The following is a 72,089-nucleotide window of genomic DNA, read 5'->3' as shown; positions in this document are numbered from 1 at the left end:
TCAGCACAGGGGACAAACTCAGGTACGAGGCGGGTCAGCAGAAAAAGAACCTGGCCACCCTTGGACGAATTCCAATTGAAGACATCGTCGGATGGCGTAGCCCCAATCTGAAGACAGCTGGAGATGTACAACCAGATATTCTTAAGTCTTTGGGCTACACTTATGACATATCTTTGACTTACACTCGAAGCAAGTTAGGGATGGAACGCCCATGGCCTTACACACTGGACTATGGGTATCCGTTTAGCTGCATGGTAAGCCCGTGTCCCAAACCTGGATCTCGCCACCCTGGATTCTGGGAAGTACCCGTCAATTCTTTAGTGGACTACAAGAACGCCTACGCTTGCGCGTATGTTGATGGCTGCTTCAACCGGCCAGATACAGAGGAAGATGCTTTTAAATATTTATGGCAAAACTTTTTAGATTATTATAATAGTTCGCGAACACCGTTCGGTTTTAATATGCATGCTGCTTGGTTCTGGTCCGAGCATAATCTGAATGCTATGAACAGGTTCATTGAGCAGGTGCGAGAGATGAAAAATGTTTATATTGTTAGTGTGAAGCAGATGCTGGACTGGGTGAGGGAACCTACTCCCATTTCTCAACTACAGACTTTACCCACATGGAGATGTGCCGCAGTGCAGGTGTCAAGCAATGCCACAGTACCAACTACGTCAGTTTCAACACCAACTACGCCTTCAACAACCACGACTACACCGCCAACAACATCCACTACGACGACAACCACAACACCTACTACTACTACTACTACTACTACTACTACTTCTACTACGATGAAGCCCACTACAAATATTCGATTTCCTTCGACGACAACTCCTAAAGGCATAAAAAACACTAAGTTTATTACTAAGGTGCATCCGTCGCAGACATTTGTTTCAGGCACTCGTCCGACAGAATTTGTACAAGCGTCTCCTCAAGTGTCTCACAAACAGAAGCCACCAACGCCCAAGCTTTCCTTCCCGACAGCTGTCAGCAAACTATTGACAACAGCAGCAAAAAACGGGGAAGCGACACGAGTACTGAGCTCAGCACAAATGCAGTTTCTGCAGTCAACTGCATCATCTGGACTCCCATCTCACTCGCGCTCTTCGTCATCATTGCCGTGTATTCAAGGCTGGAACTGTAGGCTACCTGGCTGTATGTGCAGGACAACCCACCCGCCAGGGGGTTTAGCGGAGACAGAAACCCCTCAGATGGTGTATTTCACTTTCGATGGCCCAGTCAACGTGAACTCGTACATGAACCTCGTGCATCTCTTTGATTCTGCCAGAAAGAATCCCAATAACTGCTCCATCTCAGCGACAATGTTCGTGTCTAAGAGTAGTAACTACATGACTTACCTCAAACGTCTGGCTGGCATGGGAATGGAAGTTGGGCTGAGAGGGGACGACATGGACGCATATCGACGATCCAACTCGTTAGAGACAGACCTGAACAACGAGATCAACTATCTCCAAGCCAAGCTTCCCGTCAGAAACCTCAAAGGGTGGAGAAGCCCCGCTTTAAAACCTCTTGGAGACGCCCAGTTCAAGATCCTCAAGTCTCAAAACCTCCTGTATGATAGCACTCTGTCTCTACCAAACCCTCAGACCAAAGGGGGCTTCGCTTGGCCTTACACGCTCGACTTTCGCTGGAGGGATACATGTGATATTAGTGGCTGTCCCATTGGGGCGTATCCTGGATTATGGGAGGTCCCCATTGTACCTCTTCTGGACTACACACAACGCTATCCCTGCACGTACGCTGACGGCTGCATGTTCAACCCACCAACAGCAAACGATACCTTCAACTTCTTGTGGCAGAACTTCAAGGAGCATTACGATGGCAACCGAGCCCCTTTCGGTGTAACACTGAGACAACAGTGGTTCTCCCACTTCATCTATAAACCCAACTTGGCAGGACTCGACAGATTCATAAGGACGTTAGTGTCCATGCGAGATGTCTATGTTGTATCCATTGAACAGGTTCTGGACTGGATGAAGAACCCAACTCCGCTGGGGGAACTTGGCTCCTTCCTACCATGGCAGTGCTAGTACATTGGCCTTCAAATATATGTACATCCCTGTGGTAAAACATCATGTATATAGTTTGTTGGAAGGTTCCAGATAACTGACAAGCATATTGTGATAGAAATGTGCACTGTGTCATTTGAAAGTGTTATTGTAATTAAAAACAAACAGACGCACCCATCGCAGGGAACTTATTGGAAAACTTATTGTTTTCATTTGAATTAAGTCACGGGAGTCACATGTTATTTCTATGATATTTTAACTGTCATTTATACACTAAAGAGTAACCAAGCATTCCATTACAAAATGAATTACTTTTTGTATTTATCATTTATGTTTGAAACATCATGCATTTGTCAAGGTTTCCCCTAACGGCGTATTTTTATCATATGTCTTTATTCATAATCGTTTATCAATGTTTTTGTGAGCTCGTAATTGGAAAGGTCCCGTGTGAATCTGTGATTGTATACCGAATTTGTTGTACGAATGCTAAAGCGATAAAGACTTGACATATTGTAATTGTTGAATAAGTATTTATAGCTATATTATTTAAATCTAATATGTCTTGTCTATCATTATTTATGTACAGTAAATTGACTTGCCGGTTTGATATAAACTATTTTTGTGCACTAATACATCCATGATTATATTTATGTTGCTTTAATTATATAGTCACTGAAATAAAATATAACATCCTACATTTGTGTTTTTATGTTACGGTTTGGTATTTTTTTAACATGTACAACTGTTTAGTCTTAGCTATATCGTAGTGAGATTACACTTACTATAATTATCACAAAGCAATAACCGAACGTGTTATGTTTGTCTTGTGATCATTGTGACGGTACATTTACGAACCGAGTGTTAACGAAACAGAACAGCCCGTTAAGTGATGAACGAACACTACAGAAAGGGCAGTGTTCCTCTTGTTCCCAATTAAGACAAACTTGCATGTTCATGAATAATTATCTATACCTGTGACATCATCACGAGCCCGACACAAAGAACGTTCACTGTTTCACTTCCTTGACAAGCTGTCATAGATGATGATCGATGCTTTGTGCAATGGTTTATTTCATGTAGACAGTTGCATGACATGGACAGGGAGGTAACTATGCTATTTCTTCTCTAAAGCACTGCGAAGAGTGCACTCATTTCAACCAAAGAATCAACCAGAATGTGTATTCTTTCTCTGTTTGATTTACAATATTGTGTTTAACTAATCACAACGTTAAAAAAGGATTGATAAATGAGAGTGTTTTTCGTTCTTGCTACTAAAGCTAATTTAGCTTTCTATGGCGTTGAGAGAATCTTATTCATCTCGCCGATCAGGGTTTGCTATCCATCATTCTTGTCATTCAGGGTATAATATTTGTATAATGCTAATGTGCAATCAAGCATACGTAATACGTATACCCACTTTGCCGGATGCCCAATGTGTTTAAGGGGTTGATATACACGGTATATCGATTACACTCTTCTACCAAATATACACCGTACACGCTTTTGTACACACTTGTGTATGCCCTTTTGTCAGATTGAAGACAATGTACCTATGTAGAATTCTTGGATCGGATTGTCAGGCTTGCTGATTTGTTTGATGCACGTCATCGATCCCAATTGTGTGGATTGATGCTCATGATGTCTATCACTGGGTTGTCTGGACTAGATTCGAATATATTTACAGACCGCCGTCATATAGCTGGAATATTGCTGAGTGCGGCGTTAAACAACAACAAACAAACATCACCTCCCTGAAGCAGAGTGTCACTGCCCATGACGTCAACCTACAGCCAACCACCATCTTCACAGATGTCGAGACAGAAGCCCAGAACGCAAGCCCACGCAGTGTTCCAGTGCTAAAAGAATGGTTGCATGTTCCATCAACGACAAGCCATATGTAAACGTGTGATGGACTACGTGGGGCCTACACAAACAGCGACAGCGACTTTTTATCAGATGTCCCTTTTGTCATTGGCGAGACTGTGCAACGTGGAAGACTTCTGGTTGTATGCCCTTGTGCAGGTGCATCTGTGCCCCAGACCCTAGAGAACATATTAAGAAATAAACCCAACTCAAATCTAGAAGTCTAGATTGCCCCAGTTTCAGTATTCATGTTTGAACTGACGCATGGACGCTAAAGAGTGACGTAATCGTGGACGCGACGTTGAACCCCATTTCACCTCAACTCACTAAATTCATATACGAATCTATCATGTATCATGTGCATTACTTAAAGTGCTATAATTTATATGTGTGTAGCCAAAATTTACTTGCATGATTAGCGCTACAATTTATGCATAATAAGGGATTAATATAAGTGCCTAAAAAGGCAATGCCATAAAATGTCCTGTTGGAGTTTACCAAAGTTGTTTCTGTATGCTGTACGTCCCGCGAGAGCCACATCTGCTTATAAGGAGGATATCTCTATTGCTGTGGGGCTTATCAGGCATCCCACCGAGTCGTCCCCTAAAAATATAATAAGTTCAAATAACAGAGAAATTCAGACTAAACCTTACAGAGTGAATACTGGAATATCAGACAAATACACTCCGCGTGGGGATGTCAAACTATCAGTCTGTGTGAGGGACAAACATTGTATCTGTTGGTGTGTCAAAGTGGCAGTCTGTGTGAGGGACAAACCCTGTATCTGTTGGTGTGTCAAAGTGGCAGTCTGTGTGAGATACAAACCCTGTATCTGTTGGTGTGTCAAAGTGGCAGTCTGTGTGAGGGACAAACATTGTATCTGTTGGTGTGTCAAAGTGGCAGTCTGTGTGAGGGACAAACCCTGTATCTGTTGGTGTGTCAAAGTGGCAGTCTGTGTGAGATACAAACCCTGTATCTGTTGGTGTGTCAAAGTGGCAGTCTGTGTGTGGGACAAACATTGTATCTGTTGGTGTGTCAAAGTGGCAGTCTGTGTGTGGGACAAACATTGTATCTGTTGGTGTGTCAAAGTGGCAGTCTGTGTGTGGGACAAACATTGTATCTGTTGGTGTGTCAAAGTGGCAGTCTGTGTGAGGGACAAACACTGTATCTGTTGGTGTGTCAAAGTGGCAGTCTGTGTGAGGGACAAACCCTGTATCTGTTGGTGTGTCAAAGTGGCAGTCTGTGTGAGGGACAAACCCTGTATCTGTTGGTGTGTCAAAGTGGCAGTCTGTGTGAGGGACAAACCCTGTATCTGTTGGTGTGTCAAAGTGGCAGTCTGTATGGCGAACAAACACTGTATCTGTTGGTGCGTCAAAGTATCAGTCTATAACTACAAAGGCGTTTATCGATGACAATAAATATTTTTTTTTATATTTCTTTCGAAGATCATTGTAAAATGGACAGACAAACACAAAATGAATTTCATTTTCTAACTCTAGATTACATAATGGACAAAATATTTTCAGTTTTTCAATGGGCAGTTTTCTTCTTTAATTGACAAATAGGTCTAGTAAACCAAGTTGATATTTAATGAAATGTTTTCTTAAGTTTTTTCTGTAGTGAGTACTGATAAATATATTTCTTGTTGAAGTAAGTCTTGAAAGTTTTCATAACGTGAACTATCCTCTAAAGTGGAAGGTCATTCTTGGTAGAACATATTTATAGACCGATTTCGAAATTCATTAAGGAACATATTTACATTTCCAACTGACTGACATAGCCATATAAAACCAAAACCATGCGAAAATAAAAGATTCCTTATATGCGATGTCCAAGTATTCTTTCCCATGTTATCTAAATAAATGTGGAAGCATGTTATAAGCTAATTTAGTGAGACGTTGTTCATGCATATGAAAGATTTTAAACCAGCATTTTAAACATCTAATCTGAGAGTTAATATACAATGGGTATCTACCACATTCGCCGTAAACCATACAATGTGGTGTAGAAGACCCGACACAAAGAAACCTTTTACATGCTAACAAGTGAACCTTCTCTAAACAGTCATAACGTTGAAATCCCCATACTTCAAAACCATACGATAAAATTGGTTGTATTTGGGTATCAAAAAGCTATATTAGAAGATATTAGGTGACATCATACCAACTTTATGAGCAATAGACATTAAACTTATTAAAGCTTTCTTTGCACGCAAGGACAAGACAGGGGCATATTCTTTTCAGTTCATTGTGTGTGAGAACCAGATTCATAAATATGAATAGTGAGCTACTATATTGATGGACTGACCAACGATTGACCATCTTTCTTTCCATGCTATAGGACCACCTTTTCTAAAGATCACAAGTTTAGTTTTTTCCCCTAATTTTCTGATAATTTCCATTCTTTCATGTGTGTACTTAAAATATTGAATTGCCTTTGTAAACCAACAACAGTATCTGACACTAATTGACATCGTAGCATTAATATTTCTATCAAATCTGGAAACATTTGGATTCCATGTTTACCATTGGAAGCTATTTCGTAATATAATTCATAAATGAAATATGAAAATAAGACCAGACTCAAAATACAGCCTTGGCTTAGGCCCAAATGACAATCATAGACAGCTGTTACATCATCCCCACAACGAACACATGATCTCACATTAGAATACATTGATTATAGAATAGTAAACATTTTCCAACGTAAACAAGCCTTTCGTAAACGTCCATAATTTAAAGCGATTAACCGAATCAAAAGCCTTTATGAAATCTACAAATGCTACATACAAATTATGCTTACGCCGTGACAAGGTTTTTTTGAATAAGTGCATAAAGTGTAAATAAATGATCTGAGGAAGAATATATTTTCCTGAAGCCAGCTTGAAGCCAGCTCATTAATGAAATACCTCTATAGTTATCTGGGTCACTCCTGTCTCTCTTTTCATGCAGGGTATTATTATAGAACATGACCAATTGCTGTGGAAAACACCATTTTCAAATAACGTATTGAAACACTTGCAAAGAAATGGCATAACTTCAAATTTAGAACACTTCAACATTTCGATAACTAAATCATCAGGACCAGCTGCTTTTCAGAGAATTCCTCCCTAGATTCTCAGGTTTGTCATGCCGATCAGTGAGACTCTGGAGCTCAGGTGGTGTGATGTGGTTGTGGGCGTGTCATCTGTTCATGTTGTCAGTTACTTGTTTGCCGGGCCCAGATTCAAGGAACCGTCTTGATACAGTTGACATGCTACTGACTGGGGCGCTTAGCACTCAACATCGCTGGTCATAAGCGTGTTGTTGAATGATGAGTTGAATGATTGATAGTACATGTTACCCATCTGGTTGAGTAGTCAGACAGGGAGGTGGGGTAGTCAGACGGGGAGATGGGGTAGTCAGACGGGGTGGTGGGGTAGTCAGACAGTGAGGTGGGGTAGTCAGACGTGGTGGTGGGGTAGTCAGACAGGGAGGTGGGGTAGTCAGACAGGGTGGTGGGGTAGTCAGAAAGGGAGGTGGGGTAGTCAGAAAGGGAGGTGGGGTAGTCAGACGGGGTGGTGGGGTAGTCAGACAGGGAGGTGGGGTAGTCAGACGGGGAGATGGGGTAGTAAGAGAGGGAGGTGGGGTAGTCAGACGTGGTGGTGGGGTAGTCAGACAGGGTGGTGGGGTAGTCAGAAAGGGAGGTGGGGTAGTCGGAAAGGGAGGTGGGGTAGTCAGACAGGGTGGTGGGATAGTCAGAAAGGGAGGTGGGGTAGTCAGACGGGGTGGTGGGGTAGTCAGACGGGGTGGTGGGGTAGTCAGACGTGGTGGTGGGGTAGTTAGACAGGGAGGTGGGGTAGTCAGACGTGGTGGTGGGGTAGTCAGACAGGGAGGTAGGGTAGTCAGACGGGGTGGTGGGGTAGCCAGACAGGGTGGTGGGATAGTCAGAAAGGGAGGTGGGGTAGTCAGATGGGGTGGTGGGGTAGTCAGACAGGGAGGTGGGGTAGTCAGACGGGGTGGTGGGGTAGTCAGACAGGGAGGTGGGGTAGTCAGACGTGGTGGTGGGGTAGTCAGACAGGGAGGTGGGGTTGTCAGACGGGGTGGTGGGGTAGCCAGACAGGGTGGTGGAATAGTCAGAAAGGGAGGTGGGGTAGTCAGACGGGGTGGTGGGGTAGTCAGACAGGGCCGAGGGGTAGTCAGACGGGGTGGTTGGGTAGTCAGACAGGGTGTTTGGGTAGTCAGACAGGGAGGTGGGGTAGTCAGACGGGGTGGTTGGGTAGTCAGACAGGGTGGTGGGGTAGCCAGACAGGGTGGTGGGGTAGTCAGACAGGGTGGTGGGGTAGTCAGACAGGGTAGTTGGGAAGTCGGACAGGGTTGTGAGGTAGTCGGAGAGGGTGGTGGGGTAGTCAGACCGGGTGGTATGGTTGTGAGACAGGGTGGTTGGGTAGTCAGACGGGGTGGTGAGGTAGTCAGACAGGGTGGTGGGGTAGTCAGACAGGGTGGTTGGGTAGTCGGACAGTGTGAATGGGTTGTCAGACAGGGTGGTGGAGTATTTTGAGGTGGTGACACAATTGTACCCAACTGTACACAAATGTACCCAACCGCTCGTACACATCCCTGTGTGTATACATACCCTCGCACAATGGATACAGAATACGGATAGCCACGGCGAAATCGAAAGTAAGTGTTAAAGATGCCAGGCACACTGTCGGTGAATTGAAAAAGATAAGGATGTACCAGGTGAACTTTGATTACACCAGGAAGAGACGGGGACACCATCCCACATGTCTGATTCGCCTAGAAACATCAGTCTTGATCAAAATCCACCAGAGTACGAGTGAACTGCATGTCGAGCTACTTCTCGAATGTCAAATAAAACATCTCCAAATCATAAACGATATCTTCTCATGAGTGTCACGTGTATCACATAGTCAGCTATTGTAGATTATAGCTAAAATGGATAGAATTATCATTAAACTGCCCGCTTGTTGTCAGAAATGAGCGGGCCACTGTAACTTGATAATGCCCTCATATTGCTGGACGACGGGCCATTATCACGCCCGTTGGTAGGTGACGTCAAAGGATAGGGATAGGTGACGTCACGTTGAATAGTGACGTCATCTGTTTTGTTCTATGACGTTTCCATTTTTGTAAAAGTGGGTCAGTGACATTCGTGTTGATTGCAATAAATGTTTCAAAACCGATATTGTTGTTTCTTGATATTTGATAACAAATTCAATCCATTTTAGCTATAATAACGGTAACGGTATTTTTCAGGGCATTATCATTTGCAGAAGCCCTCGGTCTTTTCAACTGCCCTCCTTTGTCGGGCAGTTAATCGAAGACCTCGGGCTTCTACAAATGATAATGCCCTGAAAAATAGCGTTACCCTTATATTTTAAACTGCAGGTAAATGTGATGATTTAAACTTTCATTTGGGTATGTATACATTCCCATTATATGTGTCTAAATTTCTATTAGAGATAATTATGTATGCTGTTGATCTTACGTATGCATATCACACATTATGCTTCAGACACAAATACATAATTATTTTTACTATCGGCTAACGTATGTTTATCACACGTAATGGCTCAGACACAAATACGTAATTATGTATACTATCGGCTAACGTATGTTTATCACACGTTATGGCTCAGACACAAATACATAATTATGTATATTATCGGCTAACGTATGTTTATCACACATAATGCCATCATATACACGTTTAACAGATTAAACATCAAGAGATTTTCATTATACTGAGGGCCCTAAAACAACTCTCTTGAATCCTTAAATAATGCCATGGTGTGTAGTTGCTTGTGGACATCAATAGATCAATAGATAGCTACAGGTACATCTTTCAGGTCAAGTTCCAATATACTGGCCGATCATGGAGCAACCACACCATAAGCCTTATATCGTTACCCAAGTACTAGTATGTGTAGCTTATTTGTTGAAGACTCGATCACACAAACTGTAGATACACTGAGGAACCCTTGACGGGAGGCTACAGATGATGATATTAATCACATTATATACAAATAAGGAAGCTGACAGAGGCTATCTATATGTAAATATTCCGTTATTTACATGAACATAACCCGCGCACAAACATTAATTATGATAATATACCCGGAAATAAGTATGACATATATGTTATGCGAATGTCAAGGACATTCAGAACGCATAAACAAAATGACGCTGTGTGGCCTGACATATATAATGCTTCTCGCTCCTCTATCATCTAGTATATGTTAATGTAAACTGTTGTATCTCTAATGTTTAATACGTATCTCGCTCCTCTATCATCTAGTATATGTTAATGTAAACTGTTGTATCCCTAATGTTTAATACGTATCTCGCTCCTCTATCATCTAGTATATGTTAATGTAAACTGTTGTATCTCTAATGTTTAATACGTATCTCGCTCCTCTATCATCTAGTATATGTTAATGTAAACTGTTGTATCTCTAATGTTTAATACGTATCTCGCTCCTCTATCATCTAGTATATGTTAATGTAAACTGTTGTATCTCTAATGTTTAATACGTATCTCGCTCCTCTATCATCTAGTATATATTAATGTAAACTGTTGTATCTCTAATGTTTAATACGTATCTCGCTCCTCTATCATCTAGCATATGTTAATGTAAACTGTTGTATCTCTAATGTTTAATACGTATCTCGCTCCTCTATCATCTAGTATATGTTAATGTAAACTGTTGTATCTCTAATGTTTAAAACGTATCTCGTGTATGAATTCTACGTGCGATGGTGTCTCTCCACATCTGATCATGTGCAGTGTAAGAATAAACGTACGTATTTACATGAAGTTAGAGACGGCAGTTCATATTGTCTGTAAGTCTGTAAGTTTGCACTTTATCAATCACTGGGCTTAGTAAGTCATATTAAAAAGGTGGAACTTGTCATTTGTGAACCTACTTTGTTTTCCGGTCACCGAAGGTTATGTTTTGTTGTAAGTATTTCACAAAACAATAAACAGCTGTCTTTGTTTAGATATGTATTTCGAAGTAACTTGAGATAACCGTGTAGGTACTATAAAAATGTTTAGTAAATGTTCTGATGTTTTATATATAACTGGGAAATCTTTAAATTGTAGTTATGAAGGAACATTCTTATTCGTTATATAAAAACAATCTCACTTGATATTAAATGAATGGGTAAATTTGTGTAAATGTAGGACCACTAGAGTAAGATACATATAATCAGGGCCCCGTTCCACAAAGCCATCTTAACGCTAAGGTGATCGTAACTCCCATACTTTAACACTGGCTTACGATAGTCATAGCGCTAAGATCGCTTTGTGGAACAATGTCCAGATCATTTACTGAAATACATTTTCAGCACCATTTGTACAGTTATAAATGCTTAGAATAATCTCTGAAGCAGTATTTCCCATAGCCACTATCTAAATTACTCGTAATGAGAGTTTTTCTGACATATCATACTTCATTTTAAATACTGCTGGAATGTTAACAGTGAAGTAAGCCATCTAATGCGGGAATTACTGATCAAACGCGTATCTTTTTCATAAAGAAACCTACAGTCGTGAATCTTCCTACCATTATCGTTAACGTTTTCTAGCTCCTCCAATCCCACTTCCGTCTACAGGATTATCTGTTATATATGTTCCTTGCACAGTGTTGGTTGGTGGTTGGGTTGCTTCACCCTAAGTCTACACACACTATCCACCCCACTTGGCCGTGTGGCAACCATGGCTTCTGCAAACACTACATCGCTGGGTGGCCTTCATCAGCGTCATCCGCCACAAACACTACTTAGTGAGCTGGACAGCTCATTGTGACGTTAAAGCGGGTTACACCCTCCTGTGAGATAATAGATGGCTCATGTAAAGTAGTAAATGACCGGTGTGTTACTATCGCTGTCCTATACTTTAGTATTGGCGCTTGATGACAGCGTATAAACACGACTGAGAATACTGCCGGAGCGTATGTATCTGGACTGCAGAAGTGTATGTATGTGGACTCTACCAAGTAAACCGAAGACTGCGAGAGTATGTCGACACCGGACAGAGTAATGAGGATGACATCCTGCCCACGTCATGTAGGCCACGGGGTCGGAACAGTTACGTGTATAGGTTACAGTTAAGATTAAAATTCAGGTAATAATTCTTGGAAATATGCCATAATTTCAAGAATGTTTCAATCACTCATGACTGATATTCTGAATCCGGTGTCTGGATATGACGGACTGACAAATATATACTGGTACACGTCCTAAAAATGTTCAGACACAAAAGGTATAAGCTGACAATGGCAAATTACCTAATTACACGTATTCATTTGAACATGAAATATACGTACGTGAATCCAATTAAACACGACTGAGAAAGTAAGATGACGCTACACGTTAAGTACCACTTGCAGATAGCATTAACATGCGGATACGTAGCGGTGAATTCAGAGTGACACTGCTCTTGTTACAGTGATTGCAGCAGGGCACTATTTCTGGCAATTGTTGCGGTGATTTCAGGCTGACACTGGCCCTGGCACCTGCAACACTGATTCAGGCCGAGTTCTCCTTACGTACGGGTCCCTTACCATGGTATATGCACGTGCAAACCGCTCCCCCTGCCTTCCAACAACCTGGCTCCGCAATGGAAAATGCAGTAGTTGCTTTCATCTAAGAAGGCGATGGCCAATGGCGATGATTAGTGCCAATGGAATGAAGAGCTGTTTCCGTTATTCTAGCAATTCGGTCGTGGAAGTGTTGGCACTCTAGGTGGAAATCCTGTCGTGGCGTTGTGACCCTGGGGCGATCACTGCGTGGTTTGTCGTTGATGCTGTTGGTGGTGTTGTTTTGCTGCCTCAGACGTTGTATAGTGCGAACAGTGCAATTGGAGTCATTTGCAATGACCCGAGGTCGATGACCGGCGTTCAGACGTTCTAAGGTTTATTCGCGGAAAGGCTGCTGTGTCGTAAAAATCATGTGGCAGCCTGTGTCTTTTCGATGTCTTTAATACCCAACGCGACCATGAGCGTGCTTTTTTTCAGTTTGTTTGCAAACACCTCACACGACCCTCATGACAGGGCAATTGAGCACTTGTCATGACGTAATCATCCGGGCATTTAGACGAATTGACATATCAGAGGTACAATATGATGTCACATAACATATTCCCGAAGGAAGCTACATATAGAATATTTTGAATCTATCTTTATGCTGACAGCCGCCAATCTCACGTGACAGGTTACAACAATCTATGGCATGAGCGTCACGCCATTGACTTTTATAACTTCATGTGTGCAGTGCATTTAATCTCAAAGGTATGTATTGTCTATGTGAACCTAAACAGTTTAAAATGGGCGTTTCACGCCTTACAAGATCGATCATGTTATTTGACAAGAAAGATTAACAACAACCAACTAGATGTGAGTGAGTGAGTTTGAGCAATATTCCAGCAATATCACGGCGGGGGACACCAGAAATGGGCTTCAGACATTGTACCCGTGTCGGGAATCGACCCGGATCGAACCTGGGTCTTCGGCGTGACAAGCGAACGCTTTAACCACTAGACTAGCCGACCGCCCCCCATCTAGATGTGGCTGTATGTGCACTTTAAACTAAATGTCACGTCTGAAGAAGATGGGGAAACGAGGGGTAGGAGGAATCCGCTGTTTGTGTCCCAGGGACCAAACCATAGCAGTTTTGTTTCGTCAACTCCATGGAGATACCTTCAGCCGAAGAATATGTATTTTTCTATAATCCTAAGGTAGTCATGACTCTGTATCATATAGATTACGAACTACAGAAGCACATCTACAATGCTACTGACCAGTACTCCTCACTTGGATGTCTATACAGTAAACTACGGTTATAACGAATTCAAGGGGGGCAGTAATTTTAGTTCGTAATAACCGTAGTTCGTTATATCAGTCAGTTCGTTATAAGCGTGTTCGTTATAAACGTAGTTTACTGTATATGGTGATTCTCTGTTCAAATAACTAAACTGGTGTGGTAAAGAAAGGAACAACCATTCTTTCACACAAATTAGTGCTACTGTAAACCGTATCGTGTTCTCATCCACAGCTTTACATAATTGTACGTACACCTTTGTCAACGATAATTCGTCCGCACTGTGGACCTGCACATGTAGCACGTAGAATGAGTCAATCTCGTCCGCTCCCCCAGAAACAGCTATAAGCCACAAGTCAGATGCGATCTCCACATCACCCGGGGATTGGGAGTAACTTGTTACGAATTATGCGCGCCTGTTATACGTAAATAACATCAATTTGGACTATATACGCAAGTACAAACTGGGTCAGTCTTGACCAGTTATCACTAGCAGGCTTGAGTGATTATTCGACTCTTGGCAACAAGTTAGAGACTATACCCATTTATAACCTGGCACGACTGTCTCGTCATCTCCGTGCCTTTGCCCTCGGCTACACGTCAGTGCAAAAAACACCTGCCTACCTATTCCAATCCATCAGCTTAATACATGAACTTACATTTACAATGGTGTCATTTCACGGTGGTTAGTGATGTCGCTTCACCATTAGCTATGCGTGTAAGTGTATTCCGTCACAATGACAACACCTGAGGGGTTCCAGATCAGGACAAGAGCCCAGCACATGTCGCAAGAGGCGACTGACATCGGGATCGGCCGGTGAGCTCTGTCGTGCTGATTGCGTTCCTGACGTGATTGGAGATGTGACGTCAGCCAACTGAGACTGTACATGTGGACACACAGTTGCTCCAATTACAGCATACATCTAGGCTCTTTGTTCAAGCAGGAATGTACAGGAAATGATATGTAACAATTCTCTGTGTACTCATTACATGTTTGGGTGTTATCAGTTCTGCGTTCTGAGATACAGTGATGTAAGTATCTACTACAATTAGTTATAATACATGTATATAATTAAAAATATATAATTAACTCTCTGATGGAATGTGTGGTGTCAATCATTCGATCGTGTAAGAACCGTAAAATGTATGACTAGACGAATCAACTATTCATTCCCGATGCAAAGAAAAAACGCCAAATTTTATTAACAGTGTCTATTACATGAAAATTGAAAAGTGAATGAGCAGATAATAAATTAATCAAAACTGTCAATAAACTGAAAAGCAGATGTATCGGAGACACCCCAAGTAACGTTGAGTTACCAAGATTTACTCATTGCTACGAGTATTACAATTCAAAATACCTTAGTGTTACATATTTCAGAGGAAAGGGTATACACACAAGAATTATTTTGCTTTCGTGTGTGGATGCACTTAATACTTGGCAACTCCTTTCTCAGCTTCATAACCTGAATTTAGCATACCCAATGTCAGAATGATGAGATCTGATTGGTCCATGTGATCCTGATACAATACTGTGTAACCCGCCTTGGAGGGTAATACATTTCTCAGTGGGGAATAAATCTCGTATACCCCGCCACGAGTAATACATGCTTCACGTGGATTTCTGAGAGGCAGAATAAATCACTTATACCCCGCTTCAAACCAAAAAGCCACACGCTTTTTCAGAGTCAGTGGAAGTCACGTGACATAGCACAAGTTAACCTCTGCTCAATCGAACAGCTGTTTTCTATCAATTTTGATTTAATTCTTTTACAGTGTCACATTAAAACATGTCGGTAAGATGAATTCGTTGTAGCAGGATCACTCGGTGTACGTGGGGTTTTATGCGTCCCTCATTTGGTCATTACGTATAACATGAAAAAACACTTGCTATTCTTCAGTCTACAACAACTCAAAACAGTCAAACAAGTTTATGTATGTAGCAACGTGTGCAACAACCTGTGGACGTCATGCTTAGTCACGTATGTATAGCAACGTGTGCAACAACCTGTGGACGTCATGCTTAGTCACGTATGTAGCAACGTGTGCAACAACCTGTGGACGTCATGCTTTGTCACGTATGTAGCAACGTGTGCAACAACCTGTGGACGTCATGCTTAGTCATGTATGTAGCAACGTGTGCAACAACCTGTGGACGTCATGCTTAGTCACGTATGTAGCAACGTGTGCAACAACCTGTGGACGTCATGCTTAGTCATGTATGTAGCAACGTGTGCAACAACCTGTGGACGTCATGCTTAGTCACGTATGTAGCCACGTGTGCAACAACCTGTGGATGTCATGCTTAGTCACGTATGTAGCAACGTGTGCAACAATCTGTGGACGTCATGCTTAGTCACGTATGTAGCAACGTGTGCAACAACCTGTGGACGTCATGCTTAGTCACGTATGTAGCAACGTGTGCAACAACCTGTGGACGTCATGCTCAGTCACGTATGTAGCAACGTGTGCAACAACCTGTGGATGTCATTCTTAGTCACGTATGTAGCAACGTGTGCAACAACCTGTGGACGTCATGCTTAGTCACGTATGTATAGCAACGTGTGCAACAACCTATGGATGCCGTGCTTGTCGCATAATTACTGACAATGTTATCAATTTTTGCTCCCAGTGTTTGTATTCTGAAGTAGCAACGTGCTCATGAAGTCGGCATGAATTATTGATGGCTGACGTTTGTTATACTCGTACGTTTCTGGCATTTGTTAGTTGTTACACATGCCAGTTCCACTGAGGGACAGTTTCTTACATGCTTGGGTGTGTAGAAGCCGGGGACATAAATCCCAGTTGAAAGCATATCCATCAGATGAAATGACACCTTTACTTGTGTTTGATCATTTCTGTCAATGTCATATAACATTACTTTGTATAGGTATAAAGGTTTCACCGATTCTGATTAATGCGAAAAGAGGGCAACTGTTTGTGTTACTCGTAGCAATGTTTAGGGGTGATACTCTTATAATACCTGACTGTTACTAATGGGCCAGTGAATATCACTTTACGTCACATCCAGCAGTATTAACATTGAATTCATAGCAGCCTGTTACTTATTGGAGGTACAATGACACACAATATGCCAGATGTCAATCACACACCGTGGCAGCAGTTTTGTATGCAAAACTAATCAATAGTATATAAGCTTTTTAAATATTTAACAACCTGTCGATAAATGGTAGATCGAGAAGAAAACATAATATGTTTATATGTTAGTATGCAAACTAGTATCCAGTATTCCACTGAGGTCGTCACATGCTGCTATGGCGTCACGAAACGAGGTTACAAAGGACTGAGACTGAGTCATAGATTGAAGAAGTTCACCGTGCTACCTGCAGCAATACTGGAATCAGTTTGTCTCCGATCCTCAGCTGCACTGCTTCCTATAGGCGATAGATGTGTATTTGCCGTTAAAGGGCTCCCGATAAGGACAGTAAGAGTTGCGCAGCGATCACACAAACAGCAGACATCCTTAATAATGGGGGTCTGAGGACATACCTTGGCCTGTTTCCTGTGTTTTAGGTTAACTTTATGGTCTTATACAGATGGATCCATCTCATCCCGCATATATACCCGGAGTCTTTAGACAACATTCTGAATTAGACAATGCAAATTATATTAACGTGATTGATAACGTGTGGTATTCATGTTAAACTGCGGCATGGTATCTCATTGGGCTAGCACTATGATCTCGACATCAGTCCGGGCTAGTACAAGCAGCCACACACACCCCGCTAAAAACTCCGTTTAACCTCACCTCATGCAGGAATAAATTTGGTCCCGGTGAATCCCGAGGTCATGTTTCTACACTGATGTCGCCTGTTATGACTGCCAAGCCATACACTTTAATGGAACAACTACATATTAAGAGGCCTGTAAGTTCGGAATAAGGCCACTTTTAAGCCGCCGAACAACAGAAGTGTTTTATCATATCCCCCTTTGAAGGTAGGGGTTGAGTGCAATACGATGACGATGTTTTCCCTACTTGTACTTTGCCAACTGTGTGTGAAATACTGAGACAGGTGTGCCTATGGGTGGCCGGAATACACAATGTCATCAAAATAAAATCAGGTCAGACTGCTAAAATAATGGCTTAAAAGGTACACAGCGATTTCGTTTTATGCCACGGGTGGACAAGACAAGACACATTTAATCTGTTTAATGGTAAATGCGAATCAATGTTTTGGACATTAAATCTCAGTTTTGAGAAGTCTCTTTAAGACGCGTGTAGGAAAACGTAGAAATTTGTGAAGAAATATGCTGCAAGACACATAGCACAAAGCGTTAGTGTTGATGTATGAGGGCACATTCTTTGATTATTTCAATGGCATGTTTTGACACTAAAGAATGATATATGTTACACATGGTAGAGGGTTTGCATACCTGAATAACAAGACAACGAGACATTACCCGATCGGAACGACTTTAAAGTCTCTTTTCTTTGCTGTGGCTGTCAGTGTAATTATAAATACACGCCATGTCCTACATCGTAGAAGACGTACAAACCAGTTTTACATTCCATGTAGGTAGTCAAAGTATTGTTCCAAGAAATGGAAATGCAGGCAGAGTAACAACACCCGACTGAGAGGGCAAAAGGAAGGCACGTATATCCTCATTATACAGACTATGACTGTCTTTCCTGTCCGTCCTAACTTGGAATGTGCCGAACTATCTTTCTTATATTTGATATGTTTCCTCGCGTGATGTATTTTCATGTTAACTAATTTCCTCGCATATGAATGGGTGAGTGAGTTGGGTTTAACGCTGCTTTTAACAGTATTCCGATTACATCATGGCGTGTCAGCTTAATGTGGGAGGAAAGCCTGAAGTGATGCAGGTCTCAGACGTTTACCACTTCGGTGAAACCCACGAGCACGGGTATGGTGCTGACAAACCTAGAAACATAATCGGGGCGAACCGGGATTCGAAACCACAATCATAGGTTTCTGGTGTGCCCAAGGGACGCAACTCTGCCCTCATGCCCTCACATATGAAGCCTCCGTTTTCAATACATCACTTTCCAACAAACTTTGATGCAGTAGTTTCAATAGAAATTGTGTGGATATTTCCTAAAATGATTTCTTACAAGAGTTGTGTCTGGATTAAAATGTAATAAAAAAGAAAGAAACTGAAAACAAAGCAAAGGGTTGCGTCCCTCCCTCTAGCTTTTGGCTTCTATTGACGTTTTTCTTCAGAGACATGAGTAAAGATATTATCAAGGAAGAACATCCCGTTCGGTGAAATATTAGTTTCTCTGGACAAGTAAAATATAATCGTACAGGTGTACTCCATGCACACGACCTGTGGTAACTGTTGCCTTGGCCTGATGTCAACGCGGGTGTAGATGACCACACGATCAACATTTGAGTCGCCTCACGGATACGATATAATGTGACCCCTGCTATTTCGAAATGCTGTTAACTAAATGACCAGTGCACATTACCTGGTTGATGTATTGAAAGTTTAAACGTTAGTATGTGTTCAAAAGTTTTATGATACATATGTGGAAGACATTTCAAAATTTGACGCATCAGTGACCTGAATGATTCCCTATTTTGACATATGTTCCCGTTATTTTTACAGGTGAACAACTGATTGGCCTTTGCATGTGTCTGTGATGGGTGTCACCGGTGGGGCAGGATAAGTTCACCTTTTCGCGAATTCCTGGAATCATCACTATTTGGTCGTGATTCATAAACACATAATCAAAACATAGTCGGAATCGTACAATCGACTCTTCTTTTGGAAGAGATTTCTCGTGAATAATTTTATGGAAAAGTGTTTTTTCGTCTTATTGTCTTTATATGTGTATCTTTGTTTCTCAAAATCATACTACACTGAGTGTTTTTGTCATAAAATTATTCAATGTAACAATATTACATTAACCGCTTTGTTTTATTTGACCGATAGGAACGTGATCTCTCGATGACATTGCGAAGATGGTTGTGAAACTATTGACAAGATACAGTACCCACTTCTTTAACAATAAAGACGAACATGTTCAGGAAACATATTTCTACAAACACGCCCTGAAGAGAGCCCGATCAGTATACATGCACATTAAAAAAACGTCGGTTAGTTCAAACGCTTAAGTTAAACTGAAAAAAGTTAATTTTGTGTTCTTAATGTCTCAAAGTCGCGGCCGGTGGACGTAGTGTCTGCTTAGGTTGGCGCCAGTCGTGCTGTTGAATATCGCATTTGTCTCTATTCTGATTAACGTAAGATCAAGTAATCAGTTTCATCAAGAACCTTCTAACGGCGTTGATTAACAATGTCCATCGCGCCTTTAGTGTATTAAGTCCAAGGGTCGGAGCAAAGAACTAACATTTTCACTGGGACAAATACCGGCGATAATCTGTAGTTGATAAAACCACAAAGAGATTATCAACCTGTGCGCCTCCTAATCCAGCGGCGATTAATCTTATTAACTATGGCGATACATCAAACAACCCGCCACAGGCGGGTGAAGTGTGTGAGTGGGTCACCAGACAACCCGAGACAGGCTGCATACGCCGTTATCCAGATTGAAAGTTGCCGTAAACTACATCAAATAGTATCAGGCCCTCAACAAAGAGGTATTATTTTTGTCGGAATGCAGCATTATCCGAAGATCCAGGAAATATTTGAGAACAATCAGCAAACTATGGATGATGATTTTCAACAATTTGTTAGACAGGAATTGGAGAAAGATGACATATGTAACAAGTGATATATTTGGGATAACACTTTCTTGGAAAAGTACAGATTCTCGTATTTTAGGGGATGGGGGGTTGAGTCCGGGATTCGAACCCACACCGCCAGAGTGATGCAGCTAATCGTCAGCAGACAAAATCTGCGATCTAACCCACTCTGTTACGGTGTGTACCTGGGCTGGTGGTGTACGAAAGTTGTTATTGTCTTCAGGATTTGGATACACTTGGCTTGCTCCAGATGTTGGCTGTGTCAATACGTTTAGCTCTGCTTCTCATCAACGACTCAGAGATGTGCGCCTTCAGAAATGGAAATCTAATATTCGTTATAATAAACTAGAAGTAAACAGTCAACATCTCAACATATAGCATTTTATCTCTCCAACATATTAAAATGCTTCAAATTCAAAAAGGTATTTTGTATATTTAGAGGGGAAAGTAATAATTTACACATAGAGAGAGTGAGTGAGTGAGTATTGTTTTACATCGCATCAGCAATTTTCCAGCTATTCGCGGCGAGTACACACAGAGACGGAGAGGTGGGAAAATATTCCAAGGGAAGAGCGACTTTGTCGTTATTGTTATTCAACAGCAGATATCTCCGTTGTGGAAGATTAAAAACATTTTCTGTTTGTTTGTCCACTGTATAACAGTTTCAGGGGAAAATAACTACAGACACCTAACATTTATTGATGTATCAATACTGTATTAATTAGAGAATCACACCCGAGTGTCTTTTTATATCAAATATATCAACGAGTGTTGATATATTGGATATCAAAAGACACGAGGGTGAGATTTTATTTATCATTCAACATCATTCTTCTAACTGTTTGTGGACAGTAATAAGCAGTATCTTAAGTGTCAAAAGTACTGCTAACCGATTCAGTAGCAGAACCATTAGTGATGCCATTTGATTGTGACGTCATGGTAATTAACCAAAGCGTTGTGATGCAATTCCATTGCAGCAATATCTACAATATAGATATCGCTTGATCTCACCCAAGTGATATCTCCTGTTGGAGCCAGTTTTGGAGGATAAACCTGTGCAACAGAGAAACGGAAGCCTGGAAAGTAGGAGCTTTTATATTTCAGTTTTATCCAAAGGAAGAATTGGAGATATCAACGTTTTTGAATGTATTTACTGAGGGTGAATTCGTTTCATGTTTGTGAATGCTGTTTCAAACATAGCATATCACTTCAAGCCACTTGAATCTGTAAAGGTGTCTATAAATGTAAACATAATGCAATGTAAGCACTGGGGACAGGTTACTGCCGAGAGGTCAGCAGTATGTTGGACTTTGTTTAAACGCATCTGTAATGATAATTACGATAATGTATTATTACTTATCACATAAACTGCTTGTACTGAGAATTATGGGATGAGAGGCCTACATTCTGTATAAAATAATATTAATTTAATCTGAAAATCCTAGAACCGGTTTACATGAATGTGTATTAGCAGACATTTTAAGGACGCTTGTGACGAGTCGGACCCTTCAATCATGTGTGGATCGAAATATCACATGAATGTTTGTTCATCAAAATACACTTGGTTTTAGAATAATGCACAAAGTTCACGTAATACCTGAGGTGTTTGAAACAAATGACTAGACTTACAGCAACAAAGGATAAAATCAAATCCCATATATATATTCATGAAATATTAGGATAAATATGCAAGTGACGTAAGTCACTCTAACCAAGGTGTGGCAAACAACAAAACGTAACAAAACTTCCAGGGACTGTTTATTGTGTAACAAGCATGCCTTTGATTATGATAATCACATCATATTACATTGTGAAGCTCTACTGCAGGAAAGAAATGAACTGTTTTCAACCTTTATTGATCTGCTTGATGTTGAAACCTATGTCCAGTTGGAATTACAAGATGAAGAAGATATGTTGTCATTTTTCTTTGGTGCTGATACTCACTTCTCACAATGTATTGATATAGTTACATGGGAATCTGTTATATTGATATTTTCTGCTTATGTACTTACACTAAAGCCTTACCTTGATTATGTCATCTGATCTAACCTTTTGTACTGTGTGAATGGCATGACACTGGTGCTACTGTCTTTTATTGTATATATGTACAGGTAATATAAGCTTGTGCGAATACGTTTGATTAATTATGTATAATCTTCGGATTAATTTCTGGAGGAAATAAAGAATCTCTCTCTCTCTCTCTCTCTCTCTCTCTCTCTCTCTCTCTCTCTCTCTCTCTCTCTCTCTCTCTCTCTCTCTCTCTCTCTCTCTCACATGAATGCTTGTTCATCAAAATACACTTGGTTTTAGAATAATGCACAAAGTTCACGTAATACCTGAGGTGTTTGAAACAAATGACTAGACTTACAGCAACAAAGGATAAAATCAAATCCCATATATATATTCATGAAATATTAGGATAAATATGCAAGTGACGTAAGTCACTCTAACCAAGGTGTGGCAAACAACTCAGTGACACTGTATCATGTGTTGCTGGACTTGTTTTTCTTTCGATTAATGTGACATGTTTAATCAAATATTCAGTGTGGCAAATTAGCATTGCACAGCCATGATTGAGTGGTTTATGGACATACAGTTAGATTAGAATGACAAATTGGATTAAGATAAATTTACTAGATATAGATAGACGCACTATTCTACATGTTATAAATGAATGATTAACAGATTACTACGTGACAAACATATTTATTACTGACAGCTGGGTTGAGATTTATTACTGTAGTGTCTGCATCCTGCGGGCATTTACAGGGTACTGGGTGTACATAACAGGAGTGTCGGATTCTCTCCGGGCGCCTCTGTCACTTCAATGTTTAACTTTAGAATATGTTTGGTAATTAATCAAATCTAATACTAAATATACTTTCCAGTCAACATTTCACCTACATAACTTCCTATTATTTCCAAACATGTCCTAAATTTATTTTACATATGTATTCATCTACAGTAGCACTATTGTGCTCTTAACGGTTGTGTATGTTTTCTTGTCAGAGCACGGACGCTGATTTTATCTGTGCTTCTATAAAAAAAAATATCTGCATGGCTACTTAAGAAATAAAGGACGGGTGATAGTTGTTTTTCGCACACATAAAACACTGCAGAAGGAATACACAATGAGGGGTGCAGTCCACATACCTCGCCAACTGTGTAATTATAAGGGTAAAAAAAGATAAATAAAACCCTGTCAATTATAGAGGTATTACGCTAACATCTTGCCTTGGTAAGCTTTTTGAGAAAATTCTCCTAGAAAGATTAGAAACGTGGACATCCCGAAATGCCTGTAATTTCCCCGATATGTTGCAGTTTGGCTTTAGGAAGGAGCACGGTGTTGTCATGTGGCTCTTTACCCTCATCGAATATGTTCAAAGTTTTGTTAACAGGGGATCATGTATCTACACGGCATTTCTAGATAACGAGAAATCCTTTGATCGAATATGGCACTCGGGTCTCTTCGTAAAACTCTATCATCTTGGTATTGGAGGTAAAACGTAGTCTCTGTTACATCACTGTTATACTTCCATGTATGCGTGTGTTCAGTATAAGGGCGAACAATCTGATGCATTTGCTGTTAGACAAGGTATAGGTCAGGGTAGAGTTATCTCAGCTTGGTTTTTTCTTGTGTACATAAATGACCTCATGATTGAGCTTCATACAGGAATATGTAGATGTAATGTTAGTTTACCATGCGTGTTAGTTGCTGATGAAACTACTCCTATCAGTTTAAAGCCCTAAAGGTCTACAAACAGCCTTAGATACAGTTGTTGATTACGCATCCAAATGGCGATTAGCTTACAACGCATAGAAAAGTGAAATTGTTGTTTTTCATAAAAAGAAACAATTATTGTGTACGCATGCTTATCATTTTGGAGTTTATGACATACCTTTGTTTGATAATGCAAAATATGCGGGTGTTGTTCTACAAAGTATTTTTTCTTCCAAATTATATATTGAAGAGAGCTACACAAAAGCAAGGCTTACTATTAATTCTCTCCTCTCTGTTGGTCTAAATAGTAGTGACTTACATCAGTATGCAAGTATTGAGATATGGAAAAGAATGATCGTAACAATAAGTTTTTATGGATGTGAATTATTACCTCCTCTGCATGGTAAAGATCTTGAATAAGCTGAAAGCATCCAGTGTTACTTTGCAAGGATTGTACAAGAGTTTGACAAACGTTCCCCCACTGATGCCACTATTGCTCATCTGGGACTTTTGAGCATGGTTGGCTATATAGATAAATGTAGACTACAGCTGCTGGGGTGTCTCTGCAACAACTCATGTGTCTCAATTTGTAAAACTGTTTTCTGCGCATCTACGTCACTCTATCATTTTCATAATAATTTACAGTTTACAGTTTATGTGAGGTATTGCTTTCAACAGTTCGTTCGTTCGTTCGTTCGTTCGTCCTGGGTGAGATGGTGAGATTATGGTTGTGTTAAGCAGTAGTTGAATGGTTTGTAGCGTTTACTCCACACACCAGCATCACGCAGGCTCCATGTAAGCCAGTCTGAACACAAACTATGACCGCATCTACTCTTTGACATGACAAACTGTCAGCCAGGTCACACATAGAGCCCCTCTCAATCTTCAATTTAGTCGTTATTGTCTACAAGAATGGGACACTTGAATTTACGCAAATGAAAGGAACATTTGTGGTTCCGAGTTAGGTGGCTTATTCCGCTGTGTCCATGTATATGATATATGCATGCAATGCGCTACACGACACCGAGGTGCACAAGGCATTCATTTATTCGTCTGCAATCAATGACCGTTTTGGAAGACATTTAAAACGTAATTCGTAACATTCAACTTTCATTGCGAACTGGAGACCTATGTTTCAATTGATGTCTTTGTTTTTTACCGAATCATCACCTATACTAGTCAATATGATACATGGATATAGCACACCCTACTTGGTTGAAGAGTGTACTTTGTTGATATTTTAGGTTTGTGAAAATTGATATTGAATTTATAGGTGTATATGCACGTACGAGTCTCATCAGACTATAACTGAATAACAGACATGAAGTAGTAACATAGAGTTACGTGACGTCATAACATTTAGGAAACCATGACGTCACAATACCAAGGTGGCAATGGACAAAAAACTTACGCCTTTACATTTATGATATAATGGGTAGGGTTCTCGGCAGGATAAAGCCAACGGATAAAAACGATATCCGTTGGGGTCATATGCGGATAAAGCCAGACCGATGGATTGCTGCGAAATCCAAGTAATTATTTTTTTTGTTACGCGTATATTTTGCTTCACCACTGTAAAAGAAACAGATTTAAGTTGGAACTATATTGGCTACTGTCACTGTCCGACTGACACATCACTTACCCTGTGACGTAATACATATTAATGCGCGCATTCCAGGAAAACTCGCAATGTTTAGGTAATGTTTCTGAGGGAGGGAAAGCGATTTTCAAACACAAAATTAAAGAATGACATTATATGATAAAGAGGTTATCACGCTTGTGTGTTTGGGGATGGTAAATATCATGTATTAGGAATAAACACTATGTATTTAGCTCGCCAAGGCTCGCTAAATAAAATGTTTATTCCTAATACAGGATATTTACCATCCCCAAACACACTCGCGTGATAACCTCTATATATGAGTAAATGTTCACTCGGTTTACATGTAATATATAATAAAATAATAAAGTCCACGTTAGTCCATCATCTTCTTTATGTCAGTTTCAGACATAGTACTTTCGCATATATATATATATATGAACATTTTTTGTTCAGTATAGAATACATATATATTCTATACTGAACAAAAATGTTCTTGTATTGAGAGACATCAAGTTGTCACAGACAGATCATGTCCAGTTTGTTCTAGTGCAAAGCAACATAAGTAAACATGAAACATACTAAGTGCCTTTTCTTAATTCACAAATTAAAATTGTATTTACTGTGCAATTAGTGTGACATGTATTTACGAAACAGATGTGTATCTGCCAGAAATTAGTATTATTTGACTTCTGAATTGAAGTGAATTCTTCTAGATTCGCAATATTGGAAAGGAAAACATGAAAATGTTCCCTTGGTGTTTGTTAACTGGTCAGGTACAAACACAATGCTTGTTTTCACTGAACACTTCGGTTCAGTCGTGCTCGGGGGATTACAAGGTAGGACTCGTCATCAGCAACCAATCAGATGGCAGGATTCTGATCAGTCTCTTCTCTGTGCCAATTAGGCTTAATTAAGTAGACAATAGCTGGTTTAATTGCCTTTATTGGACTGAGAGTTGTAGTTCTTGTGGATTATGTGTAGTGTATATAATAATGGTGGAATGACCAATAGACACATTAACTATTCGATATCTCTCAGTGTCGAAGTATCAACCAACAGACTTCACCATGTCGGCCACCAACACGAGTGTTCCTGGTATAGATATGTTTAACTATAGCACGGAAGAAACTGACAAATTATCCAACATGATGTCGTCGTTTTCTTCCATGCAGCAGATGTTGTCATTGGTGTCTCCAAACTCAAGTCCCGAGTCGCACATAGCGTTTACAAATCCCGGTGAAACAACTGTACCCCTTGATATGGTACAAAACGCCCTGGAGGTCTCCCCGGGAGTAGAGCCCCTGGCTACCCCATCAGAAAACGACATCAGCAACATATCATCGCCATCGTCATGTTCAGATAATGACGGCGTCGGCATTGACGTTTCCGTACCGTCGACCCTCTCCCAACAAAGCAGGCAGTCTTCCAACAAGAAGCCTCCCTATTCCTATGTGGCCCTCATCACCATGGCCGTCGAGAGTTCCACAACAGGCATGATGACTCTCAACGACATCTACAACTACATCGTCAAGAGATTCCCATACTACCAAGACAACCAACGGAGATGGCAAAACTCCATCAGACACAACCTCTCCCTCAATGACTGTTTCGTCAAGGTGCCCCGACCCCCGGGGAAACCAGGCAAGGGTAACCTGTGGGCTCTGCATCCTTCTTGTGGGGACATGTTCGGTAATGGCAGTTTCCTTCGTCGTTCTAAACGTTTCAAGTCTTCTCAAAAACAACGCCGGGATAACACCACTCTACATCAGGTCAGTCCGAACGGACAGTTTGGTCTTTACGGGGTTCCGCCCCTCTACCAAGGTTTCAACCCCCTGAGTCTCGGTCCCTTACCCCAAGGACTGACCCAGACGTATCCCTACACCACAGCAAATAGGCCTGACCCCAGTCCCTGGACTATGACATCTCCTACAGGCTACTCTCCTCCTACAGCTGGCTACTACAACGCCAGCAGCATCAACAACTCTCTGACCGGCTCCCCTCTCTCCAGCTCTCCTCCGGGATGCTCATCCCTGGGTGGGACCTACATGCCACAGATGCCATATCCTAGTTCTCTCACAGACTTCTCACATTCAAGTTACCCAGCTCTTTACCAAGCCTTGACATTTTCGAAGAGCAGTTCAGATGTTATCAGCGATTCAGTAACCAAAGCGGAAAGTGGCTGACAATCTGTACCTTTTGATCATCGACATTGAATACGTTTTTGTACCCCACTTGCATAAAAAAGTGCTATGATATTAACCATTAACATCGCTGATCCTATTGCCGTGTGGCATTCAGCAACTTCATCACAAACGAATATTTGTGATCCTGTACATATGTTTTAAATGGTTAATATAATAAAATACAATTATTATAGTGATTTGTATGTGTTTCTTGGTATACAATTTTCAACAGCAGTATATCGTAAGTCGTAAAGCCTCATCTGTGCTATGACAATCCCCCACCAAATGATTTCCATATTGGGAACGCCACCTGTAACTCTACATCACTGCTGACAACTTAACTAAATGGTCTATGATTTGCCAATATTTTTAGGTAATAGAATTTTGTTATAACACTTGATAATGAAGTAAACACGTGTACAGTGATGGCGTTAATCTGCTATATATGTTCAGGCCTCTGTGCAGATGCATTGTCGCTTTCCCTGGCATATTTTAAAACTGACAATCGCCATCAATCTTTTACCAAGGTGATTTATTTGTGGAACAGTCTGCATTTCAAATTTCTATCGTTAACACTATTTAGTTCATTTACATCCGTGACCATTGAATAGCAAATATTGGAAACCGGTTCACTAACTTACATGTATGATATTATAACGTGATATTTGAAGGAACGAACTAATAATTCGTGGGAACAAAATTATATATTTCCTATCCCATTTTCGTTTTCCAGGGTCCTCGACAAAGCTCCAATTCAGGTTAATCTTTACGTGTCTCTTAAGTCTAGCTAAAATGTTTATATTTCGTTTATATTCTTATAATGTATTTTTCCTCCGTGACATCAAATGAAAGGGAAACACTCCACACTCGACTCCCATGTGAAACACCACATGTCCATCAGATCGGTAATGTGACCAGTGCCAAACCAACGTCGCATGTATCAACTATAGTACCGGTACACGAACAAACACAATATATAACGGTATCAATACATACATTACAGCAAATTTACTTGAAAACCGGGGTCGTATATAATTTATAAATATATTATGAAATATGACATATATTTTATAAATAAAACTCATCATCATAATTGTCTTGACCGCTGTTGGCCCATGATAACGGTTTTGAAATGTTCAAGATATGTGACAGATTCAACTTAAAATATGGACAGTTTCAACTTCGTATATACCAGGCCAACAAATCCAGGGATGTAGCGGTGTGTGTATGTGACAGTTTCAACTTAGTATATGCCAGGCCAACATATCCAGGGAAGTAGTGGTGTGTGTATGTGACAGTTTCAACTAAGTATATGCCAGGCCAACATATCCAGGGAAGTAGTGGTGTGTGCACGTGACAGTTTCAACTAAGTATATGCCAGGCCAACATATCCAGGGAAGTAGTGCTGTGTGCACGTGACAGTTTCAACTAAGTATATGCCAGGCCAACATATCCAGGGAAGTAGTGGTGTGTGCACGTGACAGTTTCAACTTAGTATATGCCAGGCCAACATATCCAGGGAAGTAGTGGTGTGTGCACGTGACAGTTTCAACTAAGTATATGCCAGGCCAACATATCCAGGGAAGTAGTGGTGTGTGCACGTGACAGTTTCAACTTAGTATATGCCAGGCCAACATATCCAGGGAAGTAGTGCTGTGTGCACGTGACAGTTTCAACTAAGTATATGCCAGGCCAACATATCCAGGGAAGTAGTGGTGTGTGCACGTGACAGTTTCAACTAAGTATATGCCAGGCCAACATATCCAGGGAAGTAGTGGTGTGTGCACGTGACAGTTTCAACTAAGTATATGCCAAGTCAACATATCCAGGGAAGTAGTGGTGTGTGCACGTGACAGTTTCAACTAAGTATATGCCAGGCCAACATATCCAGGGAAGTAGTGGTGTGTGCACGTGACAGTTTCAACTAAGTATATGCCAAGTCAACATATCCAGGGAAGTAGTGGTGTGTGCACGTGACAGTTTCAACTAAGTATATGCCAAGTCAACATATCCAGGGAAGTAGTGGTGTGTGCACGTGACAGTTTCAACTAAGTATATGCCAAGTCAACATATCCAGGGAAGTAGTGGTGTGTGCACGTGACAGTTTCAACTAAGTATATGCCAGGCCAACATATCCAGGGAAGTAGTGGTGTGTGCACGTGACAGTTTCAACTAAGTATATGCCAGGCCAACATATCCAGGGAAGTAGTGCTGTGTGCACGTGACAGTTTCAACTAAGTATATGCCAGGCCAACATATCCAGGGAAGTAGTGGTGTGTGCACGTGACAGTTTCAACTAAGTATATGCCAAGTCAACATATCCAGGGATGTGTGCACGTGACAGTTTCAACTTAGTATATACCAGGCCAACAAATCCAGGGATGTAGCGGTGTGTGTATGTGACAGTTTCAACTTAGTATATGCCAAGTCAACACCTACAAGGAATATCACCACTGCCGCGTACCAACAATTAAATATTTTATTAAGGTGGTTAAAAGCCTTAATATTCCAATATATTCAACTAAAACCCCAACGTTAATGCAGGGCACTATATCAGGTTAATATTGACCACGAACGTTGTTTGATATTAACAAACGTTTTGGAATAAGCCTTTAGTACATGACGAAATCTTTGGTTTTTGTTGCCGTTGTTTAGACATTATGACAAGTTTAAAAGTCAGTTCTTTATATTTGTCTTTGTCTAATGTGACAGACACCTGCATTCACTTTCCATAACGATCTGCTTTGTGAAATTTCCATTAAAATGCATTTTGCTTCCTGTCAATATTCAAAATGTTTAATCGGTAAATAAAATACTTTTGGCTCCCTGCAAAATAGGATTATAACGCTTGACGCGTGCAGTCAATCCGCTACTGTCGCCACTTCGTGCAGTAAGACAGTTGCTACCCCCGCCTACGTTGATCCGGCGGGGACCGGGGTTGGAGGCTTGTGGAGGTTTTCTGGGACGAGGTCACTGGTACAAACGTTCCGACAATGGTGCATTAGAACGCGTAAGCAAACAGAAAATGGATCAATATTTTCTCTTTCATGAATTAAAGTGATAATCTCGTTCTAATTGAATTACAATTAGGCTATCAAGTCACGGATTCCGTTAATCCTAATCCAGCGCTGATTTGATCTCGTTAGTTATTTGACGACATCAAAGAAGCCGCCAAGCCCATGTAATGCCTACAAGTGGGAGATAGCAAGCTTCATTCATGTCCTCTCACCTCGTTGTTAAGTCACCATGCTGTTTAGACACACTGCCTTGGTTAAAAAAATAAATTAGTCGTGAATCTCAGTGGGGTCGAATTTCTAAAAATGAAATATAACTTTGATATTAAAACTCTTTGCTGCTTAGTAATATGAATGTTGAGTATCAGGTAGTAAAGACATGCAAAGTACTTCTGAGGTTCTAGCTTTCTTTGTGCCAATCGTTTAAACCTACATACATAAGTAGATGTTAACGAGCATGAGATGTTTAAGTCAACACAGATAATCTGTGTTTACATTGTACAATTGCACGTCCTCGGGTGATCTGTGCAGCTGAACAACCCCACACCTACAACAACACCAGACAGATCAGCATAGCATGATCGGCCAATGACAGCACACATTTAATTAACGCAAATCTCTTTTTCTTCTTCTATGTGTAACTTGTATTGTTATCCAGTTTGTTCGCCAAAGACACCTGAATCTGTTCTGGTATAAATGCCCAGATCGTGGAAAGTATCGACATATAACTCTAAAGCATCCTGTTCTTCCCTTGGGTAAATATGACGAGTTCAGTTATGCCTTGTGTAAACCCCTTCCAGGTGTGTCGTGATGGAGACGAGAGCACCCGCTGTCTGACGCAGCAGTGGCCGTCTCCGACATCCCTCATCACGCCGGTATCTTACCCGTCCTTACATTCTCTACCTGTACAAAGGGACGTGGACGTTAAACACAGGCCTCAGTATACGTCTGTGACAGAAAGTGGATGGAATACTACACACACGGAGACTTTGCCCAGTGACCAATATAACATGTCAGTACACGAGGACAACAGCATCCTGCCATCACCATCATCTTCAGTATCCTCCGACAACGACGATGATATCAATCTCAGCTTTGACAGTGTGTCAGGAACGTCGACCCTCTCCCAACAAAACAGGCAGTTTTCCAACAAGAAACCTCCCTATTCCTATGTGGCTCTCATCACCATGGCCGTCGAGAGTTCTACAACAGGCATGATGACTCTCAACGACATCTACAACTACATCGTCAAGAGATTCCCATACTACCAAGACAACCAACGGAGATGGCAAAACTCCATCAGACACAACCTCTCCCTCAATGACTGTTTCGTCAAGGTGCCCCGACCCCCGGGGAAACCAGGCAAGGGTAACCTGTGGGCCCTGCATCCTTCTAGTGGGGACATGTTCGGTAATGGCAGTTTCCTTCGTCGTTCTAAACGTTTCAAGTCTGCTCAAAAACAACGCCGGGATAACACCACTCTACATCAGGTCAGTCCGAACGGACAGTTTGGTCTTTACGGGGTTCCACCCCCCTACCCAGGTTTCAACCCCCTTAACCTTGGCCCCTTACCCCAGGGACTGACCCAGACACTTCCCTACAGGCCTGACCCCAGTATCTGGACAATGGGATCTCCAACAGTCTACTCTCCTACAGCTGGCTACTACAACGCCAGCAGCGCCAACAGCTCTCTGACCGGCTCCCCTCTCTCCAGCTCTCCATCAGGACCCCAAGTGGCCTACATGCCACAGATGCCATGTGCCCAGTCGGACCACACCCACACAACTTACCTGGCTCTACAACAGCACTTTGCACCCAGACAGCACACAGGCCATCTTTACCCAAGCCTCAGCACTGCATTAGCAAATGATCAGTGACGAAAGACTGGAAGTGGGCTCAGTAGTGCTCTGAACAATAACCATTGTACATGTATCTCACTGTTATACATTGACTATTTATATGACTCTCCGTATGACGCCTTTGTAATATTGAATGGCACATACAGCATTTATTTATGAATAAACTATTTATTTCCAGAATTTTAAAAGTTGCTGGTTTGTTCATGGGCATTTGGCATTGCAAAATCATTTGACAGGAACAAATCTACACGAAACATTCTGTTCCATGGCATATTGATGTATTGCTGCATTACGTTTACATAATGTATTTTAAAGAGTTCCACAGTGAGTGAGTCAGTGGGTTTTGAACAGTCTTACAGTAAGATCAGAAAACCACAGCTTGACATAAGAGGGAAACCTATATTGACATCATGTACCACTTCCCATATTACAAAAAACACTCATGGTGAATTCTATTTATCATTTTCATTACGAAATTGTGGTATGTTATGCATCAAGATATATTTATTCATTGGGAACGTGAAACAAACTTTATATCTATATACCTTCTCTGGAATTCCTCGACCCACAACCTGATTGAACGATATGTTACAGCATATTTGCAACTTTATATTTTACAACAATAACGATGCACTTTGTTGTATTTCATCATATCTGCGGTGTAATTCCACAACTTTAGTCATTCTAACCACGCTCTAATTTGTGGTGGGGCGGGGGATAGCTGACAACAATACATTTTAGTCGATGTCATGTCGCTTTCAACGAAAAGTAGGCGCCGTTTGACTGGCACTGGACTTGGAGGTATAACATGATTAATGGTTTAGTTTTAGAAAGTTGCAAAACCAGCAAACATCTCATGACGAGACAAAGAAAACTAGATGATTTGAGATTGCTGATTGTTGTCTCCTGGCGATTTGAACATGACGTATGCACGGGACGCTGTTATGCGACAGGGGGGTTCCAGGAACAAATCAAGCTGGGATGTTTCTGTGCTGAGTGTGTTTGATGGAATGCTTCCTGAAATTATTTTGGGAAATTGATGGTAGTTATCAGGATTTATGTGAGAGTAATGATTCACAGAATGGTTGTTCTTGTAATCAGATATCTGAGGGTTTTGATTTGTTGGAACATTTTTGTCATTCAACCTTTGGACAAGGTGTGTACGCGGCAAAGTGATTTGTCAGTCCTTCTGACGTCTGGAGCCTGCCTGCTTTACACATTTTTACACATTTTGGTGGGGGGTTTGACTTTCTCAGTACGACTTCCGATAAAGCATTGGTATGGAGAGTGTGTGACGGTATAAACAGCTCGTCATCATTCGCCAAGAAAATGGTCATGGGGATGTTATTTACAGTCTGTATCTGTGACCATCAGTCTGTAACCACCCGGTAACCTTCAAGAGCAGACAACAGTGTCACCCCCTGTCATCTATCAAAGGCTGTTTCCAACATCGAAGTGACCAAAGGAATCCGTGTTGTTCCCTTAATAACCAGATCACGCACACCAGTGAAAAAGTGCTGTTTCCCGTTATCTAATTTGCATACTTACGTCACTGGGGTATGACATACATGTTTTTATGTCCTAGGCTTATGTCATGAAGAAATACTTTAGTTAAATGATCATAAATGATATTCACTACTGACAACGTTATTAACCTTAAACAGTCTACATATTTTGTCAAAAACTATTAGGTTATAAAGTAACTATCCCGTGAAGGTCCGGTTTAGAATAGGTCTTCAGCAACCCACCCTTGCCGTAAAAGGCCACTATGCTTGTCGTAAAAGGCGACAAACAAACAAACAGTAACTGAAGTACAACTGAGAGTGGATACTGATTCTGTGGTGGTGGTGGTGGTGGTGGTGGTGGTGGTGGATACTCTCGAAAAGGTATGCTGTGTTCCAACAACTGACATAACGAGTCAATGCTGCGTTTGTGTTTCTGTAACATACGCAGTCGCAGTAAACTGTGCCAAAGGAAACACGAGAAACAGTAGTTTTCAAATAAAGGATGCTATTCAGTTATGCCTATCGGAGAGGACAAAGGTCTCTCAGAAGCCATGAGGGTGTTTTTACATTTTATATGCTTGATGTCACTGTATTGTATATCATGAATGTGAGGGGGGTGACCTAAAAAAAAGAAATTAATGCTGTTATCGGATAGCTAGTTGGTACAGAATCAAGTATCCACTAAGACAGTTAACGACGCACTTTAAATCAGCGACATATCACAGGTGCAGTCCTCGGGAGACAGCTTCATGTTTGTTCTCCGTCCACTGACATCAACGTCAGGTGTGAACGTTTCTGGTAAATATAAAGCGTCAACGCATCATCATTAAAACCTTGTGAACTTTTCACTAATTTCAACTATATTTTTCATATTTAGAGGTATCATGAAAGGATTAAATAGTCATCATGAAAATGTCAATTTCATGACTTGGCAGGTCCATGCACACGGAAAGAACTTTCAAACACCAATAACGCACAAAAACGCTGCTCAACACTCGCCAGAAGAAGAAAACACGATTAACGTGATAAAAGAATTAATTTGAATAAGGATTTCTATTATCATTCCTTCTTTTCAACTTTCTTTAGGCAGAATATACTGGGAAATTAATATCCTTCAAGTTGATCTGTTGTTTCTGGCCCATGGGTTACAGAATAGGATGCATGAGGACAATGCTTTGCGAAATTTAATTCTATTTATTTGCAAATTGAATATAATATACGATGTTTGAAGGCGAGTGGACCACTGTCGCCATAATAACCGTAACCCAGTAACCTAAGACGTGAGCGGGTTGTTACTGGTAAGTCGCCGGCCCGTGTCGGCAGACATCAAAGGGCCACAACGAAGCGCGGGCCAGGAACAAATGGTGAATAAAATGAGGAGAGACTTACGAACATTATCTTTGTCCACAAATCAAACTACTAATCGCTGTCTGAAGACAGTTACATTTGGATTGTGGTCCGGATAGATCTAGTTTAGGTGATCGAATCTCGTTATCTGTGTAAAACTTTGGAAACAGTATTGGTATTGTCAAATAGTCTAAAAGACTGCCTGGTATTGTGAAAGATGAAGAGTAGAGGGAGACATCCACCACGATGATGCAGTCTAGAAACTAGTTAACGGAAGCACATATGCACATGTAGCCTAGTGGTTAAAGAGTTCGCTCGTCACCCCAAAGTCCCAGGTTCGATTTCCGACATGGGTACAATGTGAAATCCCATTTCGGGTGTCCCCCGATGTCATATTGCAGGAGAATTGCTCAAAAGCGGCGTAAACGTATGCTTACTCACCCACCCACTCATTCATTCACAATGATATACACAATAATGTACCCATTTTAAAGTCGTTTAAGTTTATAACTCCATGATGCTCTGAGAAATAGTATGTTTTGAGAAAAGCCCAATGGTTACGGATAACCACATTCACAAGGTGGTGGCACGGCATGCTGGATCACGCGTGTTTGCCATATTGTCAAATACCACCGTTAAACTTTGGTAACAGCCTGAGCAACAATCATTCCGGTCTTGTTAAATTGTATTTCGCTGTTTGGAAACGGACTGAAATTCGCTTGCATACTATCTATTTTGATTTGTTAGTGTAGAACACGCCATCTCTAAAGATCACAACAGGAACAATCTTCAGCTTAACTGACACAGATTGAATGTTGCTTCTATGATCATCGATACCAACATCAGTTGGGTGCTGATTTGTTGTGATACCAATAGCTCGTTTATCAAGCCAAAAAGGTAAACCAGTAACAATTGCTCGTGTCATATATACCCACATTCGCACATTTTTAAGTGAAATAAAAGTATACGTGTTAAGAGTACATCCAATTTCAATTCCATAGTCGGCCACGTGCATATACTTTCCATGCAAATATATAAGGATAATGACTTAATTGATTGCTCTTGTCTTACCGTTAATGGTGGTATACTCCAGTCTGTGTTTTTTTAGGTATAGTTCCTGTTGGCACTGCCATCCTTTTGAATTGCTAGCAAATATCGAACACCAATTTTCGACTTTATTGTGCACCTTTCAGTAGTCAGTGTGGGATAGTTAATATTGATTCTAGTAGTTAAAACTGACATGTTTAACAAAGCTGATCCGTGAGTGACATATTGGTCAATCATCCCCAGGGGGTTGAGGGTCCTGGGGGTACGCCGTAGCCAGTGGGTAAGGGTTTTGATTAGGGTGTGATGTACATCTTCCAGTCATATCCCAATCAGTGGAGGAGCAGGGATCTCATTACGAAAGTGTTACATGCTTTGTTGCAATGGTTCCTTCAATGACACCCACAGTCATGCCCATGTAGTTACCCGGATGTACGCTGTGTCATGAACGAGTAATAACATATGGCACATGGTATATCACAGTTCTGGCCGCACGTCATATATGCTGTACACCAAACCTGATGTTATTCATGTGTATTTGTGATCTTAATATCAAGTACGCCTTTTAAGAGTGACTTGTCTCTATTTGTGCAGGACCGCCTCCGTGGTCTTGTGGTAGAGCGTTCGGCCGCGTCATACGGAAAGACGTTAAAAGATGGTACTTGTTGTTACCCTGCCAGGGGCTCGGCATCACGGGGCTAAAACAAGGACTGATCGGCTCATACTGTGTCTGAGTGGGGTATTCATGTTAAACTGCGGCATGGTATCTCAGTGAGCTAGTACTATAAATCGGCATCAGTCCGGACTAGTACAAGCAGACACACACACACACACACACACACACACACACACACACACACACACACACACACACACACACACACACACACACACACAACACACACAAAACACAAAACACACCAAAAAAAACACACACACAAAACACACACACACAAAAAAAAACACAAACACACACACACGTGCATGCATGTCGCTATATAAGTGCAATAATCTTGGACACTACATTAAACCTAATTTCATCGCACCTCACCTATTTGTGCATGATAGTCAGAAAAATTTAACTGGAACTGATAGATACACCTTCAGCTAATGAGTAACTGTATTTTGTAGAATTGCATGCATCTATGAAAGAACTAAGACTATACACAATTTCCGAATTTAACGTATTTAAAATGCACTGAAATGAACAATAGGTTCGACAATATCTTGAAATTAAAATCTTATCTTTGGACGATTCTTATGCTTATACACGAAGGGTAGAAATTGGATTGAAATATGGTGGAAATGGCTTTATCGTGCTTGGAATATTTACCGAAGCATTCTATTTTTGCATGATAATGGCAATTCGTTGTCAGTCAACCACAGTTATCAGCAGCTACTTGTTTGTGGAGGGGAATTAAATTCACTAAATGTCCCCGTTTGATCCATTCTTTTGTAATATGTTATTTCTAGTCAAATATACTTTGTAAATTCTTTGTTCTATTTTGCTCGTAAAGTCCACACATACCCCAACTAACATATGTAACCGTTGGTGTTTTCTACACGTTTTTGATAGTTTTCACAAGAAGAAATGTGTACAATTCCTACTGACAAAAGTATGTTTTTGTATGTGTCAGAGTGACAAGATGAATGACTTCATCTTTCCAGAAGTCAACCTTTCCTTTCTGTTCGAGTAATATCCCGGCAGCTCCAGCCTTTGGTGTGTACATTTCACAACATTTAGGTACAATCGAACATGATCTTTGTATGAAGATTTCAAAGAGCGTCTTACGACTCAAAAGTTGTTTGATCAAACTTACAACGTTTAAGGCATCAGTAAAGATTTCAAAACGTTTTATGGTGATGGAGTTTCACAAACATATGCTCATGATATAGTCGGAACCGTACAAGCTTCTCTGTTTTTACCAGAGATATATTGCGAAAATGAAAAGGGTTTTGTCGTTTTTATGTACGACTTGATTTGATACCCTGATGTGATAGCCTGGGAGTACGATGTCTTTATAGCACATGCTTCATATGTACATGACACTGACCATACATGTAGTAACTTATTACATCACTAACATCACTAGAACTGCTCTTGTTCCACGCTTTATATATACTATGTCTTTAAGTGTGCATGAAAATACCCGCGTTCCTGATCGTATTTTTTTATTTTAAAACTATTTTACAGACAGAAATCGACTTTGATATACATAAAAAAACTTTGGAAATCAAATTGGATTAACGATCTATTTAAAAGCGCTTCCCAAGCAGGAGTGGTTTAATGGTATGAACAATGGTGGGCGGAGCTTCAGATCTGGTCGCCAATAGGAGTGAACGGCCAATTAAAGATATCACGCCTTCTTGTGAACGTCACCCATTACAAATTACCCAACAATGGCTGACAAATCAAGAGACAAAGCTGTCTGTATTAAGGGGGATAATCTTTGCGGTGATATAAACCTAAGGATGGAGTAACGACGGTATACATTCCTGTACCTTCTCAGTTAAACCGCTGCAGAACCGTCACTTACGCAATGTTGAATCATACAAGTGTATCTCCGTATGGCAACGTGACTGGGGATGCTGTGATGCAGGGTGAGACACCAGTGTTGCCGTCGTACATGTTGCCTCAAACATTTTCAAGAGTGGCACTCACAAGGGAGACAACTGCGCCCCCAGGAACGCCGAACAGAATAGATGACATGTTCCTCGGAGAAACAGATCGACAACAGGCAGAATTGCCCGATAACGTCCCTCTGCCTTCACCATCATCGTCACCGTGTACAGATAAGGACAGCAATGACGAACTACTCATTGACACTGTCTCGGGAACATCAACTCTCTCAAAACAAAGCAGGCAGTTTTCCAACAAGAAACCTCCCTATTCCTACGTAGCCCTCATCACCATGGCCGTCGAGAGTTCCACAACAGGCATGATGACTCTCAACGACATCTACAACTACATCGTCAAGAGATTCCCTTACTACGAAGACAACCGACAGAGATGGCAAAACTCCATCAGACACAACCTCTCCCTCAATGACTGTTTCGTCAAGGTGCCCCGACCCCCGGGGAAACCAGGCAAGGGTAACCTGTGGGCCCTGCATCCTTCTTGTGGGGACATGTTCGGTAACGGCAGTTTCCTTCGTCGTTCTAAACGTTTCAAGTCAGGACACAAACAGCGACAAGACGACGCACTGATTCAGCGGTTCACATCATACGGACAGTTTGGTCTTTATGGGGGCCCGTCCCCCTACCAAGGTTTCAACCTGAATCTTAGCCCCTTACCCCAGAGACTGACCCAGACACACACACCCAACACAGCAGGCACGTCTGACCCAAGTACCTGGACTTTGGGAACTCCTAGCGTCTACTCTCCTACAGCCGGCTACTACAACGCCAGTAGCATTAACAGCTCCCTGACCGGCTCCCCTCTCTCCAGCTCTCCACCAGGACCTCACATACCACATATGCTGTCTGCCCAGTCGGGAAGCTCGCCTCTAGCTGGGACATATATGCCACAAGTGTCATCACCGAGCTCGAGTGCTATCCAAAATTTATATAATTATTCCTATCCTCAGTTGTGTCAGTCATTCACAGGAGCTTCACAGCCTATGTATTCATATGGTATGTCAAAGTGAAGGCATTGGCTGAGAATCATATCATCTCAGGATCAAAAACATCGATAATAGTGCTATCAAATTGCTTGTCATTGATGTAAAAGGCGTACAGGTACGCCACTATATAATCATAATATACATAAACTTGGTTGACACAGCAACGACTGATGTCTATGCATATATCACAAGTGACTTGAATTGTAAATGTACTCTTTCATGCTTTGATATAAGTTATATAATTATTGTTATATATGTATAATATACATTCAAAAATAAATATGCTTTATCACAGAATTGTCTATTCTTGTGTAGTGGTGTTGTAACTTAAGTACTATTTTGTGAAACATATCTCGATGTCATTTTTGTACATCATCATGGCATCTCAATTTGTTCAGCGTGTTATCTCCCACTGCTGGATGTTGTACGTGTGTGTGTTCTCCATGCGCTGAAACTACCCACTTTAAAGCTTCAATATTGCCTCCTCGGTATGGCTGAAACATCATGTTATAATAGCTTCAATATTCCCTCCTCGGTATGGCTCAACATCATGTGATGATAGCTTCAATATTGCCTCCTCGGTATGGCTCAACGTCATGTTAAAATAGCTTCAATATTCCCTCCTCGGTATGGCTAACAATTCATGATATAATTGCTTCAATATTCCCTACTGGGTATGGCTCAAACATCATGTTATCATAGCTTCAATATTCCCTCCTCGGTAGTGCTGAAACATTATGTTATAATAGCTTCAATATTCCCTCCTCGGTTTTGGCTCAAACATCATGTTATAATAGCTTCAATATTCCCTCCTCGCTAGTGTTGAAACATCATGTTATAATAGCTTCAATATTCCGTCCTCGGTAGTGCTGAAACATCATGTTATACTAGCTTCAATATTCCCTCCTCGGTATGGCTCAAACATCATGTTATGATATCTTCAATATTCCCTCCTCGGTAGTGCTGAAACATCATGTTATAATAGCTTCAATATTCCCTCCTCGGTATGGCTCAAACATCAAGTTATCATACCTTCAATATTCCCTCCTCGGTAGTGCTGAAACATCATGTTATAATAGCTTCAATATTCCCTCCTCGGTATGGCTCAAACATCATGTTATCATATCTTTAATATTCCGTCCTCGGTATGGTAGATATTAGAGACCCAATAGGTTGTAGGATATCATAAAATTCACAGCAGACCGGTGTCTACAGTAACTACTACAGGAATATTATCTTGTACATACATTATTATATCTCCATGTGTTCGTCGTCGAGCAGTGGCTAATCACACCATGTCTTCCGTGAATTTTATTATTGAACATATACTGAGTCAAATTAAAATCTTCACATTTTTAAAAGTAATCCAATATATGATATACAACGGACAAATGTATCAGAGAAGGTAATTTTTAATCATTAATGTCCAAAGAAGGATTTTAATTAACGGTGGTAACCATAATTTGTTCCAAGCACCTTCGGTATTCGGTTATAACATCAACAGTTTAAACCATAAGTCCCAAGCACGAGAATCTGATGGCACACAAGTTCAGTAGCATGTATGGCCACCATGTGCGTTTACAACTGCCACACAACGCCTCCGCATGGACCTTGTGATGCTTGTGAACACATGATTGGGAAGACGACGCCATTGTTGCTGCAAAATGGTGCCAAGATCTTGCAAATTCTGTGGTTGGTTCTGGAGAGTGCGCAGACTTCTGCTAAGAGCATCCCAGACGTGTTCGATGGGATTGAGGTCGGGAGACCTTGACGGCCAGTCCATGACGTTGACTCATTCTGAAGGAAATTCCTTGTCAAAATTGCTGTGTGGGGTCTGGCATTGTCGTGTTGGAAGATCAAACCGGGTCCATGTGCTGCCATAAAAGGCAGTTCTGCGTTGAGGTTGCCACGGATGACAACAAGCCTGGAACGTGCATTGCCACAGAAAGCACCCCACACCATGACACTTCCGCCTCGAAATCTGTCAACTTCCTGTACACAACACTGGGCGTAACGTTCATGACGGCGCCTCCACACCCTCGCCCTACCATCAGCAAATCGGGATTCATCACTGAAGACGACTTGATTCCAATTCCTCTGAGTCCATCGTAAGTGTCGCTGTGCCCACAATTGACGTTGACGTCTGTGTAATTGAGTCAGAATCGGCTCGCAGTATGGCCGTCGTGCTTGAAGGTGAGCAGTTCTCAGACGGTTTCGAACAGTTTGCGCACTCATTCTACCCCTAAACAGTTCATTTCTGGTTGATGTAGCCGTCAAAAATCGGTTACGGAGGTGACGTAAGACAATCTGAAGATCCTCTGCATGTGACGTCACACGTGGTCGACCTGGCCGAGGGCGATCAGCGGTGGTACCCGTTTGCTGTAGAGGCGTCTGTAAATCATAAACAGTCCGTCGACTACAACCCATCGTCCTTGCGACTTCAGCTACGGACGTTCTCGTCTGCAACATGCCGATGGCACGTTCACGTTGCACTTTTGAAAGGCGTGGCATGACAAATGGCCGTAAAGACTTTTGTTTTCTTGTGTTTTTCTTTTTTTGTTAATGACTGCTAACAAGTATGGCTGAAAACACGTGCGGTATTATGGCCACGTGACCAGTTGCACGTGAAAAACCACTTTTGCCACTATAGTGCTGTGCACATGATTTTGATCGATTCACCTGCACAAACACTGGTGTTATCTGAAGACAATACGTGGCCATGACTGTTTAAATACACAATAAGGGCCCACAATGATAAGTGGTCAAAATGTTAAAATTTTAGGATTGTGAAGTTTTTAATTTGGTTCAGTATATATCCACAAGGCATTGGAGTTTATTTTGCCATATCTTTAACATGTCATGAAAGATGTCTTTTTTCTCTGACGTGCTGGTCAGTGTATCCAATAATAAGTTGATCTCCATCGAGCGACGTCATAACCTAGATTGCAGCAAATGAAGTTTCTTTTCACGCGTTGAATGTAATTGCGAGGGTATGGAATCAGCGATGGTGTTTGGCTGTAAACATCTAGCGTGTATGTAAACGCATGTAAACCCAAGCTCTCAACACTACATTCTCGTGGCTACCTCCTGACACCTTCACTGAAACTATGTCTGTTGTATGGCTATGTCCGTTTCACACACATGCCATGTACCATGCACATTTACATTAGACGCTGCATCAAGCCAGAACCAAACGATCAGAACACAGCCACAGAAACTGATACACTTCACACTTAGTTGATTTGGTCATGGAAGAAATTTCAATAAAGTTGCTATAATCCAGTTAAGGTGTAATTTTAATCTAGATTTACTGTGAAATAGTATTAGAATACTTGGTCGCGTGCAAAGATCCCTCAATGTTGTCATTTTACAAAGATCAGGTATACGCTCCTGTGTGCACAGATCCCTCAATGTTGTCATTTTACAAAGATCAGGTATACGCTCCTGTGTGCACAGATCCCTCAATGTTGTCATTTTACAAAGATCAGGTATACGCTCCTGTGTGCACAGATCCTATGACCACTGGACTGACAAAAAGACATCAGCAGGTTTCAGTATAGCTTATTTCGCTATTTCACGAGGATTACCTAATAAATGCATAGAGTAGTAGTAGCAGCAGCAGCAGTAGTAGTATTATTATTAGTAGTAGTAGTAGTGGTAGTAGTTGTAGTAGTAATGTAGTAGTAGTAGTAGTAGTAGTAATAGTAGTAGTAGTAGTAGTAGTAGTAGTAGTAGTAGTGTCATATGACGCACAGTGAATCCAGTCACTTCTTGCCGTATATACACATATAGAACGCATCAACACACATGTAGTAACTTATAACAACAAATATGTTGTGACATTGTTTGCCGTCTTGTAAACATCTTAAAAAGTATTGCACTTAAACTATTTCGAAAATGTATATTATTTAAAGACATATAAACTATTGAGTTCGTCCTACACCAAAGGTGACTTAAGATCCTCGTCACTTAAAGTAAACAACAGATTATCACTATTTTGGTTTTGGTTTTCATGTAGTGTGGTCGGATTACACTAAGCTGCTTGTTGCTTTACCGGAGTATCACGGGAGGGTGTCTGTATATGCTGGGGAGCAAGACACCTTCACTTTGATGCTTGAGCCGACAAGAAACAAGGACTTGGCAATAGATAAATAATAGACTTTAACGTGCTGTGTCTGATATTGATCATCACGTGGTGACTTTGTTCATTTCGGGAAGGTAATCAAGTGGAAACAAGTCTTCTCAATTTGATGTGTAAATATCAAACGAAACAAACTCACGTTAAGATTTCAATTCTTTGATACAGCAAGAGGGTGTCCTTTATGTACAAATGCGTATGAAGACGTATATCTAAACTCAAATAGCAAAATCAAAAGAGTGCTCAGCAAACCACTAACCAAACCAAAAATTCTCCATCCATCAAAAAAAATCGACAGAGTAATCACTAAACTCCAAACAGGACACACCAACCTAAATAACCACCTAAAAAAATTTAAAAAACACACTACAGGTAACTGCCCACACTGCAAACAACCAGAAACCCCAGAACACGCACTCATCCACTGCACACACTACCTAACACATCGAACCGCATTACAAACCACCCTCAATCTAAACAAGGCTCTCACTCTAGAAGCAATACTAAACCCACAAAATAAACTAGAAAACTTCAAGGCCTTAGGCGTATTCTTAATCAAAACGGAACTAATAAAACGCATCTAAAACCATAATAACCTACCAAATCAAAATCACATAAACAAACAATCATCCACCATACCCAGCTCCCTTAGTTCTCCTCCCCAACCCCATCAGCATCTATTCCAAATCTCAAAATTCCCAAATTCTATATAAGCAACCCCTAAAGCCCCCTCTTGGGTTGCACAGACCACCCTCGCCCCTTTCGGAAACACATTAAATGGCCTGGCCGGGCCCGTGTGCGAAATACGCATCAGTCGGAAAGCGCACGTTAAATCTCCAAAGTAAGTAAGTAAGTAAGTAAGTAATGAAGACGTTGACCAGTGACATTAACCATTCGATCGCCGATCATGTTTAATTAGATGACATACGATAGTAAACTTCATGTGTGTATAAATATGTATTAGACACAATTATGATATTCAGTATTTCAGGCCGTATGGTCATTTGTACAGTTTGTCTTACATATATGACTTAGTCACGTGAATTTGTTGAACATTACCACCTTACAGAAAATACATTGCTCCAGAAAATATCAAACGATTTTATAGTGTTTTCGGAATTGAGAATTTTTATCAGCAACTGATTTATCTTTATATGTTTTTTTACACAAATCAGGAATGTATGTTTACAGCACAATTTATTCAGACTTAAATTCTTTATTTATTAATGTCCTAAATGAATCGCACACTGTATTACTAGAGTGTTAGTTATTGAACAAGTCCATCTTGTGGGGAAATGTTCGGTAACGGCAGTTTCCTCCGTCGGCACAAAAACAACGTCGAGAAGATCCTTCATTCCATCCTACCAGTCCCTACGGACAGTTATGGGGGTTGTATGGAGGTCCATCTCATTACACAAGTTTCAACCCCCGAGTCTCAGCTCCTTACCCCAGGGTCTAATTCTATGAAAAATAAATAAATCTAGAAACGCATACAAAAGCAAGTCTAGCCAGCTGTAGCTAGCTCTATTCCACAGCATAGGGAAATATTGTTTTATTTTTAGAGTCAAGACGGATATTGTGTAATACAAGATTTCAGAGACTAAATGTTAGTCTAACCCTCCTCGTACAGCCGGCTACTACAACGTCTCAGCAGCATCACACGTTCTCTGACCGGCTCCACTGTCTCCAGCTCTCCCCCGGGAAGCTGGCCCCTGGGTGAGGCCACTCCCAGTTTCGATAGGACTTCGAAGTTCCTCTGAGCAATTCTATCCATATGTACGTTTTCACCCGGGTGCTACAGAATCGACGCAAATAGCAACATATACCATTAACTATCAGTTGATATTGAACCTTTACGTATTGACTATTGTGACAAGTGAATTGAGACACTGTATACAACCACATATACACACCTAGTGTTATTGAATGTTTGTCCCGTTTATGAACAGAAATGTGTGATCACTCGATAATATGTAAATAGAAAAAAGTACATTTTATATATATATATGTGATCACTCAATCGTTTTTAATCCCTGTTAAGTAAGGTCTTGTCGGGTAGGTTGGTTAGACATGCCTGTCTGTCAATGAAACGTATTCGTCATTAGTGGTATTGGTAGTAGCTACATCTACGAGCTACACAGATTCCTACAGCTGTGTAGTAACTCGACGAACCTACATCATGATCTGGCATCAAGGAAACAGTCTGCAGAAGCGACACCTGGCGATTGTTACGTGAATACCGCTGGCTGATTCAATATTTATACTAGACTTTAGCCCACGACAATGACCTTACAGTGACTGGTCACAGACTATTACTTTTGCTTGACCGGCTTACATGATTCTAGCTCCGGCGAAACTGTGTAACATTCGTCTTGCAATTCTTCAAATGTTTCGTCCAAAAAATGTGACCGGCCATTCATCTGCTTGTGTCAGTACTTTGTGTTCAATGTTATTAAGCAAATTAATTGACAGTAACAACTACATAATGCATTCACATAAAATCACATGTAAGTTGTCTACAGATATATACAGACATTTAAAATAGAATTTTCAATATTTAAAAAAGAAATTCTAACAGGAAAAGGACTTCAGTCAATTTTAATGGATTTCAAATTGGAAAATGGCTGTAGCGGCATATTGTCTTAATTCTAACAAATTCAAGAACATGACATGGATATTTACAGCTTGACAGCACGTCAAGCACAATGAGATTCACAATCTGGAAACTGCCGTCTGTAAGGCATTACTATCTGGGATTTCACAGCAATAGTGTAGCGTCTGTGAAATCATGGAAGGTGAGATGTGTATCTAATTAATTGAAGTTTTTCAGTGTCTTACGAACACTCTGTGATGTAGTTTGTTTGCCCGGCTTGTGTTTCGTAGATGTCATTGTAGTGTTCTTTGACCATGTAATACTATGATACTTCAGTGTGTGTGTGTTGTTCAGTGTATGGGATATGATAAATTTATTCAGTCAAAATAGGTGATTAAAATATGGTAGTTATGTGTATATGAATAAACGCCATCATATTTACAAACAATCTGTAGTACAGTCCACGCCCACCCTCGGGTTACTTAGGTCTAGTAGGTCTCTTTCACATTTGAAGGACACAATTGGAATTGGAAACCAAATTACGCTCAATGATAGTTTGCCTTTTTGTTTTTCAATTTATATTTCGGTTATCGAAATATGATAACGCTCAATGCTGAGTTGATGCCTGCTTTATCATTAACCCTGCTGTACTGTAGGGTTCTTCTGGTTTGTTTCTCCCTCACCAACAAACGACGTACACTGTTCCGCAGTGATTAGTGTAACATGAATTAAACATTCCTAATCATGGTATATTCAACTTCAAAAAACATTTTTCTTGGATATATATGATAGCTACGCGATTAATCGCAAAGGGCAATGAAGAACGAAGAGTGGTATTTTTCACGATAAAACATTGTTCGATCATTATTTCATTTCTGGAGATTTGAATATGTGCTCGCAATTTGATGACGTCATATATTGGACGACGTTATTTTTTAGAGGGAAATGTCCAGCAAGTTGTTCCCCATAGATGTAGCTGGGCTGCGAGACAAACGCAGTGGCCGGACGATCGCATACTAAAGCGGGAGAGATATGACAATTGGTATGAGGAGAAAATGTGAAGACAATCGACGTAAGGATTGTGAGAATATTCGGGGAAAAACAAACTTAATCCACCTGTTCGTAAAATGGACTTGTCCGACATTTCCGTTGTCGGATTCTATTCTGGGAGTGATCATTATTAAAATTTGGGTTAATATTGTTAAAGCTTGTACAATTTTTTGAACATCCTTAAAGAGGCCGTAAATAATGTTGATGTCACACATAAGAAATAAAACAAGATTTATATTTCGGTCTTCTGTGATATTGGATTCTGGCGTCTGGCCTCTGCATTGTCCCCTGCCGCTGTCGCCACCGTACTTACTCTGATTTCAGTATCGGGGTGATAGAAAGGGAGAAAAGCAGTTTTACAGTAATCCATTTTGGAAATAAGGTAGTCAATAGCCAGTTGATAAAGGGCGGCCGTGCTACTGACGGTGAATTAGGAAGCGTAAGAAAACAATAACTGCATCAATATTGTACTTGCTATGAACAACAGTCATAATCGGTATTTGATAAAACAATAGATTTTCTATATGTGGCTGGGCCTTCGAATCTTAATCCAGTTTCCTTTAAATCCTGTTACCTGGGCGGCTACATCAAAGCATGTGGTGTTTTTCTAACATGTTCACGAACACCTCTAGCATAATTGCAAAACCCCATGTAATGAACAGCATTGGGGGACAATCACATGTAGTTTGTCACCTTTACCAGATGGTTTCATCAACTGGTATTCCACTTTCCGAGAAGCCAATCTCTGTAACACTTTCAGGTGTGCAATAATACACACATGTGCTATAAAAGAAGCAATCGATATATGAGGAAATATCTGTTGTTCAACTAAAACTGCAATGATGTTGCATTACTACCTGTAATGCTATCCCTTCCCCCTGGGTGTACAACATTAATATGACCATACAAATGTTTTGAATAATATAGACCTCTAAATAAAGAAGTGTTAATCTAGCTCATTATTTACAGAGTAGAAATATTCCGACACACTGTATACACTATAACGTAGGGACAATTTCACAGTTTGTACAACATCATTTGTTCAATGAAGGGATCTAAATTTAATTAAGTGAACCGCTGACACAGATGATGAGTTGTCTCTGTAATGATCGATGCCGACAACCCGTGAAGTGTGATGTTGTGTGTTTATTGTGACGTCAATAAGTGTAGAGACAACACATTAACTGAGTCATTAAGGCTCCCCGATACGATTACTTGCGTCATCCTTCACCAACATGCCACATCACTATTCTCTGAGCATTTGAGTACTTTTGCAATGTCCATGTTTAGCCTAAAATATCCCCTTCGTCCATACAAAGTCATAGCTTGAATATTAGAAGACGAATAGATTCTATAGCGATAATTTAAATTATTAGCATCATTCCACTGACAACAACAAATGGAAAATACCTTGTAACAAATGAAAACTTGAGCAACACCTATATCAATATATTGGCCTGTTAATTTGCTTTTAATCATTCATTCTCGTACATTATTCAGACAAAGGGGTATGTAGGAGGTGTACTTGTACAGGATCTTGATACCACTCAACTGCTGACACAGACTGGGTGTTATTTCAGTGATGATCGATACTGAATTGTTGTGATGTCAATAAGTGTAGAGACAACCTTTTAACGAATCGCTACGTCTCCCCGATACGATTACCGCTTCCATGGCCCGTGACGTATCCGACATGTGGTGGTTATGTCACTTTGGACCATTCACTTACAACACATACATATGCCCAACCTATCCCACTAAGCATATCACCAGGTGTCGCTGGTTTCAAAATCTACATACAGGTCACCATAACTCATTATAGTTCGACACAAAGATATGACGATCCTTTGATCATAAATGTATTGCATGTATCCCTCCTCTCATAGTGGGCTGTAGTGTATCCATTTACAGCATCTAATTTACAAGAACATTGCAATTATGATACCCAGCTCGAGATACGTGTCGTGAATCAAGACAAACAATCTAACATATTTTGATACGTAGAATACGTCTTGTTCATTTGGCCTTAACCTTTACTTTTATCATCTAGACATATATTTGGTAAAATGTAATTTGTTCTACAGGGTTATGACATCAGTGTTGACTTAAGCTTTAGAACCTGACATGTACTTGATCCCCGAGGGCTACTGGAACCCTATGGATATAGGTTGAGCTGCCTCAGTGAAAAGAGGGGTAGGAAAGCCTTTATCAAAATGTGTACTTATGTAATTACAAGTGTTGCCTTGTGGCCAAAATTCCTTTGTGTTATTCATCTAATGTAGAAACACATTCATCGCCATATATATTTTATTCGGCTTATGGTTTTGTGGAAAATTAATTTAACTATGGTGAAGAGAAGTAGGTAGACATTTTTCCCAGTATCATACATGTTCATTATGCAGGCTAGAGGTTACTATCAATGTGGAACAACTGATTGGCCTGTAAGTAGGTAGGCGGGACTTATATTTACCAGTAGCCAATAGCATCCGGGCGCATTACACACTGGCCACACCTCCTGTAATTCACCGAGGGTAGTACAGTCCAATTTACAATATAACAATAGATTCTCTCTCGGGGAGCAAATTGGAATTGTAAGATGTTTTCTTGGGGGATTAGTACGGGGATATATACTCCGCCGACAAATGTGAAGGCATACAGTCTCACTGTTACTCAGTTATAACATACTGGGTTTTCTGAGATAACAAAATGTTGTTCAATCCAGCAACGTTTCAGTATGGAAATGCCGTTGCCGACCCAGCTATGGCAATGACGATGACATCTCCATATGCAACACAACTTCCTCCTTCGTCCAAGTTCCAGGTCGAGTCATATGTACCTTTACGTGAAGCTGACGTCAGGCCTGAACTCTCTCCAAGAGACATGAGGGAGTCTCTTCAACAGCATCGAGTTCCAGACAGCGATCACAACACCTTGCCTTCACCATCTTCCTCAATGAGCTCCGAAAACGATGAGGAAGAGGACCCAAGTCTAGACACTGTCCCAGGAACGTCAACTCTCTCCCAACAAAGCAGGCAGTTTTCCAACAAGAAGCCTCCCTATTCCTATGTGGCTCTCATCACCATGGCCGTCGAGAGTTCCACAACAGGCATGATGACTCTCAACGACATCTACAACTACATCGTCAAGAGATTCCCATACTACGAAGACAACCAACGAAGATGGCAAAACTCCATCAGACACAACCTCTCCCTCAATGACTGTTTCGTCAAGGTGCCCCGACCCCCGGGGAAACCAGGCAAGGGTAACCTGTGGGCTCTGCATCCTTCTTGTGGGGACATGTTCGGCAACGGCAGTTTCCTTCGTCGTTCTAAGCGTTTCAAGTCCGCACAAAAGCAACGTCGAGAAGATCCTTCATTCCATCCTGCCAGTCCCTACGGACATTTATTGGGGTTGTATGGAGCCCCATCTCCTTACACAAGTTTCAGCCCCCTGAGTCTCGGCTCCTTACCGCAGGGACTAACCCAGACACACCCATACAGCACAACAGGCAAGCCTGACCCCTGTATCTGGACCATGGGATCTCCTACAGGCTACTCTCCTACAGCTGGCTACTACAACGCCAGCAGCATGAACAGCTCCCTGACCGGCTCCCCTCTCTCCAGCTCTCCCCCGGGAAGCTCGTCCCTGGCTGGAACCTACATGCCTCAATGTTCATCTTCCAGCTTTGACAGGTCTAGAAATCCCTATGACTATTTGTACCCTAGTGTTCATCAGTCACTCCCCAGTGCTACTAAGTCCATGCAACCCCCGGGAAACCAGTACACTAACATTATGTAATCATTCTGGTGTGGTACTGATGTATCATCACTACAAAACCAAAGTGCTGTTGAGTGTGGTCCAACTGTGAAATGAAGCTCCGTTTATTACCATGCAAACTATTCTTAGTTTCATTGTACAATACGGACATATATCATGACTTACAGGTGGGTGTACGCTTGTAACCATGTTTTGTATTGTACACTGTATAATTATGTTTTCTTGCATATTTATTATAAAATGAATAAATATTCAGTGAATAGATTACATTTTTGTCTCTCAATATCACCACTGTACGGCAGATTGGTTTCAAATCAAATGAAATTTCATCGGAATCGAGCACTGCAGCATCTTTAATACATTGTATCCCTTTGTTCAATATTCTCTTCGGTGCCTTTAGCCTCAGTGATAAGGAAGAAGATGAACATTATTTTATGAGTGTGTCTCTCATACTATATATAATGCAAGTATGACAGTAAAATAATTCATACAAATACGGCAATGGGTAAACCAGCAACGCATATACGTAATCTACACATTGATATTGATCTGCTGGTACTTAAAACATGATAATACAAGATGCATATAGTGGTTAAAAGAGTTTTCATAGTGTACGTGGCGCATTATTTACTTTTCTTCGTTTAAACATTTGGGATGACAATGGGGCTAGTGGTTTTACAAGCCTATCGTTCCGCTTTAAGGATACAGTTTGGTCGACATTCATGAGATACCAAGTCACTCCTCGAACTGGAGTAAACAATGCAGCCAGATTGACTATGTACTTCATCGTCAATTGTTCTATTATTACAAAGCTTACAGATTTTATCTGGGAATGTAAATTTGGGGCAAATACATCTACGAAGTTTAAATTTTAGTGGCAGAGTATCCCAAGGCAATTTAATCATGATACATGTTTGGTTAATATTATGTTAGTGCCACGGACAGCTAAATTTGGGGTTGTTAGTGCCTACTACTATGTAGACTACTGAGATGGGTTCTGCACAGCATCAATACAGCTAATATCCCCACTACTCCAAGCTTGATAACCATAGGACAAATCAAGCTGGACTAAATTGTCATTCAAGTATTACAAGACTGATGCCCTTTTTGCAGATTTCCATCTAATCAGACTCCCAAATAGTGTATGCATTGGTACTTTCAACCTCACAGCAACCAATGGCTAAGTTAATTTCAGACATTTTAATAGATTTTGGGCGGTAATGAAACATTTGGATCTTCTAACTGTTTGCAAGCAAATGCAACTCATTCTAATAGAAAACGTCCGATTTTCTGTATAACAACTTCTGGTTTACTGCATATAGCGACGCCTGCTTGATAACAGCGTAAGAATCAATCTCGAAACGTTGCTAAAAGCAGTAAACCAGAAGATGTTATCCATAAAGTTGTACGTTTTCTTTTTCACAAACAGTCTAGCATTCGCCGTAAAGACAGTGAAAGCGACATAGCTGGAATGGGGTTGGTTGTGGTGTGAAGCAACAAGTTGATAGAAGAAAGAAGAAGAAAAACGTTTTATTAACGTGTCACTGGCGGCATAAAAACAGTAACAAAGCAAATATGGCATAAATTATAAATACATCTACCGAACAGCATTGACCAATATATTGACACAAATATATGTGTTACATCAATAGTTAACATATAAAATATACATCAAAGTATTAAAACGGGATTAATTGAGTAGTGACGTGATGTCAAGAGAGTATGTGACAAAGACGCCTATGCATTTTTGTTAGTAATACATTTTTGTTAGTAAAACGTATTACATAGTGAATCATTATTTATTATAATTAAACTGGTCCGCTGGATTAAGTTATAGGAAGGAGGGGTCTAAACTAGGAATAGAATTAAACAATTTGTAACGTAGGTCTGAGTAAAGATCACAAGTTACAAGAAAGTGTATTTCAACTTCAACACAGTTGGTACAAAACTTGCAGAGTCTATTTATAGAAGGTGTTACTCAAAATACTTCTTTCATGTCTATCAGGTGAAGCACTGACATACTTCTCAATATCATGTCTCCCGATGTGTGCGTCATTAACTTACAGTCTGCACGTGGGGTCATGCCGTTGTGTACTAGGTAGTCAAGAGGTGACAATTACAAAAGGTACCTCATGCTACATTTACACAGTTGAGTTGCAGTTTCTGTACTTTTCCTAATTAACTTGTTCTTGTTTGGACAATTGTGGAACCAGCAATAATCCGGAACTAATGTATGAAAAAGACTAGTTTAACTATATGACCGTTTGTTAATGACGACAGGTCCGCTACATATGATCGTTATAGTTAAGCTACCATATCCAGAAACTAAACGTTACTTAATTTAATTAACTAATTGTAGAATCTAAAATATAGTTTATACCTCTCATATAAATGTAAGTATGAGTGAGTGAGAGTGAGTATGGTTTTACGCCGCTTTTAGCAATATTCCTGCCGGGTGTGTGTGTGTGTGTGTGTGGGGGGGGGGGGGGGGGGGGGGGGGGGCACCGGAAATGGGCTTCGCATATTGTACCCATGTCGGGAATCGAACCCGACCGCCCCACCTGGTTATGTGATACTATATATATTTTTTTTTTATCACCAACGCATAATTCTTCAATCCCCAGACCACGTGTATGGTTGTTTTCTTAAAGCTTTAGTGGAGTGAATAAGTGTATCGCCTTTCGTCCGTTTCAAGTTTTCACTGGAAATAAGAACATAACAAAAGGTTTACGGCTACTGGTCACAAGGCTGTCACTAGGGTCTGAGTTTCACCCCAAGAAGAACATATGTACAGCTTTCTTCTTGAAAGACACCCAGCATCAACCTGTGAGTGGCCATCAGTCTTCTAGTTGGTCATTTTGAAGTCGGAAGATTGTTTCTGTAATTTAATTCGAATTTCGTTAAAGCGATTTAAATTTCGTCATCCAAGAAGGAACGTCCTTGTCGCCATCTTACTTACCGCGATGCTAGACCTTAACGACCGTATAGGTAGATAGGCCTGTGTCGGTATTCCACTCTGTGAAGGGAATACAGCGCATTGTTACAACTAAATCTTATTTAGAAAGACAAAGCAAACTGTAATTGGATCAATATTGTACTTACCACAAACAACAGTCATAATCTGTATTTGATAAAACAATTGGAATTCTATATGTCGTCGTCAGTTTTAATCCTAATCCTGTTCTGATTTGAACCCCCTTTCTTGGGTGGTCACATGAAAGAGAGTCACACAGATCTGGTATTAAGGTAACAAGGTGATGTTAGGTAATGACCAGTCTTTAATATACTGCATCATGTTTTAACTCGAAGAATGTGAGAGACTGTTCAAACATACATGTATCTTGTAAAGATGTGTTCTGTGCCATTGTCATCAGAGCAGGACGAACTAATGGGACAGATGAAGACTGTAGATAGTTAATTCGAAGTTGAGAAATATCGACTCATCATAATAAATGTAATAGAGCATCTAAGGAAAAGACCAGACAAGTTTTTTTTGTTCGTTCACACATACAATGTATAGCAGTCAGTGAAAGTGTCATCAATATCCCCATTTTGATATTAAGTGTCACTCCAAGTGAAGCTGCTGACATAGATGTTGTTTCTGGGATGATCGATTCAGACAAAGTGTTGTGTTGAAATGTTGTGATGTAAATAAGTGTAAAGACAACCCATTACCCGCGTCATACGTCTCCCCTCTACGATTACTCGTGTCACAATTACCCCTGTGTAGTCGCACTTTATGTTGCGCGTGGTTCCCTGCTTCAAAACATTCTATGAAATCTCCCTAATTGGTGTCATTCGACACATTTTGTTTACCCGCTATCTTAATATAACCTACACGTGAAATCAAAATTAGTTACCATGAACAAGCAATGACCAACTCCATGGTGTCAGTTTGCACTAGCACAGTTGCTCATTGTTCAATCATCTATTTTAGATAAGCAGAAATATTTGCAAATGGAAATAACATAAGAATGTAGTTTATTACTGTGTCACACAGCACACTGTAATCATTTACATACAATAATACATACACGTGTATATTAAATTATTGACGATAGACGGTGAGTTGTCCTGCTAAAATGACCTAAGAGACAACACGAGAAAATGCATATTCAGGTTATTAACATGTCATTACATCTGCAGAGGCAAGCACATCTTTTCCATCAATTGAGTTCCCTGGGCAGATTCTGCTTTGACGCCCTACATAAAACATTTCTCGATTTTGCTTGAGAAACACAGTTTAGTGATATAATTTTAACAGCCAAATGTGCACCCTCCATTAGTTCCGTAACTAAATTGACGTCAATATTGATTATGGTATCAGTACTTGAACATGACCCCATGTGGACAAGGGACCCTAAAGCACGTCAAGCGAATCCCGCGGGTGTTGATTTAGCTATGAACAGAATAAAACGAAAGATATTATCTAGGCGTTCAATTTCTAATCAGCTGTGTTAGCCACATGTATGTTGGACTACTAATTATAACGTTTAAGTAAAGAATGGCAGTAAAGATAAAAATAACCTGTTGTGAGGTATACATAGAACTCCACGTCACATGGAAAACATTTTTCAGTTCACAAAGGCTCATTTATTCACCAAAGCATGGGCATGCAAGGACAACATCGCCAAAACTATACACTCGGGAAGTGTTGTAACCCGACGAACAAAGAGGCGTCGACATTTGGGGCGCTGCAGACAAGTAGGCGGAGTTATTGTGAGCCAGTAGCCAATAGCAATTCGTAACAGTGCCCACTGGGTTATCTAGACACACCTCAAGCAGGTCGATGTGGTTTTGGTCCAATCAATTGTACATAAACAATTAGCTATCCAATTTATTTTTGGACAAATCCACGTTTGTAATTATATGTTTTCTTGGGGGATTAGTACGGGGATATATACTCCGCCGACAAATGTGAAGGCATACAGTCTCACTGTTACTCAGTTATAACATACTGGGTTTTCTGAGATAACAAAATGTTGTTCAATCCAGCAACATTTCAGTATGGAAATGCCGTTGCCGACCCAGCTATGGCAGTGACGATGACACCTCCATATGCAACACAACTTCCTCCTTCGTCCAAGTTCCAGGTCGAGTCATATGTACCTTTACGTGAAGCTGACGTCAGGCCTGAACTCTCTCCAAGAGACATGAGGGAGCCTCTTCAACAGCATCGAGTTCCAGACAGCGATCACAACACCTTGCCTTCACCATCTTCCTCAATGAGCTCCGAAAACGACGAGGAAGAGGACCCAAGTCTAGACACTGTCCCAGGAACGTCAACTCTCTCCCAACAAAGCAGGCAGTTTTCCAACAAGAAGCCTCCCTATTCCTATGTGGCCCTCATCACCATGGCCGTCGAGAGTTCCACAACAGGCATGATGACTCTCAACGACATCTACAACTACATCGTCAAGAGATTCCCTTACTACCAAGACAACCAACGGAGATGGCAAAACTCCATCAGACACAACCTCTCCCTCAATGACTGTTTCGTCAAGGTGCCCCGACCCCCGGGGAAACCAGGCAAGGGTAACCTGTGGGCTCTGCATCCTTCTTGTGGGGACATGTTTGGTAACGGCAGTTTCCTCCGTCGTTCTAAACGTTTCAAGTCAGGACACAAACAGCGACAAGATGAAGCCACCGTCCAACGTCTCAATTTCTATGGCCATTCAGGTTTCTATGATCGTCAATCGCCATACCAAGGTTTCAACCCCGTGAGCCTTGTCCATGTACCCCAGGGACTGACCCAGACACACCCCTACAGCAACACAAGCAAACCGGACCCCTGTGTCTGGACTATGGGATCTCCAACAGTCTACTCTCCTACAGCTGGCTACTACAACACCAGCAGCATGAACAGCTCCCTGACCGGCTCCCCTCTCTCCAGCTCTCCCCCGGGAAGCTCGCCCCTGGGTAGGGCCTACATGCGTCCAGGGAGCTGCCCAAGATCCACTATTGATGAAAACCTCCGTCACTGTGTGTCGCTACATCCACGACAGTCATTCAGTGCTGTACCCTCTTTCAGAAACCTGCAACAACATCCCTGAATAACAAGACAACGACTCTTGTACCTATAGTGCTATTAACATTGATTTGAGGAATTAGTGTTTTGAATATTACATACACTGCACTTTTTAGTTTTTGCATACACTGTCCGTGTGTTTCGAATGTTAGTGATAATTATGTGCATTATTAAAGTTAATATGCTGCAAACCGCCATGTCGTGTGTTTATGATATACAGTAGTACATGTATGTATGTGCATGTAAAAATATGGGTGTAGGAAGGACGGTGTTTGAATGTCCCCAGAATGTGTCCGTTGAATATTTTCGGTATTAACCCCAGTCACCTACGTGTAGTACACGTGGATTCCTGATGCTTGTACATAGGTATATACTTGGAATACATGACGGACTAGGCTGGGAGAAGATTTATGAGTATTTTAACAAAGGGAGGGAGTAATTCCGGATAGACAGTCTGGAATTGCTGTAAGGACAGGGCAAGGAGTGTGTGTGTGTGTGTGTGTGTGTGTGTGTGTGTGTGTGTGTGTGTGTGTGTGTGTGTGTGTGTGTGTGTGTGTGTGTGTGTGTGTGTGTGTGTGTGTGTGTGTGTGCGTGCGCGTCTGTCTGTCTGTGTGTCTGTCTGTGTGTGTGTGTATAATGAGTGGAGAAGTGAATTGCGGACTGGTTGTATATATGGATCACGTGACTCTAGTGAATAGGCATGCTTCCGGACGTGATTAATACATATTACCTTTTTCATCAAGTTACAGGAAAGTCACCCGGACCTATTTATGGCACTCTTACATGCATATAAGGTGTAGAATACAGAAATAGCAATTGTCCCAAAGGCATAGAACGATTAAACCCTGAAAACAACGTCGTCTGATCCGGGCCGTGTCTATCTGATCCCCTTCACAACCCATGGTGGCCCTGAAGGCTGATAGACCGGTTTCTGAGAAAGACTATTTTCAGAACAATGTCGGGTTAATGTAAAATATTAATGCAGGCTGTTAATGTAAGGCGGAAATCCCTGTAGATGTCACCTCGTCTGCAGATTACAACCAGCGATGCAGCAGACGGTCAGGTATGTAGTGAACCTGCAGGCCCTTACATAAGATGCATTAATACTACAAGTAATTATATCTATAATATTAAGCCCGAGAATCGGAAACTCGGGGAAATGATAATTACTGTGAAAATAACATAGGAGATCTCCCACCCACACACACACAGTCAACCCACCCACACTCTCACGAGTCAGCTTTCGTGCACTTCACTCAATCAACACCTGACAATTTACACAATGTACCTTTATATCTTCGCTTTAAATGTGAATGCAATTGAGGTTGTTTTTACTGAGATGATCGATTAAGCCAGAACAAATGTACCTAATGAAGCGATGTGCTGTCTATAAGTGCAGACAACTTCACGTAACAAATGACGGAGTTGGCATTGAACTAGTAAGTAATTCAGACATCTGTATGTACATATTTATAACTTAATGTTCAAAGAAATGAAAGGTACTGAAATAAATATCTAATTCATACATTTGATGCTGAAAACTGTAAGCACGAAATAGTTCTACATGTCTACCGTCATACCATGTGTTTTATGTACTACATCAATAACATGTAACATATTCCCTTGTACCACCGTGTGTGGTTCTAATATGAGTACATGTTGAAAGACAATGCTGATAGTATGGCACTGATACCACATTTACAGAATACGATTTAATCATCGCGTCAAGTGCTCTACCATGTCAAGACAACCCGTCAGGTCGCGTGACTTGATACCACACCAGGCTCAAATAACACTAGACTCGATACATGAAACAGGTGAGGTGAAATGGGGTTTAACGTCGCGGCCCAGATTATTGCACTTATATAGCGACGTGCAAGTACGTGTGTGTGTTTGTGTGGCTTCTTGTACTAGTCCAGACTGATGCCGATTTATAGTGCTAGCTCACTGAGATACCATACCACAGTTTAACAGGAATACCCCACTCAGACACAGTATACTGACTCTAAGCAGACCAATCCTTGTTTTAGCCCCTTAATGCCGAGCGCCAGACAGGGTAACAACAAGTACCATCTTTTAACGTCTTTTGTTATGACGCGGCCGGGGATCGAACCCCGGACCTTCCGCTCTCCGGGCGGACGCTCTACCACTAGACCACGGAGGCGGTCCGATACATGAAACAACAATCTATTGAAATATAGATGGTGTTTATAACCACGTGTTCTGTAAATATCCATAACGTACGAATGTTAGACAAGATATTGCAAAGGGACACGTCCTTTGTAATTCTACTGTAGACGAGTCCCTGGTTAATGACGTATCCCATATCTAACAAACATAAAATGTCTTCCCAAAGCCTTCCAGGCCATGTTTTGTAAAGCGTGTATAACACTGAATGGAAAGTGACAGTCAAAAGAAACGCAAGTCTGTAAAGGAGTGGAATGCCACACTTTCACAACAAACAACCACGAATCCATTATTTACCCCAGTTGGCAAGAGGTATGCAGGGACACCTAACGTTTATAACAAGTATTTGCATGGTAAACAACTTCGTCTCCAATTGGGCGATAATCTTCAGGACATTCGTGTAAGTATCTGATTCGTAGAAATCAAAAACAGAGTATACAGTTTACATTTCACTCTCTCATACACACATTTCATTATCAAATCTGTGGACTGCATATTGAGGTGAGGTGAGGTGAGGTGAAATGGGGTTTAACGTCGCGTCCAAGATTATTGCGCTTATATCATGTATATAGCGACGTGCATGTACTAGTCCGGACTGATGTCGATTTATAGTGCGAGCTCACTGAGATACCCTGCCACAGTTTAACAGGAATACCCCACTCAGACACAATATACTGACTCCGAGCCGACCAGTCCTTGTTTTAGCCCCTTAATGCCGAGCGCCAGACAGGGTAACAACAAGTACAATCTCTTAACGTCTTTTGGTATGACGAGAAACGGTCATTATTGTCTGTTTGTTTGTTTGTTGTTTAACGCCGCACTCAGCAATATTCCAGCTATATGACGGCGGTCTGTAAATAATCGATCCTTGAACAGACAATCCAGTGATTGCCATCATGAGCATCGATATACGAAATTGGGATACGATGACATGCATCAACCAAGCCACCGAGCCTGACCACCCGATGCCGTTAGTCGCCACTTACGACAAGCATTGTCGCCTTTTACGACAAGTATGGGTTGCTGAAGACCTATTCTACCCCGGATCTTCACGGGTCACTTGTTTTGTCACCGTAATGACAACATACTTATGGACAGATGTAATGTATTAGCACAAGGTGTGTGTAATACTACATATGCTAAGCACGTCGTACATGCAGCAAAAAAAGTCCATTCAACACACGGTTACACACTTTATGTAACGATTTCAGTAACAACAAACGAAAACACGTTTATTTCGCTTCAAGGTCTTAGCTACGACATATTGAAGGTACATGTGAAGATATAACATGTGACACAAGGCAGGAGACAGACGTGCGACACCTATACTTTTAACTACAACACATTCATACGTTTAATTAAACATCTTGAGGATTTCTTTTACAAATTGTGCTAGTTTTCATTTTCTAACAAACTTTCAGTATTTAGTAACATATCATGTATATTCATATGTAGAATATTCATGGACACGTCTTCTTGTTTCTTGTTCAGTTTAAAGAAAAACATAATGGCATTCAGTCATTAAAAATACTATCCTCTAAGATTGTATACCTTTACTATCCCAGAATAATATTCCGCACATCCACTGCTACTGACACAGATTGGATGTTGTTACTGCTGTTACATGTGCAGACAATGTGACAGAGCATGGTGTTGATTTGTTGTGATGTCTGTGAGTTTAGAGACAACTCATTTAACGCACCATTAAGTCTCCCCATTACGATTACTTGGGGGGGTGGGGGGGGGGGGGGGGTGCTGAGGGAACAGCTTAATTTTATGTTAATAAAAAACTCAGGCTCCATCTGCCTCAATAAAAAGTCTCGATCACAATATGGCCATCCTGATCAATACATTGTATTTGGTGAGCAAAGCCAACAATCCAGTGATTGACATCATGAGCATCGTTCCACGCAATTGGTATCAATGACATGCACCAACCAAATCAGTGAGCCTGACCGACCGATGCCCTTAGTCGCCTCTTACAGCAAGCGTGGGTTGCTGAAGACCTATTCTACCCCAGATCTTCAGGGGTCACTTTCATTATTACACATGTGTGTTTGTGTGTGTGTGTGTGTGTGTGGGTGGGTGTGTTTTCAGAGAATCGCGAATCCTGCTTGGGACGTTGTAGTTAATGGGGATTAACTGCCACCCGATTTCAGCACTAAATGTTAAGAATTCCAAACCGTAAGAATTAGTATTACGATCCCCTTATTCCTCAATTCCATCATTCCTAAAGTTCCAGACAAGCTTACCGTTTTCAAGTGCCCTTTACTTCAGAATAGACATACTGTCAGCCTGACAAAGTTATTTCCAATACTGCAATAGCAACATGTTTATTTCAGGGGCCTCTGAGATGGAAGAATCCAAGAACAGGTTAAACAAGATTGCCGACAAACTGGAGAAAAGACACCGGACCCTCAACATCCTCCGAATCATTTTCTCCATATTCGGCATAACTGGTAGTGGTATTGTTCTGTTTGGGTCAGGATGGACCTTCAAAGACTTTAATGTGTCCTCTCACATCAGCGTGGTAGGAGCTAGCCTGGCGCTGGTAGCAGGACTTGTCACCTTCTCTATCAAACTGGTGCGGGATTTCTACAACAACAGATCCATCAGGGACACAAGAGACGTGTTTCTGGGAAGAGGCAAGCATTCTGACATATACATAGTTTCTCAAGACACCAGCCTTGTAACATTATCTAAACCGACCTTGTGTGCCTTCACTGACTTGATTCTGGAGCCCGAGGAACCACTACGTACAGGGAGTTCCTTCCTACTGCTGTGTTGTGGTAGCAAGGTATGGCGAGCTGTGGAGGATGTGTTTCTGACTATTCTGCCCGCATGGATACTCATCAGCAGTATCAAGGACCTACAGAAGATTTTTTCCACTGTTGTGGACTCGGTGTCCAGTGGGAAAAACCCACTGGTGATCATTCCCAGTTTGATAATGAACAGTTCTTTAGTACCCAGCCACAAAGACACCTGGCTCTCACTCAACGACCTTGGAAAGGCAATGGAGGTGTTGGACAGCTGTTTGGCTTTTGCTTGCTTTTTTGTAAACGTTGCAACTTTGTTGTATTTCAGCTATAAAGTAATCATGTGGAGAGAGAAAAACAATGCTAAAATTGCAGAAAAGATTCGAAACTTGGCCACAGAGATGCAACTACAAGCATTGGCAAGTAGCGAAGATGTGTTAGTTGAGCAATAACGGTGCCCACTTCCCATAAAACATTCATTTCTAAAGCCATATTATGAGTTGAAAATGGTCACTCAATTGATCATTACATACATGTATACAACTACTATCATCTTTTGAATTAGTATTAAAGTATACTGTTAATATTAGTTGATCAATCCCAGAAGAGATACCAGTACCTCATACTTTAGGTGAGCTGAGGTGAAGTGGGGTTTGACGTTGTGTTCAAGATTGTCACATTTATATAACCATGTGCATGCACGTGTGTGTGTGTGTGTTTAGCTGCTTGTACCAGTCTGGACTAATGCTGATTTTATTGTGGTAGCCCACTGAGATACCATGCCACAGTTTAACATGAAAACACCACTCTGACAGTATACTGACTCTGAGCCGACCAGTCCTTGTTTTAACCCCTTAATGCCAAGCCCCTGGCAGGGTAACAACAAGTACCATCTTTTAACGTCTTTTGGTATGATGCGACCGGGAATCGAACCCCAGACCTTCCGCTCTCCGGGCAGATGCTCAAGCACCAGACATGGATGCGGACTGATACTTGAGACTAAACTGGGGATGAGGTGGTCAGTCATGCTGCACAAACATGTTGTGGGGTATTGCTCATGATATCAATAACTGGTTTTCCCTGAGAAGACTTGGCTATATATAGCACTGATATAGCTGTAATTTGTGACTGAGAAGTAAAACAAACTAATCCTAGAATTGTACAACTTGACAAGTGTGGTGGTCCTACAGCCCCAAACATATGTCGTATAATGAGTATGTCCTGGTATTTGATTCATTAGCTTATCTGGTCACAGACAATCTATTTCACCTTTTATGAGAATTCAAAAGAATGACATGAGATTATTTCTGTTTTGACATTTTTTGACCTAAACAGTGTGTCATCTGCACGTTGCATTTCCTGAAGGCAACATATTCCGCCCTATGTTCTCTACCTACACTGCTGTGTGAGAAAGTGTCATAAAACATGTCACACAAACAAAAAACATCAACTCCATATAATCACTTGTATTTAGTTTATTTTTAACAACAATGTATGTACACAAAAGACATTTTAATATTAATGTACACTGGCCAAACAAATCCTTCTCTGAATCTTTGCTTCTGTCTGCCCTTACACTGAAAATACATTGTTAGTGTTTCATGTCTCCTGAATTGGTGCACCTGGGAAATCTTATGATGACACTCTTCAAGCATCACAGTTAATTACAATAACGGGTCATGACAAGATGAGTGCACAAATATCTGTCTTGTTCCAATTTGTCATCACTGGAGTGAGTGAGTGTGGTTTTATGTCACTTTTAACAATATTCCAGCAGTATCACAGTGGGGACACCAAATATGTGTAATCACAGGAAGAATCAAACCCAGCCAGAGTTGTCTTGATGACCTTACTTTTCTACTATTTGGATCCTGGTTTTAAACTGCTGAGAATTTTACTACAACGAAGTTGTAAACTCAAGTCATTCATGAAATTTGTCACATAGGAATCTTTTTCTGATTTTTTGGTTTCAAACACCACAACCAAGTAAATCCGAGGGTCCACCCTGCTGATGAAGTAGGTGCTCTGGGCTCTCTGCAACAACAAACAGTGAAACTCCAACAAACGTTCCAATGTTAACGTTTCACACACCACAACCATAATTTTAGACTTTGGAAAATATTTTGTGGACCTTGTGGAAAATATTTATATTTATATCCAGAAAAAGGATACATATGTTTATCTGATTTTTAGTTTTTCTTGTCAAAGGTTTATCTAATTGCTTTAACATGGAAGCTGTTTATAGTTTACATGATGTAACACAACATTAAAAGTATTAGTCTCAGTTTTTGGGAGGATTACATAGCAGCTTATCCCAGAACCACCTTGTACCTTATCATAGAAGCACAATGTACCTTGTCATAGAAGAACCACATACCTTATCATGGAAGCACCATGTAGCTTATCATGGAAGCACAATGTAGCTTATCATAGTAGCACAATGTACCTTGCCATAGAAGCACAATGTACCTTGTCATAGAAGAACCATGTAGCTTATCATTGAAGAACCATGCAGCTTATCATAGAAGCACCATGTATCTTGTCATAGAAGAACCATGTACTTTATCATAGAAGCACCATGTATCTTGTCATAGAAGAACCATGTAGCTTATCATAGAGGCACCATGTACCTTGTCATATAAGAACCATGTACCATGTCATAGAAGCACCATGTATCTTGTCATAGAAGAACCATGTAGCTTATCATAGAGGCACCATGTACCTTGTCATAGAAGCACCATGTAGCTAATCATAGAAGCACCATGTATCTTGTCATAGAAGCACCACGTACCTTGTCATAGAAGAATCGTGTAGCTTATCATAGAAGCACCATCTACTTTATCATAGAAGCACCATGTACCTTGTCATAGAAGCAGTTGACCTTGTCCTGGTTGGAGAGGTCAGGTGTGTTCTTGTCACTAATCATCATCACTACATTTGGCCAATGAGAGGTTGGACGTTCCTGGAACCAAATGTCACATCATTCAGTAAGTTTAAAATTATATGTGTAAAGCAGATAAAAACGAGCATCATGGTGACAAGCGTCACTAATTTTGGTGAGGTCAATAGGTACACAAAAAGTCTATCTGCGATCTAATGTCTGAATCTGTAGAGATATACATTTAGCAGTGATCGAGTGACTGGTAATTTGAAGCAAGGGCGGTAACTGACTGTAAGTGTCCCATTTCCACCCTTGCGCCGAACTAGGCTAGTACATGTATTATGAAGTTACAGTTTGGCTGGACTAACGCTTCTGTGCAATGTCCAATCAAAATCGAAAAGTCCGAATTTCAACGTTCAGATTTCGGTTGACTACAGGATTTGCATAATAATGTGTAATGTCAACTTGGCATCGACACATATTTTCCAAATCTTTTCATGTTTTAATCGAGGTGCTCCAGTGATTTAATGGTTAGACCAGTTTTATTACAATATAGATCTTGATCATCAATCAGATCGTCTTGACTGGGCGCCACCATTTTGTTTGAAGCAAATGCAAGTGATTTTAGAGGTGGAATTTGATTGGTCAATAGGAGGGGCATGGAAGGGACAAAACATGTAATTGCCACTGGTGGCGCTACAATCAGCCCAGAAATTCCAGTCTAGTTCAGCAAGAATGGAAACTTGACTTTTAAAGTCAGTTAACTCCCTTGCCTCAGGAAGATGCACTAGGGTGTAAACATGAATGACATTAGGTGTCTCACCCCCGGTATAGACAATATAGCAGGGAAAGTGTTCAGTCCCTCGGGAGCCTCTGTAATCTTGTTGGGGTGGTGGTAGCCAGGTCCCTTGTATGTATCCTTCAAACCGTGACTATCTAGCACCAGGGACACATTGAAAGCATCACACTTCTTTTGGAAACTTGTGATTCTGTCAACAACATTGGCACAGGTAACTGATCATATCATCCAAGCATCCATAAGCATCACACTACACAAGAGTGTGTGTGTGTGGGTGTGTGTGTGTGTGTGTGTGTGTGCAGAGACTTTCTATGCAAGCAACAAATTAATCTGTTAAGTTGACACAATGTCAGTTTTAGAGTATAAAACTACCTCACTAGAGAATCCTATATCACAAATTGACAGGAGTCCAGTGAGTGGGTTGGTAGGGCTTAGAACCATTAGCATCAGTTTAATTATTTCAAGTACCTGCTACCTACTTCCCTATGAAGTCGTCCGTTGTCTTGCTGGCCCAGCTCTTCATCTCCACGGGAACTGCCTGCTTACTGAGGACCTCATAGAAGTACAGACTGAACTGCAACAGTACACACATATAGGACACACTCACTCAGCACAACGAACATCACGAAAGGAGTAGAGCAGAGTTTTGCAGAGCTCCAATGAAAGAAATATAGCCTCTGATAGTAACGAGAATGTGTTTTTACTCACAAACATATGTCTCCCCCCTCCTTTTTCGGATACATTTTAGGTTCAAGTTGTTACACAGCAAATAATAGACTGGAAAGGTAATGATTTCATGCAGAAATATTCATTAGCTGTAGAGATTTGGTGGGATACAAATGGTACCTGTTTGAGACTAAGTCCAAATTGTTTCCATGCAAACACAAGAAAGTAAAAGAAACAAAAAGTAGAAAAAATTGAAGAGGCAATAGTTGAACATGTGGTCATTGTATATGTATAGTTTCAAGCAAAAAGCAAAACTATTCATTAGTTTGAGACTTATGACTCAGAAACGAAGCCTCGAGTTGTTTGAGACTAAATTGTTTCCATGGAAACATAACAAAATAAATTTGGAAATATTTTAAAAAAGCAAAAGGCACTAGTCAAACTGATGAGCAATGCATATGCAAAGTTTCGTTGAAATATGTTGAACTGTTTTTAAGTTAAGGCCAAGAAATAAACCCTACCCTTGTTTGAGACTAAGTCGAAATTATTTCCATTGAAACGTAAAAACTAAATTTTGGTTATGGCTCGTAATAGAATGGGATGCCAACGTCAACTCCTTCAAGGAGGAGGACATAATAATAGTCTTGAAAGCACATTAAAAACATCTCCATCCAACACATGCACTACCTGACCATACCTTGGCCACAAGCAGACCCTTGAATCTGGCGAGCCAGTGATAGACACCTGTCTGTACACTGGCCTTGGAGGTGCTGACAAACCCCTTCTTGCTCTGAAAACAATATCCTGTCATTACTATTTGAACCACTGATCCATCCTGTACAAGACAGTTGACATAGTTTGGCAGTGAACTAGACAATGTACCACAAACCTAGGATCATGGGTTTGAATCGCAGATTTACGGTCATCTTGTGTCTTGGTTTGTCAACACCATCATATCTATGCCCATGGTAAGTGTCGAAGATAAGCATCATTTGAGGATTTCCTCCCACATCAAATTGATGAAACCGAAATACTGTTTCAAAGATTAATTATTAAAACAAACTCACTCACAAACTAGACAATTACTCAATACAACAAGAAGATACTAGACGCAATCGCTGAAGCAAACCCCAGACGGGGCATTTAGAGATAACCATGCACATAGAGACATAATGTAGAACCCATTTAGAATTCTAACCCAGGTAATACATTCATGAAGCATATATACAATGCTAGATATCAGAAGATAAACTGAATTGAACTGAACTGACAGAAAATGATTAATAAAAAGACAAACAAAGTGACCCTAATTCTCACTGAAAACTATGCGAATATATATAAACAGACCAAACATTTTTTTCAAATGTGCACTTAAGCCCTTTTCAGTCATTATATTGTATATTCTTTGTTCTTACCAGGACAGGAATACCTCAGATAAGATAATACTCAGATAATTTTGAAGGATGCAAATTTATATCAATTATTGATGGACTTAATCTTCCTATGTTACAAATTACGTCATAGTGACATGTTCGTAAACTTTGTGGCACAGGGCTTGGTTCCACAAAGCGATCAGCGCTCAACTGCATTCGTAAGTCTTTGTTAAAGTATGGCAGTTATGATCACCTCAGTGCTTCAATAGCTTCCTGGAAAGGACCCCTGAATTCTAAAGGTAGAGGTATTAATTTAATACGTGCCAACTTTTAATGTGTTTGAAATATTATTCTGTTTAACTCAAATGGACTATGCTGTGGATCACGTAGATGTCTGTCTATTTACTCAGAACAGTAAAATTGTAAAATGTTATCAATGCAAATTAATAAATAAAGCACAAATGCACCCCCATGTAATACCAATTTTGTGAAAGCCGTGAATAGTTCTGTTACAAACTATTCACTTGTTTCAAATAATTGGTATTACTCGGTCGGGAGTTTAGTATTCTATATCTATCAAACTGTGCACAGAACTACATATTTATATCATCTATGCCATCCATATTTATCTGTGTTTTTCCCATTCACTCAGTAAATTACTTACAAAGTGACTGAATCAGTCATGCCACCAAAGGCCATTGCTTTCTGGGCATGTGTATGTGCTTGTCAATGTGCATATGTTTGTCAATGTGCATATGCTTGTCAATGTGCATATGTTTGTCAATGTGTACATGTTTGTCACTGTCTATAATCTATAATGAACATATTGCCTGACAAATGAGACTGGATTTCGGACAGATTGACTGAAATGAACTAGACTCTTGTTTTCTTCTCAGAGTTTCAGATAAACTTGTTTTCTGTGACACTGACTGGTTATTATCTAAAACGTACCACAGATTGCTTCTCTACTGCTTTTCTTTTCCATGTGAGAGTGAAATGCATTCAAATATTACATAATTTTGAACAATATCAACTGTACATATTACTGATGTATACAGTACCCGGGTAACTAAAACAAGCATATTCCTTTCAAAATAATTATGTCAAATCTAATCTTAAAACAAATACATTATAGAAACAAACAAGATGGAACAATTTATATTGACTGGCTCTGGAGTATTCACTTCATTTGCAATACATGTAGAATTTTACACTGCATAAAATCAGAAACTGAACAGTATGTTAGTGTGTTATGTGTAAAATACAGCTAGTATGCCAAGGATTGCAATAGGACAAATTTACAATGATTTAAGTAGTCTATTCATGGGTCTCCATGGGGCAAGGGGAGGAAGGGAGTTTTTGTCTGGCATATATTTCCACTCACAAATAATGCACTTTTTCATCATGCCAAACAATGAAAACACAGCGGCATAGTGGAATCTTTTGGCATGGAAAACCCAAATAATGAACAATTCATGACACCCTCAATGGTACAGGCTCGGGTGTGGGAGTGGCTCAGACTGGAGGACCAGCCTGGTGGATCAATCTACATGTATTATACTTGGTGACAGAGATGGTGAATAAGGGTTTATACTGTAGTCAACAGCAGCTACATATCACTCTAAAGAAACTGCGCACTCGGATCTCCTGTGTAGAGTGAGTGAGTTAGTATGGTTTTACGCCGCTTTTAGCAACACTTCAGCAATATTGCAGCAGGGAACACAGACATGGGCTTCACATATTGTACCCATGTCGGGAATCGAACCCGGGTCTTTGATGTGACGAGCGAACGCTTTAACCTCTAGGCTACCAGACCGCCCTCCTGTTTAGAAGTTGGATATGTAACTGATGAAAAGATAGCATAGATGCTCAACTTCTTCATTACAATTTAGTGTTGAGAAAGCATTGGAACAAGTTGTGGGGTTTGTGGTGACACAATTCTGCTTCAGATCAATAGTTTCTTAATAGTTTCTTGTTTAATGCTGCACTCAGCTATATTCCTAGAGCCGTTTAGATCCAGGTAAGAATAGGTCTTCAGCAACCCATCCTTGCCATAAAAGGCGGCTATGTCATTCGTAAGAGGTGACTAATGGGATCCGGTGGTCAGGTTCACTGACTTGGTTGATGCAATCTCATCGTATCCCACTTGTATAGATTGATGCTCATGATGTCAATTATTTTATGATGTCACGATACTTGATTATTTACAGACCAGCATCATATAGCAGGAATACTGCTGGATGTGGCGTTAAAAAACAAACAAACAAACATATGAGTGCATCCTGCAAACACTCTGGACCAGACAAACCAAGGAATGTTATCACGAGCAATGTCCCATGCCGTCAGAGTTCAATGACCACCAAGCAACAGAGCTGGACCACCTGACAAATTTTCATTGCCCTTTATGACAAGCATATATGCTGGGGACCTATTCCAACCCGGACCCCAATGGGGGAATCAGATCCTTAACCCTGTTAGTACCCTAGGTTTGAGTTGTAGGATCTATGAGCATAATGGCCAGTCCACAGCATCAAAGTTCAGTAGTGTCCTGGCATTAGTGATGTCTGCACACAAACGCAGCAACCTTCTTACTCCAGCGTATGGCTTGTGACTGTTGGTTACACATAACACACATAATCCACACACATATATTTGCAATGACAAGAAACAGATGAAACATCGCACAAACTACAAAGCAAATAGTTCCCAAGCCTACAAGTGACAGATATGTATCTACCATCAAGCTTACCGGTGTAGGCTTATCCTTGGATGCAGGCTGAACAGAATGACAAGCAAGCGATTATGTATGATGGGCAGTTACAGTTGATGAGTCATACAAGCATCCATCTACTCTCATCCTTTCCATGCTTACCAACAATCAGGAATATGTAAGTGTTGTAGGCCAGAGGCATAAAAAGTGATATGTTATTGAACAACTATTTCTATACACAACTGATAAAGATAACCTAATACAGAGGTAAGGTAGTACTAGTAGTGGTTCAAGTGCAATGAATTATGCTGCTGCAAAAATGATAGAGCTACCTAGTCTCTTCTGTACTGGCCAACACAGGTCTCCCATAGCTCACCTCTTTGATGGCCGCCATGTTGGCCCAGCTAGCCAGCTTGGTGTGGGCTTGGTGTAGCTGCAGCAGCGACGGAAGACACTGCCACTCCGACATGAGGATCTGTGCCTCCAGCAGGTGGCGCATCACATCACACTCCAGGCTGGCAAAACAAGGACACAACAGTCATGACGCACGTAGACATCACACATGGAGACAACATTACACAAATGGAGACAACATCACACATGGAAACAGCATCACACACATGGAGACAGCATCACACATGGAGACAGCATCACACATGGAGACAACATCACACACATGGAGACAACATCACATATGGAGACAACATCACATGAAGACAGCATCACACATGGAGACAGCATCACACATGGAGACATTATCACATATGGAGACAACATCACACATGGAGACAACATCACACACATGGAGAAAGCATCACAC

General features: G+C 40.8%; 9 protein-coding genes across 11 annotated transcripts in view; 7 read left to right on the top strand and 2 right to left on the bottom strand.

Moving 5' to 3' along the window:
• LOC139464839 (uncharacterized) overlaps window positions 1-2,054 on the top strand; it is a 2,415-nt gene extending 361 nt beyond the window's left edge. Inside the window, exon 1 of the mRNA XM_071246374.1 lies at window positions 1-2,054. This exon is cut by the window's left edge and continues 361 nt beyond it. Within this exon, the coding sequence (XP_071102475.1) occupies window positions 1-2,054 (2,054 nt within the window).
• A 1,931-nt stretch (window positions 2,055-3,985) lies between these two features.
• On the bottom strand, window positions 3,986-8,492 carry LOC139456011 (zonadhesin-like). The gene is made up of 2 exons (XM_071237532.1): window positions 7,239-8,492; window positions 3,986-4,075 (listed from the first exon to the last, which is right to left on the bottom strand). Exons 1-2 carry the CDS (start codon window positions 8,490-8,492, stop codon window positions 3,986-3,988), a joined length of 1,344 nt encoding a protein of 447 aa, XP_071093633.1.
• An 18,557-nt stretch (window positions 8,493-27,049) lies between these two features.
• On the top strand, window positions 27,050-27,919 carry LOC139456002 (forkhead box protein B2-like). The gene has a single exon (XM_071237523.1). It carries the CDS (start codon window positions 27,203-27,205, stop codon window positions 27,917-27,919), a length of 717 nt encoding a protein of 238 aa, XP_071093624.1. The 5' UTR covers window positions 27,050-27,202.
• A 3,775-nt stretch (window positions 27,920-31,694) lies between these two features.
• On the top strand, window positions 31,695-32,810 carry LOC139455991 (forkhead box protein D2-like). The gene has a single exon (XM_071237515.1). It carries the CDS (start codon window positions 31,695-31,697, stop codon window positions 32,808-32,810), a length of 1,116 nt encoding a protein of 371 aa, XP_071093616.1.
• A 6,418-nt stretch (window positions 32,811-39,228) lies between these two features.
• LOC139455980 (forkhead box protein B1-like) lies at window positions 39,229-40,335 on the top strand. The gene has a single exon (XM_071237505.1). It carries the CDS (start codon window positions 39,229-39,231, stop codon window positions 40,333-40,335), a length of 1,107 nt encoding a protein of 368 aa, XP_071093606.1.
• Window positions 40,336-50,798: 10,463 nt separating this feature from the next.
• On the top strand, window positions 50,799-51,890 carry LOC139464830 (forkhead box protein D2-like). Its single transcript, XM_071246363.1, has one exon. It carries the CDS (start codon window positions 50,799-50,801, stop codon window positions 51,888-51,890), a length of 1,092 nt encoding a protein of 363 aa, XP_071102464.1.
• Window positions 51,891-56,848: 4,958 nt separating this feature from the next.
• On the top strand, window positions 56,849-57,922 carry LOC139455969 (forkhead box protein A4-B-like). Its single transcript, XM_071237500.1, has one exon. The coding sequence runs from the start codon at window positions 56,849-56,851 to the stop codon at window positions 57,920-57,922; it is 1,074 nt and encodes a 357-aa protein (XP_071093601.1).
• Window positions 57,923-58,871: 949 nt separating this feature from the next.
• LOC139464812 (uncharacterized) lies at window positions 58,872-63,325 on the top strand. 3 transcript variants are annotated; one of them, XM_071246340.1, is made up of 2 exons: window positions 58,872-58,960; window positions 62,427-63,325. In XM_071246340.1, the coding sequence occupies exon 2, from the start codon at window positions 62,438-62,440 to the stop codon at window positions 63,290-63,292; it is 855 nt and encodes a 284-aa protein (XP_071102441.1). In that variant the 5' UTR covers window positions 58,872-58,960; window positions 62,427-62,437; the 3' UTR covers window positions 63,293-63,325. The 3 variants fall into 3 exon arrangements, with proteins under 3 accessions (XP_071102441.1, XP_071102450.1, XP_071102433.1); XM_071246349.1 differs by lacking the exon at window positions 58,872-58,960 and adding an exon at window positions 59,172-59,336; XM_071246332.1 differs by lacking the exon at window positions 58,872-58,960 and adding an exon at window positions 60,401-60,484.
• Window positions 63,326-64,300: 975 nt separating this feature from the next.
• Window positions 64,301-72,089, bottom strand: part of LOC139464807 (KICSTOR subunit 2-like) — a 20,729-nt gene continuing 12,940 nt past the window's right edge. The window contains exons 6-11 of the mRNA XM_071246322.1: window positions 71,646-71,784; window positions 67,884-67,976; window positions 67,000-67,094; window positions 66,545-66,710; window positions 65,701-65,802; window positions 64,301-64,874 (exon numbers count right to left, since the gene is read on the bottom strand). Of these exons, the coding sequence (XP_071102423.1) occupies window positions 64,701-64,874; window positions 65,701-65,802; window positions 66,545-66,710; window positions 67,000-67,094; window positions 67,884-67,976; window positions 71,646-71,784 (769 nt within the window). The 3' untranslated portion in view covers window positions 64,301-64,700. The remainder of the gene's footprint in view (window positions 64,875-65,700; window positions 65,803-66,544; window positions 66,711-66,999; window positions 67,095-67,883; window positions 67,977-71,645; window positions 71,785-72,089) is intronic.

This window comes from Haliotis cracherodii, unplaced genomic scaffold (genome assembly GCF_022045235.1).
Source record: "Haliotis cracherodii isolate W230 unplaced genomic scaffold, xgHalCrac1.p SCAF_1, whole genome shotgun sequence".
Lineage (NCBI taxonomy): Eukaryota > Metazoa > Mollusca > Gastropoda > Lepetellida > Haliotidae > Haliotis > Haliotis cracherodii.
Note: the sequence above shows the minus strand (reverse complement) of the source record. Positions and strands in the feature narration are given on the sequence as shown.

Coding starts and splice junctions, on each gene's coding strand:
- LOC139456011 (XM_071237532.1), bottom strand. CDS start 8,492: ATGTGTACGAGCGGTTGGGTACATTTGTGTACAGTTGGGTACAATTGT. Junction 4,076..7,238: donor CTGACTACTCAACCAGATGG/GTAACATGTACT, acceptor TATGTTCTCTAG/GGTCTGGGGCACAGATGCAC.
- LOC139456002 (XM_071237523.1), top strand. CDS start 27,203: ATGGCCGTCGAGAGTTCCACAACAGGCATGATGACTCTCAACGACATC.
- LOC139455991 (XM_071237515.1), top strand. CDS start 31,695: ATGACGAGTTCAGTTATGCCTTGTGTAAACCCCTTCCAGGTGTGTCGT.
- LOC139455980 (XM_071237505.1), top strand. CDS start 39,229: ATGTTGAATCATACAAGTGTATCTCCGTATGGCAACGTGACTGGGGAT.
- LOC139464830 (XM_071246363.1), top strand. CDS start 50,799: ATGTTGTTCAATCCAGCAACGTTTCAGTATGGAAATGCCGTTGCCGAC.
- LOC139455969 (XM_071237500.1), top strand. CDS start 56,849: ATGTTGTTCAATCCAGCAACATTTCAGTATGGAAATGCCGTTGCCGAC.
- LOC139464812 (XM_071246340.1), top strand. CDS start 62,438: ATGGAAGAATCCAAGAACAGGTTAAACAAGATTGCCGACAAACTGGAG.